The 72,089-nt window shown below is 33.7% G+C and overlaps 4 protein-coding genes across 4 annotated transcripts in view; 2 read left to right on the forward strand and 2 right to left on the reverse strand.

Annotated features, from left to right (window-relative positions):
• The first annotated feature begins 278 nt into the window (after positions 1 to 278).
• Positions 279 to 7,266, forward strand: LOC149898020 (uncharacterized). Its single transcript, XM_090115784.1, has 10 exons — positions 279 to 460; positions 560 to 663; positions 990 to 1,535; positions 1,885 to 1,975; positions 2,395 to 2,518; positions 3,169 to 3,277; positions 4,415 to 4,651; positions 5,702 to 5,836; positions 6,569 to 6,724; positions 7,117 to 7,266. The coding sequence occupies exons 1-10, from the start codon at positions 353 to 355 to the stop codon at positions 7,133 to 7,135; spliced, it is 1,629 nt and encodes a 542-aa protein (XP_089971910.1). The 5' UTR covers positions 279 to 352; the 3' UTR covers positions 7,136 to 7,266.
• A 6,293-nt stretch (positions 7,267 to 13,559) lies between these two features.
• Positions 13,560 to 46,244, forward strand: LOC149898021 (hexokinase-4-like). Its single transcript, XM_090115788.1, has 11 exons — positions 13,560 to 13,677; positions 33,711 to 33,966; positions 41,335 to 41,488; positions 41,891 to 42,002; positions 42,428 to 42,534; positions 42,949 to 43,169; positions 43,842 to 44,050; positions 44,558 to 44,695; positions 44,984 to 45,129; positions 45,507 to 45,640; positions 45,962 to 46,244. Exons 2-11 carry the CDS (start codon positions 33,718 to 33,720, stop codon positions 46,049 to 46,051), a joined length of 1,560 nt encoding a protein of 519 aa, XP_089971914.1. The 5' UTR covers positions 13,560 to 13,677; positions 33,711 to 33,717; the 3' UTR covers positions 46,052 to 46,244.
• LOC149898022 (uncharacterized) lies at positions 25,473 to 26,998 on the reverse strand. The gene is made up of 2 exons (XM_090115686.1): positions 26,990 to 26,998; positions 25,473 to 26,201 (listed from the first exon to the last, which is right to left on the reverse strand). The coding sequence occupies exons 1-2, from the start codon at positions 26,996 to 26,998 to the stop codon at positions 25,473 to 25,475; spliced, it is 738 nt and encodes a 245-aa protein (XP_089971812.1).
• A 3,705-nt stretch (positions 46,245 to 49,949) lies between the features above and the next one.
• Positions 49,950 to 72,089, reverse strand: part of LOC149898023 (epidermal growth factor receptor kinase substrate 8-like) — a 37,869-nt gene continuing 15,729 nt past the window's right edge. The window contains exons 3-17 of the mRNA XM_090115944.1: positions 70,522 to 70,681; positions 70,081 to 70,151; positions 69,560 to 69,774; positions 67,349 to 67,448; positions 63,701 to 64,263; positions 63,401 to 63,493; positions 62,892 to 63,017; positions 62,377 to 62,468; positions 60,039 to 60,163; positions 58,708 to 58,851; positions 56,916 to 56,990; positions 53,851 to 53,947; positions 52,817 to 52,932; positions 51,530 to 51,718; positions 49,950 to 50,162 (exon numbers count right to left, since the gene is read on the reverse strand). Of these exons, the coding sequence (XP_089972070.1) occupies positions 50,091 to 50,162; positions 51,530 to 51,718; positions 52,817 to 52,932; positions 53,851 to 53,947; positions 56,916 to 56,990; positions 58,708 to 58,851; positions 60,039 to 60,163; positions 62,377 to 62,468; positions 62,892 to 63,017; positions 63,401 to 63,493; positions 63,701 to 64,263; positions 67,349 to 67,448; positions 69,560 to 69,774; positions 70,081 to 70,151; positions 70,522 to 70,681 (2,238 nt within the window). The 3' untranslated portion in view covers positions 49,950 to 50,090. The remainder of the gene's footprint in view (positions 50,163 to 51,529; positions 51,719 to 52,816; positions 52,933 to 53,850; positions 53,948 to 56,915; positions 56,991 to 58,707; positions 58,852 to 60,038; positions 60,164 to 62,376; positions 62,469 to 62,891; positions 63,018 to 63,400; positions 63,494 to 63,700; positions 64,264 to 67,348; positions 67,449 to 69,559; positions 69,775 to 70,080; positions 70,152 to 70,521; positions 70,682 to 72,089) is intronic.

Raw genomic sequence — 72,089 nt, forward strand, 5'->3', positions numbered from 1 at the left:
TCAAGTTTACAATGTTTTGAATATTTGTAATTTAGCTCAAGTAAGTAAACTTTTCAACGATCTGTTCATTAATCAAAAGTTTGGCGCAGAGGCTCGTCCGCGCCTGCCTTCTCCGCCCACCCCTTTTGTCTGCTAAAATATACATAACTATAACATTTTTATCACAAATTAGGTCCTCCAAAATGCTTTTGGTTGTTTATGAACACTGGCAACACCAGCATTTGGCACTCCTGTTCAATATTTGACAAATGGCTGAACCACAGAACATCTGTCATCGAAAACTTTGGAACTGTATAAACATTACAATTTTTGAATAATTCTATATAATTCATGATTATTATTTGTATTCGAAATGGAAGACATATGTCGCCTATGTTCTTCTACAAAATTTGTGAACAATTATATTTTTGACGAAGAGAAAGCCTTATTTTTAAAGATGTCATTATATCTGCCGATAAAGGTATACAATCAATTTATATTTTATTTAATTTTTATTAGGTTACCGTTTTGTACGTGTCTTATGAAAAAATATATATTTTTTCTTGTGTGATTCCGACAGGTTTTTAAAAACGATCGCCTTCCTAAGAAAATATGTGATAAGTGTAGTTGCAAAGTGAACGATTTTTATCAATTTTGTAATGAAACAATTGAAGTTGAAACCAGGTATTTATTTCCATATTCTTATAAATTCGTAGTCACAAAATAACACAATATATTATAGGTGCTTAAGAATATTGATGATTGACTTGCATTGAGATTGAGCAAGGATAAATTGAATGAATAATAATATACTAAACCAAACACCATGCAAAACATCTTAACTTGGGCTCTAATTTAGCTATGAAATGGCTTTTATTTCATCTATTACTATATGACTCTCAGCATACACACTATTACATTATTCTCAGCGAAAGAAAAGATTCTTTTGTCTTTTTTAGCATACTAAATGTCACGTATCCTTTATTAAATGATATATTGTAATATTTCAGATTACGCAAATTAATTTCATCAGATTTAACGGTAACCATAACATCTAACACGCCAAAAAGGGACCAAGCAGCATACAGTCAATACATAGATCAGTCAACACAAACAGAAGACTTTGAAGTTAAAGTTAAAAACGAACCAGACAGGTCGCCTTCTCCAATAAAGGAAGAAAATGATTATCAAGACAACGACTATGTACCAGATCATATATCAGACGTACCAGATCATATATCAGACGATAGCGACGATTATCTCCTCATTAACATCAAAAAGAACAAAAAACACAAAAGAAAAGATGAGAAAAACGGACATGTACAAACTAAAAAGCAAGAACGTAAACGAAAAGACGATCTATCTAATGGTCTGAATTTAGCGTCTGAATTAATAGACAATAATATAAAAGATGAGACCAAAGTTAACTTGGATATAGTTAAAGAGGAATCGGAGGACGATTTTTACTTAGAGAATAAGGAGGAAGCTGAAGTTTTTTACTGCTGTATATGTTTGACTAAGTGCTTGACGCGGCCTATCATGCTACAACATTATAAGTGAGTATGTGAAATAATCTTTTTATAGTACTAAGTAGTTAAAAGCTAATTTTTATATTATTTAATAATTGAATATTCCTTAATATTACTCATACTGCCATCTAGTTTCAATTCATTTATTTTAGATTTATACTAACTAATTATTTTTGTCTGTATTCAAATTATAGCTTGTAAGCTATTTATGTAGGAAGGACTGAAATAACTTTTCAAATCAAGCCAATAGTTCCTGATATTAACATATTCAAACTAATAAACTCTTCAGCCCCATAATTAATCCTTAATTGTATTTACAAACATAGTTTTAAAGTCAAGTCACACATTGGCTCATCAGAAATATATAAATTTTCAGAGAACATGCAAGTAAAGCAAAAAAATTAGAACCACCTCCCGCACCTCCATTCCCTGAACAGTCACCACAACGTTGTTTGAGATGTCAGAAGGTAACTTAACTTTAATGTGTTGTATGAAACTGTTTCAACTTTATGAGTTATATAGACATTTTTAAGATAATTTTTATACAAAACTAGCAAACCCGGCGAACTCCGTTTCGCCACCAGGCTTCGTTTTATGTAACATTTCATTTTTTCCCGTTTTTCTGTTCAAATGTCTCCCGAATTTTCTTTGCTATAAACCTCACGGAGCCCGAGACCTTTCCAACGAATGCAAAACCGTGGAAATCGGTTTGTGCGTTCTGGAGTTGTAGCGTCGGGAAGGGAAACCCGACTTATTTTTATATACTTAGTAGATTTTTCCAAAACTTATTGCTCCCATTGATATACCTATTTAAGTATGTAGGTTGCAAATTATAAACCTATGGATGTTAAAATTGAACTAAAATTGTTACCAATATCATTTACAGATAATAACAGACCCCAAAGTATGGGAGACTCACTGGCAGAGCCACTGGGAGCGGGACAGGAGGCCCTACAGGTGTTCCCTCTGTGAAAAAACGTTTAGGGACCACCACAGCATACTTAAACATGGTAAGGTTCAAGAAAAAAAAAATGTATTATTAGTAAGGATTGTTATATTTTATGCTTAAAACAAATTTTTATAGACACCATATCAGTCATCAGTAACAAAAACAAAAATTTATACCAAAACTTTTTGCCAAATTGGTTCATTAAATTTATGTGCACAATACTACATGTTTGACAATATCTAAGGTTAGGAACAACTGCTGTATTATAACTGTAAATTTACAATCAAAATGCCTTATTACACAATTTCTTGGTAGTCTTTTATTTATAAACATTTTTATTATTGCTGTTGCAGAAACACAGACTTTCTATACCATAAAATATGTCTCTGCTATAGGATCTTGAGAAAATTTTTAATATTTTTACATTCAATCCAAATAGATCAAGAGCCCACGACGGCCAAACCTTCGTTATTTTATAAAAGTTGAAAGTTTCTCTGTATATGTCTCCTATACTGATAAGAATGGCCAGCGCCTATAAAGTTTAGATAATATAGGTCTGGCCGTCATGGGCTCTTGGGCCAAAATTAATGTTATAAATACGAAAATCTGATTGTCTGTTATGCTTTCATGGCAAAACCACAGCACCAATTTGGATGAAGTTTGAAATGTTAATAGTGAAGTAAATATTATTAGTTATTTTTCTAATTTCAGGTCTAGCCCACAAGATGCAGTATGACTCTTTGGATGGTACGAAAGCTCCGAGTGCTCCCGCGAAGCGATTCGTGTGCGATTTGTGTCCCGAAGGATTCGTTTATATGCGGTAAGTAACGTTAAATAGATGTACATAATTTCGTATGCTTCAGCCTTTCAGGACGTCCACTGCAGGAAATAGACCCCATTGGGGGAGCCCAAAGATTTCCATAACGACCGATCACCAGCAGCCTGACTATAGTATAATACTAGTATTCCACCCGCGGCTTCGCCCGCGTTTTGAAAGAAAAACCCGCACAGTTCCCGTTCCCGTTAGATTTCCGGAATGAAACCTATCCTATGTGTTAATCATAGAAATCTAAATAACAAGACACATAGAAGTGCTATAATGTCATAATTCGTATGAAAACCGCTGTCGCCAAAATCAACACATTCAAACCGAAAGCTAAACAGTACACACAAGTAAACTATGCCTTTTATTGGACAGCTTGATTTTAGTGAAAACTAACTTAACCATTAAATTAAGCTTTTGAATATGTATCCTAACGCACGAATTTACGGTTTATTTTAGAATAACATCCCTAAGTATATGAGACTTTTTGCTCCAATACGAACAAACGTGATAATAAGAATGGTCGACTGTGTCATTCATTGTTATTTCGATTACTATGGTTACACTCGTAATTGTACTTGTAAATATTCTAAGTATAATTTTAAGGAAAAACGGCATTATTTCTAAAAAAAATATTTTCCGATGAAATATTATTCCTTTATAAGTATAATTACAACTTGTGGAAGAATTTCCGCAATGGGAATTGCTGAAACACACCATGTATACACTCATACGTCTCCAGAGCAACTGAACAGTGACGAATGCACTGGTGATGTGAAAATCACCTGAGTGGCGACAAGGTCACGCTCGCTTACGACTTCTAGTGTCTTGTTATTTAGATTTCTATGGTGTTAATCCAAGTTACCCTCTATATGTGTGCTAAATTTCATTGTAATCGGTTCAGTACTATTTGCGTGAAAGAGTAACAAACACACACACATCCTCACAAACTTTCGCATTTATATTAGTAGGATAGGATATCACCTGTATATTTATTTATTTATTTATTTATTTATTTATAACACTTAATTGTAAAAAACAATGTAGGAAATGTGGTACAAATTCATGAGTTACAAAAATTAACTAATTAATTAAACTGTATATTGTCTCATTGTCACAAAATCTTGCCGACAGTTGCCTCCTAGCGCACCGCAGCAGCGCGCACCCCGAGTCCGCCAGCAGAGCCCTAGCGCTCCGCTGTGCAGTCTGCGCACGTCAGTTTGCGCACTTGAACTCGTTGCGACGGCACCTGCGGGCACACAGCGGGGAACGGACGCACTTGTGCAGTGTGTGCGGGAAAGTGTTGTCTTCGCGCGAACACCTCAAGTTCCACGTGCGCATACACACCGGCTACAAGCCCAACGTGTGCAAGTGAGTATGGTGTATAGGTCGCGGTATGTAAAAAGAACGCTGACGGTTAAGCTGCGCATTGGCGATTTATTGGTCTATTTGGTGTTATGAGGTGGTATAAGAATAACAAATATGTAGTTGCGAAGCCACGACTCGAGAGCCTACTTCAAAAATAAAATAAGCAGCAAATAACTTTCGTGCTAAACTCGATACATGCCAAAACACACCCCATCACTTTCATCCAGCGTTCTTTTTACATGACGAGTACTGTACAAGTGGGAGGGATATAAGCCCAACGTGTGCAAGTGAGTGTGTATGTTGTGTACAGGTAGTTCAAACTGCGTAGGTGGATATGTTGTAGCCATATCGTAGATTTGCTTCTTTCATGAAATGATTGATCATTTCACGAAATGGTCGCATTTCATGAATTAGTTGAATGTCTATTGGCCACATCATGATGTGGTTTGAGCAGATCAATGATAAGAAATAGTTTCTAGATATGCCCAACTAAACGTGCAGTTATTTCACGAAATTATCAAAATTATTTGATCGTATTGTAAAGTAGCTAAATTAATTATTGGTAGAAGCGCTGCAAGCGCTGTTTGTTTATGTGTGAAAACGAAAATTTTTTTATTCGCAGTTAAAAACTTTATAATTTTAACCCATTGAGCCCCGAACGACCCGATTGATCCACGACACAATAGATTTTCTATTGTGTCTGTGATTCCGGGGCCTGAGTTATTAATTTTACAACATGAAGAAAGTCATAGCAAAGAATTTAAAACGAAGAGGTTCGAGTACTATGAAAACTGCGGATATCTTATATTCAAGAAAAAATGCGTCTAAAATTCTATAACTATATTTATTTATTCTACTATATTATTATAATTGTTTCTTTTCTAAAAAGCCATTCGCTTCTGGCACTCGCCGTCCGCTGCCGCGGCACTGACTTATATGACAATAAACAAGTTCTTAAAATATTCTGAATTTTTTAAATAATTTATGGACTATATAACGAATAAAACGATTTTTTTCAAATAACATTTATTAAAATTTAATCAATTATTACAGGACATGCGGCAAGGGCTTCGTGAAAAAGTGCAACCTGACGTTACACGAGCGCGTGCACTCGGGCGAGAAGCCGCACGTGTGCTCGCACTGCGGGAAGGCGTTCTCGCAGAGATCTACACTTGTTATACATGAGAGGTGAGGGACAAATAGACAAACAAAAATTATAAAAAAATGTGCATGTGCATGTACTAGTGTACACACGTAAGAAGTGAAACTTCTTTATGACCTTATTTTTACAAAAAATAATTTACATATGCAACTTTATAGAAATACGTCGAATCACGCATGGTAGGGATAAGAAAAAGATGGCGCGTAACGGAAAAATGTCACGCGTAATGAAAAAATGTTACACTAAATTTTTTTCCAACCCCGATAAAGAAGTTTCACTTCAATCAATTAATAATTATGATCATGTCAGTTAGCGTTGATTGATTTCGCGAGGTTTTTACTTGGGGAGACGGTTAACCGATATATTTCCTGAAAAAAAAAAAGTTTCATCGTTATAATACATATGAAATTAAATAGAGCACAATTATTGTGAGAGAATTTTTCGTGTCATCTTATTGAATAGATCCTCATTATGTACGCATTTTGTTTCATTGTTCCCAAAAAACAATATAGTAACATCAAAGGACTTATTTTTAACGTGATAACGTTTTTAAAATCGTTTTAGTCGGGTGACATGTTCAGAAACTTGTGTCACACCAAAACCTCACGAGCGCGATCGCAGGTATAACGAGAGAGAGACGGACCGATCTTCCGTCTCATCTCGAGCGCTGCCACCAATAAGACGTTATCACGTAAACATCTCGATCGTAAACCTACTTTACAAACAACCAATTTTTTTTAATGATTATTATTCTCCAGGTACCACAGCGGCGCTCGGCCTTACAAATGCGGTGTTTGTGGGCGTGGCTTCGTCGCCAAGGGGCTACTGTCTATGCATCTCAAGAGCTCGTGTGTGGACCTCCCCCCATCCTCGAGGGATAGCCCTGATACCAAGATCGGGAGGGTGCAAGTTAGGTGAGAACTTTGTTTGATTTTAAAAGAACTTGCCGGTTCTTCTCCGTAGATACTGCTTTCCGAATCGGTGGTAAATGTTACAAATATGTAATGACGATTCGAAAGTGCTTCTAAAAGAAGTCTAATTGAATAAATGTTTGAGTTTGTGTTTGACCTTACCTTGACTTTTCGCCCTGATACCAAGACTGGGAAGGTGTAAAAAGAAAACCTTCAATTGATGCAAATTTCAATTTATATAGCGAAAAAAGATGATACAAATTATTTTCGAAAGAATTCTGTTTTGTAACGAATATTTTGACTGCTCTTTCACGTTAAATTACATTAAAATCTATCAAATTGTTTAATATTAATATTTTATTATTGTGTATTTATATTTGATTGTCTTTTTTCAGATTATTGGAGCGGCCGTAAGCTATGTATCAAAAGTTAGTTTTAAGATATTTTAATTTCATTTATAAGTGATGTAAATCATTATTTTATTTTAATTGTGTGTAACTATTACCTCATGATGTATTGTTCCTTTCATTTCTACAGTTTTGTATAAAACTGCATTATATATTATGAATAATGTATTGAAGAAAAAGTTATTAATTATGACATTTGGGTATTGGATATTTTACTTGATCAATGAATTTTAAAAATTATGTTTCTTTTGTATTTTTTTGTTTCTAGGGTTGCCATGCCGGATCGGATTATCAGGATATCAGATAATAATTGTCAAAACAACGGTCGTTTTGAATATTCATTCAATATGTTTTTATTGATCTTCATCTTGCTGTAAATTGGTAATTTCAAATTATATAGTTGCGAGAAAAACCGCGGTATACAGCTAGTTATTTGCATGGCAACCCTACATAAAAACGATAAACATTTATCCGGATATTTGGTGTATTCGTATTGTTTTTATATTTAAAAAATTGTATATGCAGGTATATGCGTGTACTAAAATTATATTTCAGTGTTTGACATCACAATTATAATATTTTTGTACATTATATGACTGACATAATTTAACTGCAGTTTTTGTTTTAAAAATAATAATGGTACCGGATTATTTGTAATATATAACATATCTTAACGGTTAGTATTTAAAATACATGATAATATAATAAAATCACAATGATAAAAGTTCTTATTTTCTCAACTTTCTTTTACATACAAATTTCAGGCAGTTAATGTTCTTCGAGCGTGAGTAATGTAATAGTAATTTTATTCCCAATATTTTTTTTTATCAATAAACAACATTTAAAGATCATTAAAAATATATTTAAAGATCATGAAAATCATTAATATTAACAGGGCGTTTTTTTTTAATTTTACGAATAATCTTGTATCATCTTTAGAATGCAGTGAGTTATTTTTAACAATAAAAGAAACGAACAAAATAAGCTTCCAATAAAAAATTATAAAATATGATGTATCACTATGTAAGCCTAAATGTGTTTTTTTGTGTTGTTTTAACGCGTTACAGAAGAAATATGTGTATTCCAAGAAGTAAGGGTGCTTTTCCACCAATAATGTGCGATGATGTGCAGCAAGGAATGTGTTTCTAAATAAACAATCATATCGCTTCATTTAGTTTGAAGTTTGCAGCGTTTAGCATTTCAAGCGACACTATTGTTTATTTACAAACACATACCTTGTTGCACATCCTTGCACATTATTGGTGGAAAAGCACCCTTTCAAAGATATTACGTCAAAATGACTTTTATTGAGCATTGAATAATGAATTCTTATTCTTTTATCTTATCCAATTATTGTGTAAATTTAATTTTATTTCTTTTATAATTTTAATAAGCTTGTTTAAATTAAATCACGGAACACGTTCACAAGATATTTTCAAATTGCAATTTTTTGGTTTTGGGTCGTCATCACACCGAATCATCAAAATTTATATCATAAAATATTTTTTTAGTGTGGAGGTAACATTATTTTTCCTATAAATCTTACAAATTGATAATAGTGATAAATATAATTATATAACTTTAAAAAAGAACGTGTGTCGAGCACGTGTCAGAAGTGAAACTTCTTTGGCAAGATTCAAAGATACAAAAATCGTTGAATGACGTGACGGTATTGCCATGACGCGAACTTGAAATTGTACTCTCAACGCGCCTAAAGAAGTTTCACTTCAAAAATAAACGTATTAGTATAAAGAAGTACATACTAATATATGTGTTTAAAGGGGCTGTAGTTGCTATGGGTTGTGTTTGTGGAAATTTTTATTAATTACTAGCTGTGCTCCGCGGTTTTACCCGCAGTGCTCCGCTCCTGTTGGTCTTAGCGAAATCATATATTATAGCCTATTGCCTTCTTCGATTAATAGGCTATCTAATACCGAAACAATTTTTCAAATCGGACTAGTAGTTCCCGAGATTAGCGCGTTCAAACAAACAAACAAACAAACTCTTCACCTTTATAATATTAGTATAGATTACATACATGATTTTTCAATTCATGAGCATAATAAATAAATAAATATTTTAAATAAATTTTCACACAATAATATGATCTATAGATGTACTTTTGTATTGTTGCCTCTACACTCCACATTAAGGGTGGTTTTCCACCAGAGATATGCTATAGTACGTTGCTGTCAATGGTGGAAACGTTCAACTAAAATTATAAATATTTTGCATGCATAATGTATAAAGAAGAGGTATTTAAAATGTCAAGTGCCTGATATTGTGATAATTTTAATTTCTCATTAGTGATAATAAAAGCACAATCTTTGAAATATGTGTTTAATTTCATCGTTATTTACTCCTTATTATTTATCCTACTTACCTACGTAATTAATGGAAACCCCTACTGAATTCAGAAACTTAATTCGGAATCTGAATTCAGAAAGTACAGAAATGCATATTATTTTTATTGCTTCCCCACACACATTCTGATTATTTCAGTTCGATATCGATATGGCAAAATGTACTGTCGGTTGTGAATTCCGGACTTAACATTAAGATTCAGAACGCATATTTTTCCATACATATCTATGTTTTCGCTAAACACACAGACTACATAGTATAAAATAATCAAAGTCGCTTCTCTGTACCAATTTTTATCTTAATCGATTCAGTGGTAGAGGCGTTAACAAGAGACAGATAGGCAGAGTTACTTTCGCATTTATAATTATACATTAGTTACCTATGATAAGAAACAAATTTTATCAAAGTATTAGAGCAGATAAGCTTAGAAATTTTTTGATAAATCCGTAAAGATAATGAGGGCTTATAGTTTTATAGATACGATTAATGTGTAAGTATGTAATGCTTATTTCATTTTAAGCTATTGCATAGCTTCTATCGCGGGCCTTGAGCGCGGGGACCGAATCGAGAAATTCCGTAACGAAAAAACCTCACGCTCCCCACTCCGACGGACACGGAGGTGTGGCTTGAAGGCATGCTATGCAATAGCTTTACCGCGGCAGTCCCCGAGTGCCACACGTCTTTTTATTTCCCTTTTACATGGACTCTACAGTCCACAGAGAATCTAAACAAGCACTTGTTTATATGTATTAAAATAAACATGATGGATTTTATAAAAAAAATTACATTCTTATTTTTCAATTGTAACTTTCATGGTATATAATAATAATAATTACATACCTACATACATACTTTATTTATTAAACGAAAAATCACGTGTCTCGTTTTTAATAAATTAAAAAAATTGCATTAATTTGAAAACCAATAGTTTATATTTCGGGCAGTTGTCCAATTATTGAGGAAGCTCCTTTTAAGAGTAGAATTTATGTTATTCGTGCATATCACAGTCATAATTCAAAAAATGTAGTATTTCCCTATATTTTATTATTGTTTTTTTTTATGAAATAAAAATCGTTTCTGCATATTATTAAAGTGCTTTTCCACCAATAATGTGTGAGTATGTGTAGCGAGGAATGTGTTTGTATAGAACCAATCATATCGCTTCATTTAGTTTGAAGTTTGAAGCGTTCAGCGTTTGAACTGATACTATTGGTTATTTACAAACATCATCGTACATTATTGGTGGAAAAGCCTTATGGTTAATTCTAATTACTTGTTTCTTATCGCCTAGTACTATAAAGATTAAACTCTATGATATAGAGCTGCTAACTAATCTAAAGTAAATTAAAAAAAGACGGGTTGCATTCCGGGAGTGCCGGCAGAAGTGAAAACTTGATTATTAACGTTGAGCATGTTTGATATTTTGGAATGGTATCCGTCTTAAGCGCGCCACACGGTGTCTTTTTGTCATTGCGTACTAAGACCCCTGTAGAACCGCCATCCTGTTACAAATCCTGTTACATAAGAAAAATGATGGTCAGAACGCTGATACCGGATACCTTAAGATACTATAATATAAAATATTACCGTATCTTAAGATAAAATATTATAGTATCTTCACCGTGTGTGACGCGCACAGATCTAGTAGTGACGCGCTTTACGCTTTTTCGATCAGGTCACGTGTCTTGACGCGAGTTTAAGATTTTATACCCATTACAGAAAAAGTGCTCAACGCCGCTAAAAAAGTTTTCAGTTCAAAAAAATATTATATTTTCTGAAAAGACTACCTACTCATTTTTAAATCCTATTGTTTAATTGGGTACATTCTAGAAATGTAGAGCTGAATATATCAAACAATTTTTAATTTAGCATTTATGTTATTGCATTTTGGTTTTGGCAACGATCACAGCATTTATGCTTAAAATTAAAATCTTAAATGAATCTAATTCAAGAATAATGCTATCTCAATATACAGGGTGTCCCAAAAAGTAGTGATGAACGGAAGCTGGGAAGTAGAGGACCTAGAGGGCTATCCGAATCACCCCCATGTATGTTATGCGATTTTTCGTATTTTCGGAGTTATGACGTTTTTTTCAATTTTTCACCTATCGCCGAGTACGATGATATTTTCACTCATGGTGAGTGTTTGCTAAGCTGAAAGATAGGCCAATTCAGTATGGTAACATTTACTATCGTTAGATCTTCGAATGGAATAAAAAAAAAGAATTAAATGCCAAGAAAGATAAAATTACCCGGTATGTTCACCACTTTTTTATGTGATTTTATTTTTTTACGGGCCCTTGAAGTGGTGATGTTCACCACGATAGTAAATGTTACCATACTGAATTGGCCTATCTTTCAGCTTAGCAAACCTGCATGAAAATCTCCGTGTGAAAATCTCTGTATGAAAATCTCTGTGTGAAAATTTCCGTGTGAAAATCTCTGTGTGAAAATCTCTATGTGAAAATCTCCGTGTGAAAATCTCCGTGTGAAAATCTCTGTGTGAAAATCTCTGTGTGAAAATCTCCGTGTGAAAATCTCCGTGTGACAATCTCCGTGTGAAAATCTCTGTGTGAAAATCTCTGTGTGAAAATCTCTGTGTGAAAATCTCTGTGTGAAAATCTCTGTGTGAAAATATCTGTGTGAAAATCTCTGTGTGAAAATCTCTGTGTGAAAATCTCTATGTGAAAATCTCTGTGTGAAAATCTCTGTGTGAAAATCTCTGTGTGAAAATCTCTGTGTGAAAATCTCTGTGTGAAAATCTCTGTGTGAAAATCTCTGTGTGAAAATCTCTGTGTGAAAATCTCTGTGTGAAAATCTCTGTGTGAAAATCTCTGTGTGAAAATCTCTGTGTGAAAATCTCTGTGTGTAAATCTCTGTGTGAAAATCTCTGTGTGAAAATCTCTGTGTGAAAATCTCTGTGTGAAAATCTCTGTGTGAAAATCTCTGTGTGAAAATCTCTGTGTGAAAATCTCTGTGTGAAAATCTCTGTGTGAAAATATCTGTGTGAAAATCTCTGTGTGAAAATCTCTGTGTGAAAATCTCTGTGTGAAAATCTCTGTGTGAAAATCTCTGTGTGAAAATCTCTGTGTGAAAATATCTGTGTGAAAATCTCTGTGTGAAAATCTCTGTGTGAAAATCTCTGTGTGAAAATCTCTGTGTGAAAATCTCTGTGTGAAAATCTCTGTGTGAAAATCTCTGTGTGAAAATCTCTGTGTGAAAATCTCTGTGTGAAAATCTCTGTGTGAAAATCTCTGTGTGAAAATCTCTGTGTGAAAATCTCTGTGTGAAAATCTCTGTGTGAAAATCTCTGTGTGAAAATCTCTGTGTGAAAATCTCTGTGTGAAAATCTCTGTGTGAAAATCTCTGTGTGAAAATCTCTGTGTGAAAATCTGTGCCTGTCGCTCGCGACTGCGCTCGCGACAGGCACAGATTTTCAATAAGTGACATTTGGCTTACAGTTGTGCGTAGCAGAGAGTTATATTACGTGATGGTCATATTTTACTAAACTATATGCTTATTTATAATGTCCAAACTCAAGTAGGTATATGAATTCATTCAGTATAGATACGTCACCCAGGCAGGTTTTTTTATGTGATTTTATTTTTTTACGGGCCGGTGGGACACCCTGTATACTTGAGGTAAAATGCTATAAATGTATCAGCTCAAATACATGGATATCCAAATATGTATTCAATGTTTTAGTACGATGCTATACTCTTCAAAAGTATTGTTTGACTTGCTGTTAGCAGTTTACAATGCAAAAACTAGAACCAGCAATAGTCTAGAAAAAAATATGAGAGGTACCTAATTGTTATTTTTTGAAAAATGTTCAAATTGTAGTTTGAAGCAGTCTTGCAGTAGAGAGAGAGCCATTATTGTAAATACAAGACAGAAACTTCCATTTATAGAAGGACTTTACAGTACGAGTAAAACAGCTCTATATTCCTGCGGGCTGCGGGTGTGTCGACGAGCCTCCTCGCGCCTCCAAGCGTTCGGCCACCATGGCCAAACAACCAGCTCCTGTGTTTATAAATTTATGAAATATTTATCAGAGGCCAGTGTTGATCCGACCGCGGCATAAATCGGACGTCACAAACGCGCCTCACAATTTAACTCGAGTGTATTTTTACATTATCATTTCGGCCTTCACGTCGTTTTGATTTGGTATTTGAACGATCACGTGTAAGTATTTTTAAGAATTTATTAAAGCTCCAGCATTTTGCGATATGAATCAATTATTTAACTAGTTATGCGTTTTTTCATTTGAATGTTTGTTTTGTATGAATAAATTATTGTACAGACTAGTAAATATTTAAAATAGGCAAATAAATCGCATGAAGATACGGTTCCGTTTATCTACTTTGTAGTTTTATAGTAGCTCTATTATCTCGCAAAAAACATAATAGATAATGTTTTTTTTTCATTAAATACCTATGAGGCGATTTTTAATTGAAGCTTTACGTTATCACAATCCACCATACATATATGTTTTTAGTTACATACATAAATCGCTCTATATTGATATTTCCAGAGGAATATAGTTAACTAATATAGTTATTAATGTAGTAAACTACAAAATTAAAAAAAATGCTATTAGCAAAAACCATTAAAAATTGCAAGTATGTAATTAACAAATACTTTTGAACAACACATTTTGTTTAAAAGTCAGCGTAATTTATTAATTAATTTGCTGCACACGTAACTTTTAAATATATATGCTAATTTATATCTACATTATTGTTTGTTAAATCACTTGTTTGTTCAATAAATAGTTATTTTCAATTATTAGTACACCCGTTTCAACATATTTTGAACAACTTTTATAAGGAATTTGAAGATTACTCTTTTTGAAGAACATGGTATAGAAATATACACATTTTTGCATTTATTATGTTTTGAATATTAAGTCATAAATTAAAATTTAATTTTATGTACGTAAACTTGTTTTTTTATTTATTTAGAGTGAAATAACACAGAAGGATAATCGAATTTTATAAGATTATGCACTATTTAAAAATTTAACTACATAATAATTTTCTCGACTCTACCTTTAGAGCTCTACTTAAAACTGTTCTAACTTTCTCAATTTTCATTTAATTATACGTATGTATTCATGTATATGAAAATATATCAATAAATTCCGACATGATATTTATTAAGTAGTCACAATTTTCTCAACTAAACATAACTGGTAAAAAAACTGTAAAAATTTAATTAAGTATAGATTACGACATTTATCAATAGTTTATTTAAATTGTTAAATATATGTAGATATATCATTTTATTTACAACTAGCGGTCCGCCCCGGCTTCACCCGTGGTACCTACATGTTTCTGTTTTTTTCATAAGAATAGATTCCGCAGCGCATGCGATGACAGAATTTTTAATAAGGAATTTTTTACACCTTGGGTTACATTATTGCATTTTTGGTAAGGATCTCTATTTTTTTGAAAATGCCATACAGCCTATGTTGCTCAGTGAAGATGCAGCTTTATAATGGTGAAAGAATTTTTGAAATCGGTCCAGTAGTTTATGCGTGAAAACCATACATACATACATAATACAAACCTTTCCTCTTTATAATATACTAGCGTTCCGCCCCGGCTTCGCCCGTGGTACATATTTCGCTTTCGCAATTAAAGGTAGCCTTTGTTCTTTCTCAGGGTCTAAAGATTATCCGTACCAAATTTCATCAAAATCGATCCAGTAGTTTATGCGTGAAAACCATACATACAAATCTTTCCTCTTTATAATATTAGTACATATATAGATAGATTTGAAATGTTCATACAAATATATGTAGGTATAAAGTCATTGCTTCTGTAATTATGTTTTTTATACGTTAATCGATTATTTTACCGCATGTCGATATATTCATAATAATTAGTATTTTCTGTTATGCTAATAGCCCTCTTTGTCTTTGATAGTATTTATTGACTGACTGATTGACTAACAATGAAGGAAAATTAATGAATATATTATAAGCATTTGGTTAATCAAAATAACTAAATTTTGAGAGCGGCTAATCCCAACTTATTCTATCTACCTTTTATTAGATATACTTACTTACCTATATGTTCAGATTCCATCTTGGTGGAATCTACAGCGCAGAATTAATTAGTAAGTAGGTATCAACAGAAAGTGTAGGTACAATTTCGTAATTAATCTCACAGTGATAAGCCATTTAAATCTGCTGATTTCATGCATGACACAATAGACACTGTTCTATAATAATACTAGTGGTCCGCCCCGGCTTCGCCCGTGGTACCTACATTTTTAAACTATCCTATCTCTCAAGTTGGATCGAACTGCACATGGTGTGCGAATTTTATTATAATCGGTTAAGTGGTTTAGGAGTCCATTGAGGACAAACATTGTGACACGAGATTTATATAGGTATATATTAAGAAGATATAATTGAATAACGGTGCGTTTACACCAAACGAGCGAATCCTCATTCTAACCCCACTATGACAAATTGTTTTAATGTAAACAGGCGTAGAGCTTTCTTTCGTTGTTCTTAGTGCGTTTGAAAAGATTCTATGCAATGTAATACTGAATACGAGCTTTTGTTTACACTAAAAGATCACGAAATAATTAATGCTCTTGCTCTAGCGTGCTCTAGCTCTCGCTCTATGTTCGTTAGATGTAAATGCACCATAAGGTGTAAATAAGTTCAGAGACGGGTAGGTCTAACGATCCAAAGCCAATAAAACAATATTCTCCAATTTAGACATGGTGCAAAATCATCATTGATGATTCATAGAATCTGAACTGCGTCTAAAAACTTCTTGGCCAATTGTAGAGAACTCCAGTGATCTTGAGAGATGTCATCAGCACATCACTGTACTGATTCTGTGTTAGATAACATTTTGCGCATCGAGTTAATTACGACAATTGTAGACGTCTCCAACAATTAAATCGTAATGACATTTTAAGAATAGGTTACGAATGTTCTTTGGAAATACTTATGTGTATCAGATATCTGTTGGTTTATTACAATTGTGAATAAACGCAGTAATTATATGACAGTTTCTAGCAATTACTTTACAGAAATTTTGAATATGTTTTCTTTGAATTTGGTTAAGAAAAGCTATTAAATATGTGGCCAAGTTAAATGTATCATTATACGATTCAGTCCTGTTAAAATTTTATTAACTGAATGTGGTTAACTACAAAAATGGTGTACCTATGTTTCAAAGTTACATACATCCTATTTAATATTATAAATGTGAAAGTTTGTATGGATGTTTGTTACTCTTTCACGCAAAAACTACTGAACCGATTACAATGAATTTTAGCACACATATAGAGGGTAACTTGGATAGGTTTTATCCCGGAAATCCCTCGGGAACGGGAACTATGCGGGTTTATCTTTGAAAATGCGGGCGAAGCCGCGGGCGGAAAGCTAGTCTTATATATTATCTATTTACCGTCTTCTTTGCTGAGATCGAATTTCAATGCATGTATAACTGAAATAATATTTATTAAAACATATTTTATGTTTTTGACAGCATTGTCGTAGCATTTTTGTCTGAAACTTTTGTGAAAGCTATTATTCTTTTCTTTTTAGTCGATAAAATATTTTTGCTTGGTACCTATAGCATACGTGTACTATTTCAGTATACAATATAGGTACATATCTAAAAGTTGGATAGCTATTCTTATAATATCTCTTCTTCATTGAGTTGCAATTTTGACCATTCAATTGGTCGCCAACTGCACATACATTGTTATGTGGGCAAATAAATCATATCTACACTGCTACGATTGGCAATTGCTCAGAACGCATCCTGTCCAATTTAGCGACAATGGAGTCACGTGGGGACGCTTTGATGTACTAAGTTTTTGAACCAATTTAGTTCAAGAGAGGAATGAATTCTAAAATTACACGATTTGGTACGTATTTTTGTGGGCGCTATATTTCTTTATTTTATATCAGGATCCTCGTCGTTTCGTTAAATTTTTGATCCATTTTCATTGTTATGAGTTCCTTTATGATTTGCTGAGAATGTATGACATCTAGGTCTGCTAAAAATATTAAATACCTAACTACATAGAGTTTCTACTTTCTTGTTGGCTTGTAGAAAATGCTTTCCAAATAGCTATACCTACATGGTTAATTTTAAATTATGTTTTTTGACGATACCAAAGCGCTTCTGAACAAAGCTTAGTCGAATGAATAAAAGTTTGATTTACGTGTTTTACAAGACTTAATATACTTATTATTGAAATAATAAAAAAACATGTGGGCCCTTGTTTTCTTTTGAGTATAATAAATATTATGTTGGAAATGTTTGCTTCGCTCAGTAACCGTTATTTTCTCTTCAGAAACGAGTTTGAAACGGTCTTGTAAGGTTGATAAATAGTCTAGATTCCAAGCTTTCGTATTATAATTGGAGAATATAGGTATAACATTTAGACGTATCTCTATCAATGAATAATAATTATTTGTATATCGCATTTGGAATTTCCATCACTACATAGTATAAAACAAAGTCGCTTTTTCTGTCCCTATGTCCCTTTGTATGCTTAAATCTTTAAAACTACGGAACGGATTTTGATGCGGTTTTTTTAATACCTAGGTACATAGAGTGATTCAATAGGAAGGTTTTAGTGTATAATTTATTAGGTTTGAGAAAAAGCGGGCGAAGCCGCGGCGGTAAGCTAGTATTGAATACATTGGAATTGGTATCATGTTTAGATAGGTAGTTATTACTTTCCTTAACAATTTACCAAGTTTTAAGAAAGTAGTAGAAGAAAAAGAAGAAATAAAGTAGTAGTAGACAGTAGTTGATTTAGTATCTAAGCCTTTATATTTTTCATTTTTGTAAATTTTTTCAACAACAGATTGATCTTAAAGGCCTAAGTGACAAATAAATGAAATACATAGGTATCTGCCATGATAAAAATTTAAACCATAAGTTTGAGAAATGCACTTATATCTGTAAGCAAATAAAACTATGTTTTAACATAATATCTGTAATTATAAAAAATTCAAAATATATATATATCTGTAATTATAAAAAATTCAAAATGTATTCTCTTTAATCAAAAATAGAAGATAATCAAGTGTTCGACACAAACCATACAAATGTACGAACTGAAGTGGGAGCCTAATTATATTTTTTGGACAAACTTTCCCGAAATGTAATCAATCAACCTCAATTCTTACCATGTCATATTACTAAAATTTATTTTATTTAGAATTTCTAGGACACGTTAAAAATTATAACACGTGTTTGCTTTGTCGGTAGTTTTGATGACAATAATGTTTATAAAAAACGCACTAAAAATTACATTGATTTGCAGAAACTCCTAGTTTTATATTCTCTATGACATAATATAAAGTGTTTCTCTAGATGGATCTACATCTAGAGAAACACTTTATATTATGTCACACCACTTTTTGTTTTTATTTACACGCCACTTTTTGTTTTTATTTGCCAAAATCTTGAAAAATAGCTTCATTAAATAATTAAAAAAATACATAATTAAATATTGAAATATGAAGGTATGTAAGTAGAATCACGTAAAATCCCGGCACATTATTGAAATGACTGCTTTTTTATGGTTCCCATACAAGGTGCATCAAAAGCTGTTGTTAATAGATAAAATCGAAGCCAAACTTATCAATGAACCCGCATGATGTTTTGATATCTTGCAATGTCATCGTTGTGACGTCAAAGACGACAGAATATATTATCACATAGAGTTGTTGAGCATGAGCAGTGGTGGCTCAGTGGTGAGATCTCGGACTTCGAATCGATAGTCCGGGGTTTGAGACCGGGCGAGCACGCAGGAAATAAATTGATTTTTCAATTTATCTGCGCATGTTGTAACATCACCACTGCTCGAACGGTGAAGGAAAACATCGTGAGGAAACCGACATGTCGAAGAATCAAAAGTTCGACGACATGTGTCATCCGCCAACCCGCACTTGGCCAGCGTGGTGGATTATGGCCTGTACCCTCATGGGAGGCCCGTGTCCCAGCAGTGGGAACGTATATGGGCTGATGATGATAGAGTTGTTAACTTTACATATCTATGCGCTATATAGCCTATTAGCTTTCCGCCCGCGGCTTCGCCCGCTTTGTATAAGACCTTTATATACTAAAACCTTCCTCTTGAATCACTCTATCTATTAAAAAACCACATCAAAATCCTTTGCTTAGTTTTAAAGATGTAAGCATGCATAGGGACATAGGGACAGAGAAGTGATGTAATTTTTTTTATGCGTAGATATAAAAGAGGGAAATTTTCATTATTTTTTTTTAATCTATTAATGTAAATGTATTATTTGATAGAATAATTATTGTATGAATTTAAATTCAACGTTAAATCTTAATACTATTATAAAGGCGAAAGTTTGTATGGATGTTTGTTACTCTTTCACGTAAAAACTACTCAACCGATTACAATGAAATTTAGCACACATATAGAGGGTAACTTGGATTAACACATAGGATAGGTTTTATCCCGGAAATCCCACGGGAACGGGAACTATGCGGGTTGTCCTTTGAAAACGCGGGCGAAGCCGCGGGCGGAAATCTAGTAGGTACATATCTTTTCAAATACTCCTGCAAAATAATGTATTACCAGTGCACAAACACCTTATCTACCATAATATGTAAAACAAAAATTGCGTGTTTGTTTCGCAAACATCTTTTGTTTAGTTAACTCGACTGTGGTAAGTAGCTGGCTGTAACACACGCCCTGTGACAACAATACTTACGCCTTCGTAGGTGAAGGTCGAAATAGCAGTTTGATATTATTTTTGTAAAATTTGTCAAATAAGACTATTTTCTTTAAAATTCATTTATCTAGGTATTCGTTTATTTTGGAAGAGAAATAGTAGGTATCAAATATAATTTACATTTTAATTGTTTTATGTAGTTAATAGTTTATTTATTAGGTGTTTTAGTTGATTTGAAAAATGTGTGCGTGTAATATAGTGTACCTTATTTTTCAAATTATAATTTACTATATGCAACTTTACAGAAATACGTCGAATCACGCGTGGTAGGGATAAGAAAAAGATTGATTGATTTTTTTGTTTTAGGTTTTTCAGTGTTCTTTGATGACTTAATTACAAGTATTTATATTAAAAAAAAATATTAGCAAAATTCCTACATTTACATGAATGTATTTTCTTATTTAGGGACTTTCACTCATATTTAAAAGCCTTAATACCTATTGGTCCGGGAGCCAGCAGCAGATTTTATGACCAAGTTCCTCTCAAGCGGTAATTAGTAAAATGCATCAAAGTATAGTATTATGAAGCCTCGTGAACGTCAGCTGGAGCTCGGTTGGGGGGAAGAGCGGTTGTAGCCTCCCGTATCAGCTGACGGTTTTTCCACCAAGATACAGCCAGCTGACATATATATTTATCCACAGTTACATATAAACTATCATCAGATAAATTTTTGTTTGAGAGGAAATAACGGAAAATAAATTTTTCTTTAAATTTAACTTTCATGTTCGAGACACCAGCTGACGTATAATACACCATGTTGTAACCAGCTGACTATTTTTTTTCGTTGAGATATTGGGTTAGCTACAATTTGACAAATTTTTAGCTGAGAGGAAATGAATGAATGAATGTATTTTTTTTCCTATGTGCGTGGGAGGCTACAACCGCTCACCCCCCCAACCGAGCGCCAGCTGACGTTCACGAGGCTTTATAATACTATACTCTCATGCGTCTGACGAATTATCTCTTGAGAGGAAATAGTTAACCAAATTTGCACCTGGCTCCCTAACCATATAGGTAAATTATTATATTTGACGGTACCTAGAGCAGAATCCATTTTTAAATTTATTTAAGTTAAGGATTTTGTTTTATATTTTAAGTTACTTTATTTAGTTATTGAAGTATTAAATATGTAGGTATAGGTATATTATTTAAATTAATACATACAACAACAGTATCATCTAATCATGAAGACGTCCATCATGATCACAATGCGTTGTGCTCCCACGTGAATTGATCTAATATTTCTATTGGATAAGTGCATTGTTTGATATCTTAGCTTAATTCAGTTAGACTTACTAGAAGATCATGAGAGTTAGAATCTTCGTTGAGAAGATTGAGTATGTTGATTGTTGATAATATAACACTCTCTCACTTTTCCGTTTGGCCACCTCCTTGGTACAGTGGTTGACGCGTGAGTCGAAGGCTCCTGGTTTCGATCCCGGTGGAGACGGATAAAAAAAAATGTCTCGGTCTGGCAGGACACAGATGGCTGCAGATACTTGTCCCTAAAGAAAATCGATCAGTGAAACAGATGTATAATGCATCTGCCCCTTACCCCACTAGGGGACATGGGACTTCACTTTTTTCTCTTTTCCGTCCACTGTTGAACTTAGGCTATTCCTAAGAGCTCGATCTTGCTTTTCGCCGCCATTTAATACCAGAAACGCTGCATATGTCGCTCCACCTTGCTACAGGTGTGGAGGTTGGAGTGACAATGTAACAAGTAATTAATAAAAATACATTTAGGAGTTTCATTATGATTAAATTACGTTTGCAAGCGTTAAAAATCTCTTGACATGATTATGTATGATTAATTTAACATCCTATAAATGTGGTTTTGAAACACCAAAGTATTTGTAGGTACCAACACTTTTGTTGAAGTCGCAAATCTCAGTTGTAGTAGCTTACCTACCTATATCCATACTAATATTATAAATGCGAAAGTAACTCTGTCTGTCTGTCTGTTACTCAATCACGCCTTAACTGCTGAACCAATTTGCATGAAATTTGGTATAGAGATATTTTGATATCCGAGAAAGGACATAGGCTACTTTTTATCCCGGGAAAATGACGCAATCCCGGAAATCCCACGGGAACGGGAACTATGCGGGTTTCTCTTTGACTGCGCGGGCGAAGCCGCGGGCGGAAACCTAGTGTAAAATAAAGTCGATTATGTAGATCTGAAAGAACAAGATAGGTACTTACTATATTTATGAACAAAATTATTGGAGATATTAACTATATTGACTTTTTTTAGTTAATTAACATTTAACTAAGTAATGTATATTTTATTAAAAAAAAAAACTTTTATCTTTTTAATTTTCCTTTCATTTCCTTTCTTAAATAAGTACATACATACATATATATACTTAATTTACTATTGATAATTATAAATAACGCTGATATTCATGAATACTTAAATTTTCTGTTGTCTGTTACATTATTAACTACTGCTTTTATTTTTGATACATAGATAGATGAAAGCAAATTATTAAAATAAAGATTTGAAATTTATTCGAAAATGGGAAATCCACACGACTTTTCTATAATAATAATCCTAATCATCAAATTTGATACGATTATTCGTTTATGTCATATCCAAAAACGATCTATGTGCAAATATAACCTACTAGAGGTCCGCCCCGGCTTCGCCCGTGGTACATATTTCGCAATAAAAGGTAGCCTATGTCCTTTCTCGGGTATCATAATATCTCCATACCAAATTTCATGCAAATTGGTTCAGTAGTTTGGGCGTGATTGAGTAACAGACAGACAGACAGAGTTACTTTCGAATTTATAATATTAGTATGGATTTATAGCTGCGCAAGCGCATTATGCAATTCCAATAAACACCATGTGGGGGAGAGAATTGAGTCGACGGAAGGCGTGGTGACGGTATTCCGGTTTCATTTGCGACACTTTTTGCGACGTTTTTAAGACGACGCGGACGCGCGATGCTCTGAAAGAAAAGTCATTTTTTTTACTTGCATTCTCAATTTTTGCCTGCTTTGTATTTAAACCTAATATAAATAAATTATATACCTGCAAAAATCTTCCCCTATCTAGATATCCATACTAATATTATAAATGCGAAAGTAACTCTGTCTGTCTGTCTGTTACTCAATCACGCCTTAACTACTGAACCAATTTGCATGAAATTTAGTATAGAGATATTTTGATACCCGAGAAAGGACATAGGATAGGTTTTATCCCGGAAATCCTACGGGAACGGGTTTTTCTTTGAAAACGCGGGCAAAGCCGCGGGCGGAAAGCTAGTCTAGATATATAAAAAAAAACGCATCAAAATCTGTTGTGTAGTTAAAGCATACAACAGTGACTTTGTTTTATATTATGTAGTGATTTAATTAACTGTGAATATAATGCCCCAGCCACACGACTCGACGAGTGGTATGGGAAGTGACGAGGGAAGTAGGCAGGGACGTAGTGTGGCCACGTTACTCGTCATGCCACTCGTCGTGCTCATCGTCCTGCTCACTGCTGTCGGCTTTTGCGCGCGAGTCAAAGGACCGGCAATACGAGTGCGAATTAGGGATGGGCGTCATGGAATCAACGGACTAGTTAAATTAACCGTATATATGTACACTCAACGATTCGACTAGTCCATCGCTCACCAATGCACTAGTTGAATTCAACGGCTAAACAGTCTCATTGATAAGAATAAATTCTTTTCTTTGAAGTTTTTTAAAAAAAATATTTTTGGTTTACAAGACCAATGTTTTGAATTTAAACTATAAAAACAAACGATAATAAGTTTTTTAGTAATACTTTTTTTAGGGAGTATAATTTTTGTAAGAAAGCATAAATATTTATTAATTGTTTTATTGAGATTAGAATTTATTGTTTTAAGAATTTATTTAATAATAGTTATTTATTTTACACATGGACTAGTCGAAGATTTTAACTAGTTGAATGACTAGTTGATGAACGACATTTGACTATCTAGTCTCGTTGATGAAAAATACGTCGACGACCCATCCCTAGTGAAGAGCGTCGCGATTAATCGCGCGAGTAGAGCAGTGTGTGGCCAGACGGCAATATCGAGGCGAGCGGCAGCGCGATGAGCAGGACGAGGAGCAGCACGAGTAGCAGGACGAGTAGCATAGTGTGGCTGGGGTATAAAACGGCATAGGTATAACTAGATAAATATAAAACTTTATTAATTTATAGCGTTTTACTATTAAATATCTAGTTTTTCCTAATGTATCGCAATCAAAGGGAAAGGAATTAGCTTCCTGAATTCCAATCCTTCCTTCCGAGTATGATCTATTCTTAATATTGCACTTGAGAAAATATTGTAAACTGTAACGAATCATCATACTTACATAAATCAGGGTATAGGTATAAATATTTATTTTCAAAAATATTATCAAATTATTCTTATCGAAATTGTTAAAAATTGTTTAAAGTAGCAAAAATATTAAAATTTCTCACTCAATTTTTGAATATTCCTACTCCTTAGAGTATGTATTACGATTTTCAGGTATTTTCGTTGGAAAAATCTATACTAATATTATAAAGCTGAAGAGTTTGTTTGTTTGTTTGAACGCGCTAATCTACTAACTATATCTACTGGTCCAATTTGAAAAATTCTTTCTGTATCAGATAGCCCATTTTTTTCGAGGAAGGCTATATATCATCACGCTAAGGCCAACAGGAGCGAAACAATGCGGGTGAAACCGCGGAGCACAGCCAGTAATTATTAATAATTGTTGCCCATTGAGATAATATTAATATGGAGATGACACCGCCTACATCACTTATGTTCCACTCAACATACGTCATGTGACGTATGTTGAGCGGTATTTTTTAATGGTTTTAAAGTGAAACGCATCAAACATGCCTTCGTGTGTGTTACGATATTGCACAAATAATACAAATAATACGGAAAAGTGCAAAGGAATAACTTTCATCGTTAAGTACCTAACTAGATAATAATTTTTAAAACTTAGTTAGAGCAAAAAAATGGCGCACAGATTTTGTTCGTGGTGTCTACTCCATACGTAGTAATATTATCTCAATGTTGTTGCCACTAATCACTATCGAATTGAATCGTGACCTTTTTGTTTATCGTAAAAATAATTCACTTGTTTGGTTGTTTTTTTTTTTTTTTTTTTTTTTTTTATTACTACAACCGGCAAAGGAGCGGGCGGTACACTTGATGTAAGGTGTTCACCGCCGCCCATAGCAATTGCAACGTTACCTAGGTACCCTTGCGATTGTTTTGCCGGCCCTTGAGAGACGCATAGGCTCTTTTTTTGAAGGCATCCATATCGTAAACAGATGGAAACACCGAAGATGGTAAGCTATTCCACAGTTTTGTTGTTCTGGGCAAGAAATGCCGTGAGAAGCGCACAGTTGTTGAGAGCCACTCATCCAGGTGGTGCGGATGGTACTTGAGCTTATGCCGTGCAGTGCGATTGTGGAATTTGGCAGCCGGTATTAAGCCAAAAAGTTCCTCGGAACACTCCCCATTGTACAGGCGGTAGAATACGCACAGAGACGCAACATCTCGCCGCAGTGCCAATGGATCGAGCCGATCGGTTAGCTCGGGTTTGTCGACGATTCGAGTGGCTCGACGTTGCAGGCGGTGAAAAGGAAGTAGTTGGTATTGGGGCGCTCCAGCCCAAAGGTGAGAACAGTATTCCATATGAGGCCGAACTTGTGCCTTATAGAGTTGCAGGCGGTGAGCTGGCGTGAAATACTGTCTCGCCCTAGCGAGCACCCCAAGTTTCTTAGAGGCCAACTTGACCTTGTCTTCCAAATGACCCCTGAACTGGACGTCGCTCGCAATGTCAACACCGAGAATCCCGATATTTGGCGTGGCTTTGAGGAGAGTGTTTTGGAACCGAGGAGTCACCAAGAACGGCTTCTTTTTGGCGGTGAATGCGCACACTTGTGTCTTTGACGGGTTGAATTTAACGAGATTAGTCTGACCCCAAATGGAGATTTCGTCCAGGGTTTTTTATTGCGTTTATTATTTAATTTGATTGTGTTAATATCAATATTATTTGTTTTCTTGGGAATATAGATAAGTTTTTTTAATTAAAATAAACATTTTTGCGTTTCAAATTTATATTAATGTAGTTTATCAGTAATTGATAAATAACTGAAAAATAGTAGGTACTTACCGAAAAAAAAATTATTAGCCTTCAGCTCTTGTATTGGTAAAGCTGTTAAATTTTTCTGGTTCTTTCAACAAAATTCTTCATTTTTTAAATTAACTTTAAAAATTGTTACCATAACAAACACAATTTAAGTAGGTACTAATAATCGAAAAAAAAGTTAAAAAAATAGAATAAATTCTATAATGAGGCGTTATCCTACTAATATTATAAATGCGAAAGTTTGTGAGGCTGTGTGTGTGGGTGTGTGTGTGTTTGTTACTCTTTCACGCAAATACTACTGAACCGATTACTATAAAATTTAGCACACATTTAGAGGGTAACTTGGGTTAACACATAGGATAGGTTTTATTCCGGAAATCCCACGGGAACGGGAACTATGCGAGTTTTTCTTTGAAAGCGCGGGCGAAGCCGCGGGTGGAAAGCTAGTAATTAATAATGATAATAAGTGTACATCTAATTATACATTTGTTTACAACCGATGCCACGTTTTTTCCTTCAATAATCTTGTGTATAATATTATGTACAAATCAAATACTAATACTATTTGTTCACGTTATATTTAGTCGTATTCTGCTAAATGGTGAACAAATACAATGATCATCATTACAAGCCAATCATCACCTGTTTTTAACCTTGTAATATTTGTCAAAACACACATTACCATAACTCAATTTATGTAATAAGAGTAATGAGGTAAAAATATTAAAAAAGCTATCAAAATATAGGTAGTATGTGTCAAAGAAAATTTTAAATAAAGGTTTTAAGCTGTAATTGGAAATTCATTATGTATGTATGTTTTTTATAGAAGAAATAACATTGATTAAAAATGGCAATGCCTATAGTAGGATACCAATTGAATAAATAAAATTTGAAGTATAAGTACTTAGACGTTTCACAACTTTTTCCTTCCATTAAATTTTTACTTTAAAAAGATCGATTTTAATCAGTAAGTACTCAATTTTAACTCAATTATTATTACTAATATTTTTATAACAAATCTCACTAATAAACGATGTGTAATTAGTTAATCTAGTGCTATATTACGGGGGTTACACAGGGGTCGACTCTAGGGCCATGATCTGATAACAATGTCTATAGTACGTCGCAATTACCCGTCAAATATCAGTCGTAGAAACATCACTGATAAGAGATATTATTGAAACGTTAGGATTTAACTGGATTGATTTGGTTTTGGTTATGATAAAAGTTTATATATTTTTACCTATGTGAAAGCTAAGGCCCGCCTTTCCATCTGCAAGAAAACTTCCGCAAGAAATGTCCGACAGTCTGTCTGACGGCAGCTTGCAAGTCTAATTCCGCGATTCCACCTGCAAGTAGACTTGCAAGCTGCTGTCAGACAGACTGTCGGACACTTCTTGCGCAAGTTTTCTTGCAGATGGAAAGGCGGCCTAAGAATAGTATATTCGGTGAAAAGAGCAATATTTAAGCTATTCTAACTGTATGGTTTTCTAAAAATAACATAAAGGCTTACGTTTACTATAATCTATGTGTAGAATTATGAAGGCAAGGATTTATAAAAATCAAATTTTCTCATAAAGACCAGATTTTCGCAAATATTATTTTAATAAACTAATATTGGATAGCCACATACTTACATATTTATAAATTAAGTACTTATACTATAACTAGCTTTCCGCCCGCGGCTTCGCCCGTGCAGTCAAAGAAACACCCGCATAGTTCCTGTTCCCGTGGGATTTCCGGGATAAAACCTATAATATGTCCCGGGGTAAAAAGTAGCCTATGTCCTTTCTCGGGTATCAAAATATCTCTATACCAAATTTCATGCAAATTGGTTCAGTAGTTAAGGCGTGATTGAGTAACAGACAGACAGACAGAGTTACTTTCGCATTTATAATATTAGTATGGATTATTAAGCTATAGGATCACGCTAAGACCAACAGGAGCGGAGCAAAGCGGGTAAAACCGCGGGGCACAGCTAGCATAAAAATAAACATGACAAGACAGTTCTAGGTAGGTATATAGGCTCAATATCACTGCGAATTTGCAGACAAAACCGTCTGTTTCGTTATCAATATTTTTTATTTTTGACATGACATAAGATAAAGTATTGTATAAGAGTGTGTTATCAGTAGACATTTGTATCATATTATCATTAAAACATCAATATAAATAAAAAGTTCGGAGGCCTAGACCCAGGGTGGCACTATTTCTTAATCAGTACATATATAAGACTAGCTATCTGTTGGTCTTATCGAGATGATATATAGCCTATAGCCTTCCCCGATAAATGGGCTACCTATCTATCACCGAAAGAATTTTTCAAATCGGACCAGTAGTTCAATTTTAAAGAACAGATTGATATTGACATATTATAAAAATTGTACATAAAAGTAACCTAAAGTTCAGATTACTGGGCGGCCTTATCACTTCATTGTGATCTCTTACAGGCAATCAAAAAGGTAACAAGCGTAATAAGGTACTAAGAATAAATAAAATATTATGGGACCAAAACAGTTGTTCCATCGAAATAGAAAAAAATACGCTAATGGCTACGAATTGAGCAAATTTTCGCATTGGGATAACGAGTTAAATTTTATTTTCAATATCAGACTGGCTCTAGAAAAAGGAATTAAAGTTGGTATTTCATATCAAAATTCTATTCATAAGTATTATGTTATTCAATTGTGAGTGAAAGCGAATCATTTATTTCTGGCCCCGTGCCATAGAAGGATCATGCAATAAATTTTCCGGCAAAACTAGATATAGTTTGCTGCTTTGTTTTGTTTACTAATACTTTTTATTCCACTCAAAGTCAGACATTAATTTATTCAATTTTGATCACATTTGAATCGTCATAACATTTTTTAACATTTACCACCGATTGGGAAAGCAGTATCTATGGAGAAGAACCGGCAAGAAACTCCATAGTTGCTATTTTAAAATTTCACTTTCTGCCTCCCTTCATTATAGATTCATTGCTTTCCACTGACCAGCCCCCCTAGTCAAGTGGTTTTCTGTTAGCGTAGCGTTCAATAGAATAGACTACGAATGTATGAGATTGACGTAAGCTGTAGATAAACGTTCTATAGCTTACGTCAATCTACGCTACGCTAACAGAAAGCACTTGACTAGGGGGGCAGGTTGCCTGGTAGAGATCGCTGCACTACCAATAGTGATAAGACTCTCCTGTCTGTTATTTATGTGTTTAATAGCTGTTTACTACCCGTGTAGTCAAAGGAAAACTTGCATAGTTGCCGTTCTCGAGAAATTTTCGAGATAAAAACTATCCTATGTGTTAATTCAATTAACCCTCTACAGGTGTGCCAAATTTCATGACATCGGTTCGGCAGTTTTTGCGTGAAGTAGTAACAAACGAAGAAACCTACAAACTTTTGCTACCTACTAACTATAATATTATTAGGTTTTTTGGTGAATTTCTTAAAATTTTGGTACTCTATGAAATATCTTTATATATTATTTCTGAATAATAATAGCTAATCTATATTGATTTAAGATCATCAATATTCATCCAAAATCAACATTTAGTATTATAAATCACTTAGTTTACATCTCAATAATAATATATATGTATTATTTATTACAAGACAATATTAAATTACGTGAAATTAGAGACAGAAGCGCCATCTTGCGGTTGCGGTAATGTACTATGTCATGTTCAAGGTGATATAAAAAAACCGGTCTACTTATTTTAATAGTTAATGTTACGTAAAATATTCTAATATAGGTATTTGTTTACAATATAAATTGGGAGCTGTATGTATCAAATTTAAAGTATTAAATCCAAAATATTTGATAAAAAAGTTAATACTCTGATGAATATGGTTAGGTACATAGGCACCTAATTAACATTAATTATTACCTAAAGACTTTAAATATAACCAGACAAAAGCCAGACGAAACAGCTCAAAAACTGATGTTATAAACAAACTAAACTATTTTCGATACAGCTTATATTAACGATAAATTCATCAACTCCATAAATATCATTAAATTTATAAATTACTAAAGCAAATAAAATTATTTTCGTATCACGCACAATTTACGCTTGCATTCCGATCATTTTCCGCGACATAAGTGTATAATAAAACAACGTTGGCCCAGCGTTGGTGCAAACATTGGTCATGCTTGGCAAACATTGGTGGGCACGACCCTACGTCACGACCGCGCCATTACGCCGGCACATTCGTGCATTACACACAATGATAATGAATAATGTTTTCTGTGGAAACAAGTGCATTTATTTTGAGGTTATAATACGTAATTATCTTGATACCTAATTTATTGTTTTAAACTTTCATTGGGCACAGATGATAATACATATAATAAATATGGACTTATAGATGTCAAGGTGAAAACGTAAGAGCTTTTACTGATATAAAAGTAAGACATAAAATATAATGTAAAGAAAGATGTTATTATAATAATTTTATTTGTCAGATTGTTTTTATTACGACTAGACGACTCATTTTATTGCGAGATAAAAGAGGGATAAGACTTTTTTACACGATTTAGATAAGTAGGTACCAATTGAACCAAATAAATGTGTTACCTTTAAAGTATGATTTTCGTTTCATAATTTTTTTCAATGGTTTTCATTCATTGTGTAGTATTTTCCGTAATGTAGAGTGAGATAGTTTTTATTTTTATTTGTACATATATGTACCTATGTAGTCAATGAATAGAGTCTTGAACATATACAAAACTTAGCACAACAAAAATATTTATAATATATAGGTAAGTACTTATATTATAAATATTTTCTCTTCAAAAAAAAAAAATATTATGTCTAGAATTTAACAGAGATTCTATAAGTACTACTTTCAATCCTACTAATCATACTTCTTCTAATAGGTATTATAAATGCGAAAGTTTGTGAGCATGTCTATGTGTGTGTTTGTTACTCTTTCACGCAAATACTACTGAACCGATTACAATGAAATTTGGCACACATATAGAGGGTAACTTGGATTAACACATAGGATAGATTTATCCCGGAAATCCCACCGGAACGGTAACTATGCGGGTTTTTCTTTGAAAACGCGGGAAAGCCAGTTCCAAATAAAAATGATGTAGGTATCTCAAACATTTTATGCGGCCCAATAGTGAACAAAAATAAACTCATGACGTAGCACATAAACAGACAAACATATAGTAACATATAGTACACTATTCTTTATGTACTGATCTCTTTATATATAAAAATGAATCGCAAAATGTGTTGGTAAGCGCATAACTCGAGAACGGCTGAACCGATTTCGATAATTCTTTTTTTATTATATTCCTTGAAGTACGAGGATGGTTTTTATGTAGAGAAAACGTAAATATGTACCACGGGCGAAGCCGGGGCAGACCGCTAGTCTTATATATAAAAATGAATCGCAAAATGTGTTGGTAAGCGCATAACTCGAGAACGGCTGAACCGATTTCGATAATTCTTTTTTTATTATATTCCTTGAAGTACGAGGATGGTTTTTATGTAGAGAAAACGTAAACATATACCACGGGTGAAGCCGGGGCGGACCGCTAGTTGTAGATACAAATATGATCAATACACTAATCTCTGTATTATCTCTGAAACACAAACCGCCCATGGATTTAATGAATTGTAAATTAGTTGATAAGTTATCAAATATATATGTCGTATTATTTCAATAAGAGACAGGAACTTTCAGTAGGTTTTCGCGCTTTCGAAAATGCAAACTTGTGGTGTGTTTTGTTGTTTTCGGAGATGTTTCAAAGGGTAAGGATAGTTCAATAATAAGTATTTGATATGTTAGAAATTACTTCATATTTTTTTAGTTCCGTTTGAAGTAAAAATTGAGTTTTATTTAACCAAAGTAGAGTCGAAAGGAGAGCGGAAGTTTAATGTGATATAATATGCAGATATTTCCCAAAAACCAAACACATCGTAACGTATTTTTTGAAGAGAGCTTTGCTAATGATTGTACCTACAGTTTTTAACAAATACAAAATTTCTTCTAATTTATAATTTATTCTATTTCTGCCAAAAACATATCTATCAGACGATCCAATTCCTTTACAATTCCATCTAGTTTTGCATTTTTTATGAAAATGGTAAGAAAAAAACAATTGTTGCAAAGTACTATAATAAATACATACTCTACAATGCCATTAATAAATATAAAAAAAAAAAACAGATTAAAACCGGGATTCTAGAGCCCTATCTATCTTGCAATCACTAGACCAAGACATAAGATACCTAATTGCGCTAAGTGGTACAACAAGTAATTATGTGGCGAAACTAATAGCAGTTCTTAGTAGATTAATTACGTCGCAAATACAACGCAAAATATTAATATTTAATAACAACGAGATTTAACTGAATGAAATGTTATTATGGAAATGAGCGCTAACCAGGCGCCGTATCCCGTATTATGACCTCTTATTTCCAGACAGATTACGTCGTGAATTGAACTGACTGGCAATTTTTTTTATTTATTTAATTAGACTTCTTCGAGAATCACTTTTGAAACGTCATATTTTTACATATTTTTAATATTTACCACCGATTCGGAAAGCAGTAGGTATCTATGGAGAAGAACCGGCAAGAAACTCCTTAGTTGCTCTTTTTAATAATGTCAGTATTACAATTTAATTACAAAATATAACTGTATAATATTATCATAATATGCCAAAGAACTGTCCTGTGGTTTTTACGCGACAACCCTCCATGGGTTTTTATCTTCCATATATTCCTTAATGCTGTAATAGGCTCTCTGAACTAATACGTTTTTTACATAATTTTTTAATTTACGCCTTTATGAGACTCGCTGCCGCATACGAATGCGTAGGTGTACTAAAGGTTAGGTTAAAAGTTAGCACTACTAAATTCATATTACGATCGCAATAACCAGCCATGGTTTACAATGAATACCATTGAATTTGCCAGTCAGTTTTTATTTTATTGTTATTATTTTATTCTATTACTTATTGTTATTTTCAATTGAAATTCAGAATCGTATATTATATAATTAATATCTTTAATAAAATTATGATATGTACAGACTATTAACAATATACTTATCACGTATTTGTAGTTATAATATTATTGTTTAAGAATTAATGGCTATCTTTTAAGATAAAGAATACGCTACAACTCAGACACAATAATATGTTTATAACATAATATTTTACGATATGTAGGTATACTATACACTGAGAAAAGTGTTTGAATAATTATTAATAAACGTTTTTAATATTAATTAATTGTTAAGGACCACCCACTACCATTCCTTTACAACAAAAACATTTTTAGAACTTTTCTTTCTTATAACACCCGTTTTTTCCAGAAACAACATGTCACTGGTGGTAGAAAATGGTCACAAGGAGCGGGTGAACGGCCATAGCGTATACGTCAACGGGAAGAACAACGGGACACATGTAAACGGAGTGAACGGAACACACGTGAACGGAGTGAACGGGGTGAATGGAGTGAACGGGGTAAACGGTGTGAACGGGGTAAACGGTGTGAACGGGGAGGTGCCTTGGGAGAAGCAGTTCCTACCACCGGCGTTGGATATTGATGATAGAGCTCGTGCTTTGGCGGTAAGTTTTGCTAGTTATAATAAAATGCGTAGACATGAACTAGATATTGTTTATTCGTCGATCTGCCTGTCTTTCTGTTTATTTGAATGAAAGTTCATTGGATTATTATTTTAAAACTTATTTTGGAAGAGATAGTAATACAGTTTGTCATCATCACTACATAGTATAAATCAAAATACAGTAGCACCTCTATAAGTCGAATATCAAGGGAGACGCCAAAAAATTCGAGTTATAGAGTTTTCAACTTATGGAGGATTTCGACTTAGGCGGATTTTGATTCGACATAAAGAGTTTGAGGTTTATTCTTATAAATTTTGAGTTAGAGAGGTAAAGTACATTAATATTCAACTTGCAGAGGTGACAAACATGTTTTTATTTATTATAAATCAACATTATTTCAAATCATTTTAAAATAAAAAAAAAGGGCATTAAAATAGTCAGTATTTTTTTTGCTTTAGATAATTTGGTTGTTCTCTAGCATTATCTAATCTATAAAGAACAGAAAATTCTTCTTCTTCAGAGAAACTGGTTTGCTCTATAAAATTCCGTAAGGTATTCAATGCGGTTCTTGCCTCTTTGATGGAAACGCATGGAGCGCATGTACTATTCAGGTCTTCTATGTCATCTTAATCATTAGTATCGGTTTTCTGAGCTACTGAATCGATAATTTCGTCATCAGATACCTACTTAATGCAAACACGTGTTTACGTGAGTCATAAATTTATTATCGTATACTCCTAAAATGTTTTCTAAGAAACAATTATAGTGTACTGCACTGTCGGCAAGTTGTTAAAGTCCAAATGATCAAGTTATAAAGATTGTAAAATAAAATGTTGCCATGTTCGAGATACAGAGGTCAAATTTAATTTTTCGAGTTATAGAGTGAAAATATGTACCAAAAAGGCTTGGAGGGACTCGGTGATTATTTCGACTAACAGAGGGCCAAGATTTCAAGTTACGGAGGTTTTCGGGTTTGAAGGGAAGGGAACAAGACATTTTTTCGAGATTTGGAGGTTTTTGACTTATCGAGGTTCGACTTAACGAGGTGCTACTGTATCTCCCTGTTTGTTAGTCCCTATCAAATGATATTATTTTATCATTGTGATATTATATATTATAACTCTCTTGGTGAAGATATCTATAGGCTGCTACTAAAAAAAGAGCATTATAATCATTTTCTCTTATACATTAGCAGTTATCACGCTGTATAACTATAAAAATGATAGTACAATCATATTATAATATCATTGTGACTTGAAAAATTCCACAAATACTCTTATCATTACTTTATTACTATAATAATACTAAACTTGGGGTAGAATGGTATTAAACCTGGAATTGTTTATTTTTTGGAATTTAAGATTTGTATTGATTTGGTACATATCATCACAAATGTTTTGTTTATTAAGGCGTATAATATGTTATAGTTCAATTTATCAAAAATAAAACAAAATTAAATGATAAAAGAGTATGAAATATTAAGTGTCTGACGACACAAAAGCATGTCGTCGTCTTTAATTCAGTTAATTTTTAATTCAAAAAAAAACCGGCCAAGTGCGAGTCGGGCTCGCGCACAAAGGGTTCCGTAGCAGCAAATATAATAAATTACAGTTAAATCAACCTATCTCAAAAACTATAAGAGATACTTTGATCAAACCAAAAATCGTTGAAAGAGTTAATTAGCATGCATCACCTCTATTTTTTTTAGAATTTTATACCCCGTAGTTATAAAAATAGAGGGGGGGGGACATACTTTTTACGACTTTGAGAGCTGATATCTCAAAAACCGTTCACTTTAAGAAAAATGTTTTTTAGAAAACTTTATATCATTTTAAAAGACCTTTCCATTGATACCCCACACGGGTATGTACATCGAAAAAAAAAATTCATCCCTCAGTTACATGTATGGGGGGCCCCACCCCCAATTCTTTTTTTTACTATTTAGTGTCATATTTTTGTAGCGGTTCATACAACACATATTCCCATCAAATTTCATCACTGTAGTACTTATAGTTTCCGAGTAAATCGGCTGTGACAGACGGACAGACGGACAGACGGACAGACGGACATGACGAAACTATAAGGGTTCCGTTTTTGCCATTTTGGCTGCGGAACCCTAAAAAAGGTAATTGGTAATTGAATGCATTGGAAATAATGAAATGAACACAGAAGGAACACAGATAATAAAAGAGTTGTCAAAAAATAACAATTCTTATTCTATTCTTAATCTGTAGTGTGACAGTTTTAGAAAATAGGCCGCATAAAAAAATAGATTCGACGGACTTGAATCGTTTCAGTGCAAATCTATTTTTATTTATATGTTATAGTCAAACCCCGAAGCTCGAGCACTCCTAGGTTGGACTGGTCAAACGTCAGGTCTCGCATAATGACTTTGTCAAAGCCCAAATAAATCTATTATTTCGAAATTTTCGTTAGTCGTTTTCGCCAGCTGAGACGTTTTAATGCGCGTGCGATGCCTATGCTGCGTTCGCCTACGCCCGAGACTGCTGCTGACTTCAGTCAAAGGGTGGAATTCAAATGTATTTCGAGGATGGATTTTTTCCAAACCTGAGATAAACCAGTCCTTCCGCGAAGAGATTGTTTCGGGGTTTGACTATAACATAATATATATATATATTATATACATATATTTAAGTTGAAATGCATCAATTATATTGATGAGCTCAATTGTAACAATGATGACAGATAGCGGGTCGATTGAGACGGCTCACTTGTACTCGTGTTTTATTCTCATTATCAGAAAGATCAAATGTCATTGAGAAATGTTTGAGAAGGCTATTGTATGGAAAAGTATCTAGAATATTCTTGATTATGTAGGTATCTATTAAAAGTCAAAATATGTAATACTAGTTTTTCTCCAGCTTCCAAAGTAGGGCGTGCCAAATTTCATAACAATCGGTTCAGCAGTTTTTGTGTGAAGGAGTAACAACCGAACATAAAAACTTTTATTTATAATATTAGTATTATTTAGACATAAGATCAGCAGTTTAAAATAGTTTTATATCCAACATACCTAAAACGACGTGCAGTTTATTTTTTAATAAAAGAAATCGTGATACAGAAAATACAAATAGTATTTTGCGATACGTAAAAAGTTTTTGTTAGTTACAACAATAATAAGTCCGTGTTTTGTTACTTATCACTTCCTCTATTTTGTGTTATATCGAAAAAAACGTTCAAAGTACAAACGCATATCGGTATACCATATCACAACACTAGTTGATTCACGCAACTTCGACCGTTTCTTAAAAACAATGTTCAAACAATTTTTTCAGACATTTTTCCATATTATCAGTCAACCTTTAACATAAAACAAACACGTTTATAACGCCATTAATATATTTAGATAACATTTTAATGTTTAATAGCTAGAAGCTACTTAAACAATAACTGCCTTGGTGGCAAATGCAGTAAAGATTAAATTTATATGGTATTTATCTAAAACAATAAATGATGCATTTTCTTTTCATTTTTATTACATATATTTAATATTTATAGCGTTAGTATAATAATATAATAATATATAATATTTGTGCCTCGCGGTTTCATACTCGCAGACAAAAATACGGGCATAAAGCATGCAAAAAAGCTCTACCATTCTTCTTCTTTATTTATTAAGCAATAATATTTTGTATGCTTTTTGCTTATTCATATGACAATAAATTTTATTTTTATTTAATGAGTATTTTAGCTAAATAAATTAAAATGAAATGTGGAAACGAAATTTAAATACTCACCTAGCTAAAAATCAATCATGCGAAATTAATTATTCAAATTGGCAAGGATAAATAATAAATTATATTCATATTACGTTAAATAACTAGTAAAACGAATATCAGTAAAACCTTCACCTTGACTTGCACCCTACTGATACAAATTGTTTTGGGTTATATTGGTCAAAGATTACGAGCGATCGAATGCAGACGATCACAATACGAATATAATAATATCCAGCTGTGAAGAATATGGATAATAAGTGGCATAGAATGTACAAAATAATAAGAATGAAAGTCAGAATTAGTTACGGGACTGAAAAGTTTCAAATAAAAAAAATATAGTAGAAGATTCGAACATAGGTCGCACCTTCACCGGCGTGATAATAGAATGAGACCAATTTTATAATAAACGAGCGACCCGCCCTGGCTTCGCACGGGTGCAATGTTGATACTAAATACACTACAGAAAAACTGTGAACGTTGTATATAAAAACATAGCGGCTCGCTCTATAAAATAGAAAGCCGGGCGGCCGGCCGGTACCGCCGCAAACGCTACGTCCGGCAATTTTTAAATCTGTAATATCTTCGAAAATATTCACTTAAATCATACGGTGTAAAGGGCCATATAGATCTATATTAAATGAACAATGTATTCAAGGTATTTAATTGGTTAAGGATTAATGCTGTATTGGTTAAAATCGCATCGAAAATTAGCCATTATTTGTCGTAAAAAGTAAATGATAAAAAAAAGTTATTGTGGGTTATCCATAAGAGATAGACATATACCATCGCGGACTTTTCTGTAGTCCTTTTCAATGTGTATAATACTTAGTACATTATTTTGATAAAACTCGTAGGGTTCAGCCTGCGTAAGCGGAAAAAATGTAATTTTTTACGACATCACATTAGAAACCTCAAAAATAACAGTACTTCTCCACTATTTAATGGATGTTATTATACATATAAACCTTCCTCTTGAATCACTCTATCTATTAAAAAAAACCGCATCAAAATCCGTTGTGTAGTTTCAAAGATTTAAGCGTACAAAGGGACATAGGGACATAGGGACAGGGAAAGCGACTTTGTTTTATACTATTTTATAATTATAATAAATTTAGTCTCGAAAAATCTTGGACAGGATATTTTTAATTAATTATTTAAAATTGGTATCTTTTATTATCATGCCGGTTAAGGTCGACCTATGTTCGGATCTTAGAGCAATAATTCTGAAAATCGTTTAACAGTTGGCGGAGAATTCATTGTACTTACTCGTACCATAGACAAATATACCCAATTCGTCCATGCTCGTACATAAAAATAATATATAGTTCGACACTTCAAAATTCAAATATATGTATACTTAGATAATTTTAGTTTCCCAGTTTGTCAATCTTGTTCTTCTTGGAAAATTCTTATTACAAGATAATAATTGAAGATAAAGGTATAACGCAAAAACTACTGATCCGATTTTGATAATTCGTCTATCCGTAGAAAGCAGTACTTCATAAAGCTTTATTTTTTAACATAATATGTAGAGACGGGGCGAGACGCTAATTTGTTTTAAAAACAAATTTAAAAGCGGTTTAAATTAGTGATAAATAAATCAGTAAGGAAAATTAACCCTGCACTCACACTTTCGATAAGAAAATGATTATGGGTCATGTTATTAATAATTATAAAAAATATTTCTTTAAGGAATATTCGTGTTTATTATACTTTTATCTTGAAACTTATAAACATAATATTATTCTGTACAGTGATAAATAATAAATTGCTTATTACGAATTTTACTTGAGGCTACGTACATAATCAATTAAGGTTAAATAATAAAGAGGAATAACTGCGATGATATGGATTATTATGTACTATGTACTTATTAAAAACCTATTAAAACGCAGATAGGTACCTACAATTTGTCAAAAAAACATTGTGTTAAATGGAACTTATTTTTTTATGTCGGTAAAAATATATCTAATAACAAATGTAAACTGTCTCTAAAAACATGTCTCTATCTGCAATAACTATCAAAATATCGTAATAACGATCTCACATCATTATTTTGTTTGTTGTCAAAGGTTATATTTCGGGACTTTCAAGGGCTGGCCCTTCAACGGTCAACCGAAGTAATGTGGAACCGACGGAAATATTCCATGTATTTGAATAAGTACATATAGTACATATAAAAATGAATCCCTATTTCCTTTGCCATGATAGATATCATTTTTTACAAGAAATACTAAAGTTATGAAATTAGAGGGGAGTTTATTTACGAAAAAAATGGCTTAGAATATGATTTTTCGTTTTAATAATTATTTCCAATCATTTTCATGTAGTCCGGGATACATCGCCCATTTTTGCAAGTGATTACTATCAAGCTAATTTTTCGTGAGTAGCTTTATTTTGATGAGATGCCCAATAATTTCATGTACGAAACTCTCGATTGTGGTAGCTTACAGAGGTAACAAGGATAAAAATTTTTGATTTGACGGTTCTCAAATATTTATTACGCAATTTGTAGGACAATATGTCTGTTGAATTAAATAAGTATTAAATAAGTGAAAATAAAAAAATCAGCTGGTTAGTAATCATTTATGATGACTTCGTTATCGATACACATTGGAAAGGGGGACTCTTTGATCAAACCATAGATTTTGTAGGACAAATATTTTTTCGAATAATTTAGATAATTATCTTGAGATTGAACAAAAAAAAACATTCAGTTAGTAATTAATATTTGAGAACCATCAAATCAAAATATTTTATCCTTGTTTCCTCTGGTAGCTACCACAATCGAGAGTTTTGTACATGAAATTATTGGGCATCTCATCAAAATAAAGCTACTCACGAAAAATTAGCTTGATAGTAATCACTTGCAAAAATGGGCGATGTATCCCGGACTAATGTATCGCGGAGTAATTAACATATTTTTAGCTCAATTGTAAAATTTCTAAATTCACGGTACCAATAATAATGATGGATATCTTCTAAACTTTAAAGACAGATGAGACTAATCTCAGGTCTTATTTTAAAATTCTTTCGGTGTTAGATAGCCCATTTATCGAGGAAGGCTATAGGCTATAATATAATATCATCACGCTAAGACCAACAGGAGCGGAACCACGCTGGTAAAACCGCGGGGCGCAGCTAGTCTGTGATATAGCTTATGACCATTATGATCTACACTTCTGAGTGTTTTAAATGAAGATATTATTATATCTCATAACTAAGGATGAAAAAGAAGAATTGTTATATCCACATTATTTACACATCATAATGATTTTTTTATCAGTCGTGCTCACGAAAACAAAGTAAAATGTTTATTTGCAGTGATATCTTTATGATATTTATTTTAAAAGAAAATGATGTAAAAACTTTCAGATTTGGTTGTCTAAAAATTATTTTTAGTGATAGTTAACTTATCTTTTAATGTAAGTTACATTTTTGTATATTTTTTAATAACAAACTAAGCTTTTTTGATTGTTGCAAGTTGTAATACCTACTTTTTTGTTTTTCGCATGTTTTTCGCAGGCTGCATTAAAATGTTTGAAAGCGGGAAGTTTGACACGACACAACACATGTTTTTAGATCAATTAAATTTATTATAGACCTTAAAATATCTATTTCTTTCCAGGTGGAGACCAGGCTATCTAGCCTAGTGTTATGTGGCGCCACCTTGCGGAAAGTTGGCGAAGTATTCACACGGGAAATTGAAAATGGCCTCAGTGAAAGACCATCCAGCTTGCAGATGGAAAACACATATATTCCTGAACTTCCTGATGGCACAGGTTAGGAATAATTTACTTTTAGCCTGTCAATAATAATATACTATTCGTCAGCTTTTTCGAAAAAGGAAAATGTTATATTTTTATATTTTCGATCAGTAGTCAGTACCTACCTTATATTATTATTTTTACATCTATATACATATGTTGCGCAGCAGTCGTGTATAATAATTTTATGTTGAACAATTCCATTAAGTTCTTAAAGGAGCCAATTATTGTACATACTTGTATACGTAGTATATTATTATTAGTCTGTGTAGGTACATACCATCAATGATTTTTAGTATTTCGCAAGCTACATTAAAAATTTTTTAAGCGTGAAGTTTTTCATGACAAATATTTTTAGCTTAATTTAATTTCAATTCTTTAAAAAGAAATTCTGAAAGATGTTTTTAATTCTTACAGAGGAAGGTGTGTTCCTTGCACTAGATCTGGGAGGTACAAATTTCCGAGTGCTATTCTTAGAACTGCGGGGAGGTCAGCTGGTGCGAGAGGATGTCAAACATTATCATATCAGGTACAGCCCCTTTTCCTGATAGAGGATCTCACTTGATATTTATAAGCTTGTGGTGTTCGATTTGTTTTAATTTTTTTTTATTATGTTTTTTAAATGCTTGGGAAGTTATGATGCGTTTACGGTTTAATGGAAATCAATTTGAAAAGTTAGAAAGCAAATAAACCGATTTTATATGGTATATAGCCCCATATAATATTATGTAACGATATCAGTATGTTAATTGTAGAAAATAATTAGATTTTTTTGAAAATACAAATTGATTTTTAAGGTAAGTATTCAGGTTATCCAAGAACTTTGGTGAAATTGTAATAATTAGGGTACTGCTTGACAGAATAATTTATTGTTTTTAATTTTCTTTTGTATGTCTTCTAACCACTGTAAATCTAAGTTTTTTTTATAACAACACAATGTAAAATTACTTTCAGCGATGCTTTACGGCTTGGAACTGGTGAAGAGCTCTTCAACTTCCTCGCAGACTGTGTGCTTGATTTCCTACGTGCAGAAGACATGGTGGACCGTGAACTGTCTCTTGGTATGTTCATAATTTTCATAATACCGATTAATTTCACCTTAAGTTAATACGTACAAAAAAGAGCGTGTGTGCCAGACAAGGCAGAAGTGAAATTTCTTTGGCAAGATGCAAAGATACCAAAATCACCGCCTTACTCCTTTGAAGTGACGGTATTGCATTGCAATTTCACTCTCAACGCCGCCTAAAGAAAAATCTGACGAAAGTTATAATAAGTAACAAAATGTTAAGTTATTAGTGGTTGCAATTGTGAGAACGGATCTACATATTTCTGTACAATAGTAGAATTATCATGCGTCTGTTTAAATGTCGGGAACACAGCAGAATCGTAGTAAATTTTCGAAAAAAAAAAACATACCACAACATATTTTCTAACATTCCATAAAAATTTCTAATACATCTATCTCATCATTTCAGGATTCACATTCTCGTTCCCCATGAAGCAGCACTCCATATCATCTGGCGAGCTGATAACCTGGACCAAGAGCTTCAAATGCAGTGGGATGGATGGAGTGGATGTGGCTGCTTTACTCCAGAGGTGCTTACGGGAGAGGGGTCTGAAGATAACCGTGCAAGTGCTGCTCAATGATACCTCGGGGACTTTGGTCGCTGGCGCCCATATGGACCCTGATGTTGCTGTGAGTTATTTATATAAGACGAATGATTTAGTACCTAATAGACCCGAGTTATTAGTAAAGGTGTTTGAAATCATAAATGGTATCAATCAATATATTGATGCTTATCATAGGAAACTTTTCTATGGAATAGCTCTTTTTTATGCCCAATAAATCTTCATCTCGATTCTTGATATTGGTATTTTTTCCAATCACACCAAAATTTTAATAATATACCTAAGCATATTTTTTAACTAGCAGTAGGTAATATAAAATATTAATTAGGTATTTCATTAAATATATAAATAATATTAACAAAGAACATTCGAAATAATGCTAATAACATCCTAGTGATTTGACTGACCGGTTGGCTTGGTTGGTAGTGGCCCTGCCTTCCAAGCCAGAGGTCGTGGGTTCGATTCTCACCCGGGGCAAATATTTGTGTGATGAACATAGATGTTTGCTCTGTGTCTGGGTGTTAATTATCTATGTAAGTATTTATTTAAAATTAGGTATATATATGTATGTTTATCAGCCATTTTGGTTTCCATAACACAAGCGAAAGCTTAGTATGGGAATGGTATGGGATCAAATTGTGCCGTGTGTGAAAATTGTCCCGAAATATTTATTTATTTATTTATAGTGATTCTACCAAACTTCTTTGAAATATACTTGAAACATTATTTCCCTTCCCAGGTGGGTGTGATCCTCGGCACAGGGTCCAACGGCTGCTACATGGAGCGAGCAGACAGGGTCAAGCACTGGGAATCAGCTCATGAGAAGGTCCACGACGTCTGTGTGGATATCGAGTGGGGTGCGTTTGGTGACAACGGGTGTTTATCCTTCCTGAGGACTGAGTTCGATAACGAAGTGGACAGCAATTCGTTGCTCGCTGCTTCTTTTACGTGAGTTTTATATTATGATGTTTTAGGGCTGATTTTTCAATCCTTGGTTAAAACTTATTCGTCGAATAATGTATAAAACTACCATTTTAAAAACGTATTCTAATTGCCCGTATTGCAGTTTACCAGACATTTTAATATTATCGTGTAATACTTTATTGGACGGATAAGTTTTATTCAACCATTGAAAAATCGGCCCTTAGTTTGTTATGTGGTCAGTAATTTGTTACTTGCTAATTCTTTAATAAGTTTTTATGGTATAGAGTGGTATAGAGTCTTTAATTATTTTGGTTACATGGTCGCAGGTCGTTTAATTTTGGATTTTCTGCAGATTGACTTTTGTGTAGGCTTGCCAATTTTATACAACAAACAACTTGTGCGTAGTTTAGCTCGACTCTATTTTAGAGTACTATTCGGAATCGTATTTGTTAAAGGCACTCATAATTAGTAACGAGCTCTAGTCTAGATGTATTTTTATCACAAATATAAAATTTAATATTTTTTTTACAGTTTTGAGAAATACATCGGTGGGAAATATTTGGGAGAAATTCTGTGTGCAGTGCTGAGTGCGTTGGCTAGAGATGGTCTATTCGCTGCTGAGCCCACTAAAGGGGAAATACTGTCTGCGCACGTCAGCATGTTTGAAGAGTAAGTGGAATTTATTATCTTTATCGTAAAAAGGTATCTGGAGTTGTTTTGTTTGGGTAACTAAGTTTTGAGTGGTTGTATTTCGTGTACTAGTATTTTCAAACTCTAATATTTTATCTATTTATTCATTAACTTGACTAACTTTAATGCGTTTTTGAATCGTCAAAATACAGAAAAATAATAATTTACCACCTTTGGAAAGACGTTTGGTTTAACTTAAAAAAAAAAATACTAACCGACTGGGTTAGTAACTAAGTTTTTTTATATCTTATGTTTACATTATTACAGAGACAATTTGAGCGGCGACTGGCAGCGCACAGCAGACGCGTTGTGCGAAGCGTGCGCGGGCGCACAAATATCACGAACCGACGCGCTTGTTGCGCAACATGCGGCGCGATTGATCTCCAACCGTGCTGCGCAACTTGTGTCTGTTTGTGAGTTCTTTTATTGATTTTTTGTGATAGTGGGAATTATAATTTGAATGAAATGTATCGCTACCAGTTACAATTTTCTGTTCATTGAGATACGGTGTAATAATTGTATGTAATTGATTATGTACACATTTATGTAATTGGTTTAATTAAATAGAGAAATTGTGATAAAACGGACAAAAAGCTGTTTTGAAAATATTGTACACAATACTACTTATGATCACAAACAAAACTAATTAATTATTTAAAACTTACTATACAAAATAAATAAAACAGACGGCAAGTGGTTAAATAAAATTTGAAACTCTTAAATTGTATAGACAATGTATTTTAGAATGCTTTTAAAAATGAATATTACATTTTTTTTTCTATTTTTACAGGCATAGCAACAATCCTGAAGCGCATGGACCGAGCGCACGTGTCGGTGGCGGTAGATGGATCTGTATACAAAAAGCACCCCCGCATCAGGCATCTTATGGACAAATACGTCGCTCTGTTGGCTCCTCATCATAAGGTAGATATATATTTATTCATAGGGTAACCCTTTTGTACGTATTTGTATAATATTCTGATTTGTGAACAGGCCAGAGCGTATAAAAAGCAAGAAACTGTTCAAGACACATCTGCGATGCTTAATCTTTGCCGAACCTGAGTTAATGTGGATTTTATATCGGAAGATATTTTGTGACTGTTTCACGATTTCTGATAAAGACGCTGATAGCCTATTCAAAACATTTTAGTTAAAAAAATTATACTTTTTCTTCACTGACATATGTTATATATATTCAATGAAACATTAAATTGTGTAACTTGATTAATGTCCTTTTTTATACAGTTCACATTATTGGGCGCTGAAGACGGCAGCGGCAAAGGGTCAGCATTAACAGCGGCCATTGCAGCCAGAGTTGCGGCGAGGAAATCCTAGCTATTTAACTACGAATGAGTGCTAATAAAGGGTTTACAAATAAGTATATGAGAAAAACTTCGCTACGAATAAAAATCATATTAAAATTGTATTTAAGATGAGAATAACTTCACTATGTATAGAAAATATTTTGTAAAAGTTCGATATTATTGGTTCGATAAATTTTGTGTCTGATTCCATTTGGCTTATGTTATAATATAGGAATGAAATTAATACAGACCACTAACTAGGTACTTCCTAATACAAATAAACAGGTAATTTTTATAAACTTTTAACAATTTCAATAATTATAATAATCAAACAGAGAAGTAATTTTCCAAACATTGTATCACTAGAAGGAAAGATATTTTTATATAGGCTAGGACATTCTCCAAATTATTAATGTATGTAACAATGTAAGATCCGCCATGTTCGAATAAAATAACGAATGGAAAATGGGAGATATTTATGTATATTGTTAGCAATGAAAGACTTTGTAGGTTAAAGTATATTAATAGGCATTTTACTGTGATTTTTAAAGATTCACCTCGCAGTCCATTATACGAAAATTATGATACCTATTTTAATGTTCGTTTTAATGTTCGTAAAATCAGTACCTAAAGTTCACTCTGTGTCGAATTTAAGCATTTAAAAGGGACGTTTTATTTGTGATAAAACGCTATCAATGTTAAATACAGGTTTTAAAGGATAAATATTACTGAAATAAAAGTGTGAATATTTTTTACAAGTTGTGTGAAAAATAAACACGAATTACCTATGGATAAATAACCTACGTATCTATGTCGTGGTCATATCGTAGATTTAATCATTTCATGATATGAGTGGCCATTTCACGAAATGGTCGCATATCGTGAAATGGCCAACATAGTTTGATCAGATCGTTAAATCGTCAACGTTTCACGATTTGGTCATCCACATTTGGCCAGATCGTATAAAATATAAAGAGTCCATAAAATATTAAAAAAATTCAGAATAACTATATTCTAAAAACTTGTTTAATGTCATTAAAGTTAGTGCCGCGGCAGCGGCCGGCGAATGCCAGAAGCGAATCGTTTTTGCAATAGAAAACAGTTAGGTTAGGTTAGGTTAGACTTTGATAAACAACGCACGAGCCGAGCGAGCAAAGCGAGCGTGCCGCGGCAGCGGCCGGCGAGTGCCAGAAGCGGATCGCTTTTTAAAAAACAAACAATTATAAATTATAATAATATAGTAGTAGTTTCTTAAATTATTTTATTTAAGTCGCATTTTTTCTTAAATACATATAAGATATCCACATTTTCCATAGTACTCGTACCTCTTCGTCGTAAATTCTTTGCTATGACTTTCTTCATAATATTGTTATTAAACGAATTATGAAGTTTTTAACTGCGAATAATTTAATTTTCGCCAGCGGCCGCCATCTTATCACATAAACACAGAGCTTGCAGCGCCTCTACCAACGATTAATGTAACTATTTTACGATATGATCAAATAATTTTGATCATTTCATGAAAAAACCGTGCGTTAATTGGCCATATCGTGAAACGATTTCTTATCATTGATCTGCCCAAACCACATCATGATGTGGCCAAACTAAATTGGCCATTTCACGATATGCGACCATTTCGTGAAATGGCCACTCATATCATGAAATGATCAAATCTACGATATGACCACGACATCTACATACATTAGTTGGTTTAAAACTGATATTTTATCTGTAAATAGTAATTATATTTAGTTCATAATATTTCGATGATTATAATATGAAGTAAACATGAAACCTTTTATAAGTAAGTTTCAGTCGTAACAGAAATTATTGGTATAAAATATTGATGTTCTCATGCTATTGAAAACAAACGAAAAATGATATTCACCCTTATTTAGTTACGTAATTTTATTATTATTATCAGTGCCATAATTATTGATATTTGTAAATTATATCTAGCCGGACTCTCAAAAGAATAATTAAAGAATTTTAAACATTCTGTTCTTTATGAATTTATCTTCGAGATATCGGTGAGACCTTCAAACAAATTACTAATAAGTACATACAACATTTAGTTCTAAAACTTATTTATTAGATTATAACATCGTTTTTTAAAGATCTTTTACATATCTATTAGAGCTAATAATATTTTTCTTTAATAATTGTACAAAGAACATATGATATTACAGATAGTTAGGTAGGTATATGAATTTTATTATTTTATTCATAAATATACACATGTTATTTTTGAAATTGAACGCATAAATAAAGAGGTAGGTACTAGGTAAAATGAGTTTATGTGTTTAATTTTAAATATTTGATATTTTAGTTATTTAAGTACAATCATAAAATAATATTCATTGTTTATGGTAATGAATTCATTGTTTATTAATTTAAGATTAATATTTTTCAATAGACTTGCCATTTTATCATATTAGGTGCATGGACGTATAAAAAAAGACGGACGCCGTATTACGAACAAACAACGTGAAGCCACCATAGTAAGCTAGCGATCGTGTAAAGACAATAAACACGCACACACTCTCACCATAGTAAGCTAGTCGGCCGCCATTACGTCGTGAACTACCGACTGATTAACTGCGTCACTGTTTCACAAAAAATATTTAAAATGCCGTCTTGCGTGGTTAAATGGTGTCGCAACAGTACAATTTTAAATAACAAAACACAAGGGATTACATTCCACAGGGAAGCAAGTTATTTCTTTTATGTTTTAATGACAAAATTATTACGGCAAAATTTATAGAAAAAAAATACAGCCGCCATTGTCATCAAAACAACTGTTGCCATGGCAACATGGCACACTCACATGGATGTTTCGCCGCCATTACTAGGCTTCACTCAATGTTTAGGCGATATACCGTCCGTCTTTTTTTATACGTCCATGATTAGGTGTATCTTTTTTTCATATTAGGTGAGAAATTCATATCATAATTTAAAATCAATATCGATTTTATTACATGAAATAATATTAGTTTTAATGGCAGCTTTATTTTTAAAATAGTAGCTATATACTATTTGTTATTTTACAATATTGTATAATGTATTTCCATATCGTAGATAGAAATAGTTATTTTTTTTTATTATTTATAAAAATATATATTTTGGAAATTATACAAATTTTGCAGGAATTGATAGTCTGTCGCGGAAGAATTCCAACAAATACCCGCGGCCCCATCATTAAAGCGGCTCGACGGAACACAGTGGGGTTTTAGTCGGTAAGAATCCGACATAACCCACGGCTCCTTCCCCGGGGGCCGTGGGTATCTTTGGAAGATTTCCCCACTATAAAAAAAAAAAAAAAAGGAATTGATAGTCTACGAATATGTATTTATTTTTTAATATATTGTAATACCCATTGTTGTAATGAAACTCTATGATCAAATTGTTATTATTTTAAGATATAATAAATAAAATATACGGGACGCGAATATTGCGTTTTATTCATTTTTATTTAACAATTTTGGGTAGGTAAGTATACCCTGGTTTAATTAGAACACATTTTTACACAACAATTATGAATTTGCCTAGTATTTGAATGTCTTTAGTTAAATGTAACTAAGCCTATTTTCAGTTTTACAAAATATTGTTTATAAACAGAGCACATTCTGAGAAATGCCTGATACTGTTTATTCATTTATATTTACGAACGCAATTAAATTAAGGTATATTTTGACCTAAGTAACAATCATAAAGATTATTCTAAGACAACCCGACATGATATAAACTTATAAAGATATTAAAAGGCAATAGAATACGGCTGTAAAAATATATTAATGTTCCTAGGATTACTTTAATACTACCTTCCTTCCTATATTCTCAAACATCACTTATTTTTAAATAATAAAAAAAGGAAACAACAATAATGGTAAAAATTATATTTAATCGTATTAATAACATAATATATCAACAGAACGATGAACTTCGATAATATTTTTGTTCTGCATCTATTTGAATATAGTCTATGGGCGGATCTATGCCCGCTTCGTCGTCTGTGGCGCATTCGTTGTCTGTGGAGTTTGCGTTGTCTGTGGCATTTTTGTTATCTATGGTCAGGACACCTCCACCTTCTCTCGAACCTTCCGCAGTATGCTCTGCAGTTCTGACGCTGATGTCGTCTTGTACTGCTCGCGTGCACGAGAGCACCACCCAAAATGAAAATTGTTTTAAATATTTTAAACACCCATCACCATGTAAAATGGCAATAATTAATAGCCTTAGTTCTGTTAATTGAAACCAACGATATTGTCACACATTTCGATTAAATTGTTGGAATTATCTCAGAATAATATTATAATTTAATAATTGGTTTAATGCTAATAATTTACTATTAAATACAAAAAAAACAAATTGTGTAGAATTTATCCTCCCAAATGTAAAAAAGGTGAAAAGGAATATTATTTTAAACGGGGAGGTATTATACCCTGTGGAATCGACTGTTTTTCTTGGTTTGACATTAGATGAGAAGCTTCAATGGGGGGCCCATGTTACCACCACCGCTGCTAAGCTCAGCTCAGCTGCATATGCAGTTAGAAGAATAAGGCATCTCACCGATGAAGAAACGGCTAGATTGGTTTACTTTAGCTACTTTCATAGCATAATGTCCTATGGAATCCTGCTATGGGGCAGGGCTGCAGATATAGAAACTATATTAATTATATTACAGAAAAGAGCCATACGCTCTGTATATAATTTGCGTGCTCGAGACTCACTAAGAGATCTCTTTAAGAATACTGGTATCCTTACTGTACCGTCGCAGTATATATTTAATAATATTTTATATATGTACATAATAACGCTTACTTACACACAAAAGTAGGAGATAGACATTGTTATGACACAAGAAACAGAAATAAAATTGAAATGCCATTATTCCGGCTAGCTAAAGTTAAAAATTCATTTATGGGCCAAGGTATACGCTTTTACAACAGAATTCCTCATAATATTAAAGAGTTTAGTAGTTCTACATTTAAATCTTATATAAAAAATGTACTTGTCAAGAGAGCCTATTACAGTATTAAGGAATATATGGAAGATAAAAACCCATGGAGGGTTGTCGCGTAAAAACCACAGGACAGTTCTTTGGTATATTATGATAATATATTATGATATTACATATTATGTAATTTGTAAAATTGTAAATCTGACATGATTAAAAAGAGCAACTATGGAGTTTCTTGCCGATTCTTCTCCGTAGATACTGCTTTCCGAATCGGTGGTAATGTTAAAAACATGTACTTAATGACGTTTCAAAAGTGCTTCTAGAAGAAGTCTAATTGAATAAATAAATGTTTGAGTTTGAATACTATATTTTTTTAAATCAAAATTGAGATTCCTTTCGGATTTCATCACTGAATTAAAGACATTATTTAACTTAAAATATCTGTTCCATTCATGATTAATTGTATAGAATTGACATCAATATTCCACATTATCCTAAGACATTTACAAGAACCAATAAAAATCTACCACAATACAGCAAATATGTTACCCCAGACACATTCCTCTGCACCAGAACCTGGCTATAAAGCCGCTTCCCCTCGTCTGGCCCCAGGACGCGCTCCAGCTGTGCTCTGGAGAGCGCGAACAGCTGGTGACCAGACACACGCAGCTGCTTCTGGGCAGTTCTGCTGAAGCCCTTTAGTTCCAGCCAGGACACGACTTCCTCTGGATTCGATTTCTGTGAATTGAAATAAATAAATAAATATATATAAAAAAATGTTGTGTGGTTTTATGAAACCACGGTAAAAGTGAAACTGTTCGAACGGTTCCGAACACTGCTTTGTGTAGCGCATGTCGCGTGACGGTCGGCTGCCGAGTAGGTATACCTACTCGGCAGCCGCGATACGCGATACGCTACACAGACCAAAAAGTGAAGAGACGATGTAATAAAAGTTTCACTTTAATAAATAAATATATATAAATAAATAAATATTATAGGACATTATTACACAAATCGACCTATACCCACAGTAAGCTCAATTAAGGCTTGTGTTGTGGGTACTAGGCGACGATAAATATAATATTGAATAAATACATATACATATAGATAATAACACCCGACAACAGACCCAAGAACAAATAATTGAGTTCATCACACAAATATTTGCCCTGACCAGGGATCGAACCCGGGACCGTCGGCTCAGTAAGCAGTTACTTTACCACTGCGCCAACCACGTCGTCATGTTCTGGATAAGCTTTAATTTGAAATTATACGTCGCTTCTATGTTATTAAGTTCTTGATATATAAAATGGTGGCTATTAATAGTCATGATTAGGATTTTGGAAGAAGACTTTTGAAATAATTAAGAATTAGAATCAATTTAAAATAAGACCAAATACGTATCATCTTTTTGATGTGCATCATCATCAATCAAGTATTTATGGAATCATTTGAGGGCATTTTACAATGAAGTTAGCTTCTGCTTATTTGTGGCTACATTTTTTATTGACTGACCCTATAAATTTTAGAATTTATCAACAATACTTTGCAGTTTTAAAGTAAGCTGTATTGCCAAGTAAAATCTATATATATAAAACTCAAAGGTGACTGATATAGTAGGTAATCTATCAATGCACAGCCCAAACCACTGGACTGAAAATCGGGCTGAAATTTGGCATGCAGGTAGATGTTAGGACGTAGGCATTCGCTAAGAAAGGATTTCCCGAAATTCTTGCGGGAACGGGGAAAAACGGGGATGCACGTACAAAGTCGTGGGCGGAAGCTATATGTAGTATGTATATAGCTAATTTTTAAACATATTGTAATACTATTTACCTGATGAATAAATATATCCGGTGTCTTCTTGATCTCCAGCCTGCGTTGTATCTGTGGTAGCACTGCTTTTAGCTCTTCGTGTAGATCACTGCTGGTGCTCACTGCTGACTTTGTAGCTGGAGTCATTGTGATCATATTAGAAAGAAAGAAAGAAAGAAACCATTTATTCTAACACACACAACACACATATGGAATAGCATTGTCAATTTTAAATAATAAGTAATAGAAAACATATGTGTGGTTGCATGCGCTAAAAAAGGAAGCCACTCAGGATACCTGAGGCATAATACCTCAGCACTGATTTTCAGTGACCCCTTTTAGGTTAGTTTTGAAAGGTCTATCGAAGACAGATCGTTGATAGTTGTTACTTTTCTGTCCAAATGTAGGTTTTGTTGCGGTTTCGTATGGTCCCGTTAGAACCAGATTAAAATATCTAAATAGATTGAATTCTAAATGTGTGTAAGTTCACGAAGTTATTAAAAAATCGTTCCACTGTTAGAGATTGTCCTCCATTGGGCAAAAAGATCAAATAACAATCCTACCAATATTATTTGTGAGGATGGATGGATGTATGTAGGTATGTATGTTTGTTGTTATCTATATTGTTATTTCATGCGTAAACCACTGATCCGATTTAGATGATACTTGGCAGTGGTGTAGCTTATGTACCAAAGTTACACATGAGGTAAATACTTACTTTGCCCGCGTATGAAACTGCCCGGCACAGCTTAGTTACTTATTAGGTAGGTACTTATAAATACGTACCTATTTAAGATTTTGATTACTTCTTGAACGAAGTATTTTTAAACATTTTTCTATCCTATCTCTCAAGTTGGATCGAACTCATGGTGTGCGAATTTTATTATAATCGGTTAAGTGGTTTAGGAGTCCATTGAGGACAAACATTGTGACACGAGATTTATATATACATAACTAGCGGTCCGCCCCGGCTTCGCCCGTGGTACATATGAAAAATAGATGTTGGCCGATTCTCAGACTTACCCGATATTAAGATTATTTGTGGTTATACTTACATTTGATAGTATCAGTTTTGGTCACAGGTGGAGGCGGTGGTGGCGCGACGGGCGGTTCGGGGGGAGGGGGCGGCGGTGGTGGGGGAGGGGGTATAGGCTTTTCTGTAAAATTGGTATTTGGATAATAATATTTTGAATGTAGAATTTATCGAAGACTAATTGTTGATTAGGTAATTAATAATTATGCTTCTATTTTCAATTGTTGATGCAAATTTTTTCTACTGAATTTTGTTAATAATTTAAGAAGGTACCTACACAATATAAAAACCTCATCACCTATTATAATAAAGAAATAATTCAAATAGATTGGTAGTTATATCATGTCACATTACTTTTATGGTATTGATTATTTATATCTACGCCATTTCAATTTTCATATCATAACAGAATGCTACAATAAATTAAAATAATCATTCATCTATATTTACAATTACAAAATACAAATAAAAAAAAACAAAACACTTACCCATACGAGTCACAACGAATACAAACATACAAACACAAAGCGATACAAACCTTTACATAAACATGTTTACAACACACAAGCCCGTTTAGTACAAAACAAAATAACAAATAACAAATAAAATAAAACAATTAGGGTGGTTTTCCACCAATAATGTGCGAAAATGTGTATCGAGGAATGTGTTTGTAAAGAGCCAATCAAATCGCTTCGTTTAGTTTCAAATTTGAAGCGTTTAGCGTTTGAAGCGATACTATTGGTTATTGACAAACACATTCCTCGCACACTATTGGTGGAAAAGCATCATTAATCCCCTATTTACCGATGTAAATTAACACAATTATTTATTTTAATTCTGAATTACAAACAATTATTTTAATCATATTTTTTTATTCGAATTATAAATTTTGAATTGGAAATATTTTATTTTTTTAGCAAACAATGAAGATTTATGGTCGTTTACATCGGTAAATATTAAAATAACGTCTTTGTTTATCATTAGAAATTGATTTAATATTGATTGAATAGGGATATAATAATTATTATATTAAATTGAGAAAGAATGGTAATTACCACCTAGTAATTACTAATTAAGATACCCCAAAAATATCGCAAATGCATTTTACCCGGTTTAAAAAACAGACTAACTATATTTTAGTCTAAGTCTTAAGTCCTAAGTCTTATAGGAATACCTAAGTCTATAGGAGAAATCAAAAAGTAATTTACGATTTAGTAATTTGAGATTCTGCAATTTTCTTTATTTTTACGTTGTACTTACAGAACTCTATAGATACAAAAGCATTTAAATCCAAGATTGTAGATTTTGTAGAAATTTCAAGAAAGATGTAGAAAAGGGAAAGGACGAAACAGGGAAGAAAACGCTATATTTGGTAGTACTGAGTTTAATTATAAATGTTAAAAACTCATCAATACAGTAAATTGTATAAGCGCGCCGCGAGGTCTTCAACTATTTTGATAATCAATTTTCATTTTTGTTGAAATTTAGTTAGTTTTATGTACAATTTCATTAATCACATAGCTGCCAAATGATAGTACAATTAACTATTAAAAAAAAACCCAACACGTGCGCGCCTATTGATAAACAAACTTACAAAGTGTAACTCTGTTCAACCCAGAGCGTAATAAATAGTATTTATATAAAAATAGACTCTGTATAAATAAAATTGAATCTTCACTCGTTAATCAAAGTGACACTTCAATATAGAAAGATAACTTACGTATAGTAGAAAAATAATATAAACATCTGCCAAGCGCACACTTACACTAGCATATAGCGACACACACACCAAAGGTCATTTCAAGGTTATTGCCAAAATACGAAACACGTACATTAACGATACATTTGAGTCTTAGAAACACTATCGACCACGACCTTGACGACACAAAACCGATAAGCGAGTTCCGATACTCTCACTGCATGTAAAATTTTAATTCAAAACTAATAACTCATTTACTAGCTTTAGGGCGTATTCAAACCAGAGCGGTATCCGCTACCGCCGTGGATAAAATAAATATTTCAGGATAATTTTCACACACGACCCGATCTGATCCCATACTAAGTTTTCGCTTGTGATATGGAAACCAGATGGCTGATAAACTATCATTTTAAATAAATACTTATATAGATAATTATTAACACCCATACACAGCAAATATCTATGTTCATCACACAAATATTTGCCCCGGGTGGGAATCGAACCCACGACCTCTGGCTTGGAAGGCAGGGCCACTACCAACCAAGCCAACCGGCCAGTCGCTGTTGCTGGGTATCAATACCGAACGGAACGCGATTAGAGTCTCTATAATATACTGCTTAAGAAATTTAATCGCGTACCCGATACCGCACTGGTTTGAATAGACCTTTACGCTGATAAACGAGTTACAAAATATTAAATGCAACCGATAATTACACGAAGCATATACTTTTATATGTCGCATTCTGGTGAAATCTGCTATTTAATTGAATGACTAGCTCGTTCATTGAATGACGACATTAATGATTTTTGAAGTGAAAACTTCTTTAGCGGCGTTGAGCACTTTGTCTGTTCCCTGATCGAAAAAGCGTAAGACGGATAGAGAGTAGACAGCTATCCCCTCTCTACTACGCGCGTTTTCACTTCTGCCGACACTCCCGGAGTGCAACCCGTCTTTTTTTTGAATGACTAAAGGACAACCCGTCAAGTTGTTAAATGTAACGTTCAATGTCTTGACTAAACGTAATTTAGCATAGTTGTTGGTTTGGTTGGGTCGTTCCTTGTATTTTTAAACTACACAGAAATAGGAGCTCCGCCGCTTGAAAACTTCTTCTTGAGGAAATTTGGAAAAAGTAAATTGTGTCGTGTTATATCCGCTGTTCAAAGTGCTATGCTACTACGTTACTAGTTGGACGTCGTGTGACACTTGTTAACGTTCCGCCTAGTCAACTGAACGTCATCGTTGAACACGCTAGACATTCAATCAAATATCAGATTCAACCAGACAGCGACATATATGTAGATATGTATTGTAATAAATAAATAATGACTAAGCGTGTTCGCTAGAAGTATCGGAACTCGCCCTTCTTGCCGATCCTCTCATTGCGGACCCAATCGGCGCTAGCGGCAGTGTTCCTACCGGCGGGCGCTGTGGGGCTGCTGCCGCCGGAGCCCCGGCCGCCTTCCTGGAACAACGAATAAAGAATATAACGTAAAATTTTAGACTGATTGTATGTTTATACATTGTATAAGCCACGAGGAATGTTTATATTTGTAGTACATATTATTACAATAAAATCTTTAATTTTTAATTTATTATGCACCACTGTCCACCATACTCAGCATTTGTCCTAGTCGATTGGGTTGCCTGGCAGAGATCGCTGTTAGCGATAAGACCGCCCTCTGTACATTGATATAAGTTATTATGTGTTTTAAATTGTCCTATATAGTGTACAATAAAGAATTTTTCATTCATTCATTCATTTATTGCAAGAGAAAATATTAGTACCAATTAAGACTGATTCTATATCCTATCCTATTAGTTGTATACGTAGTATATTATTATTAGTCTGTGGTGTCCAGTATATCTATATTGGAACGAAGTTCCTTATCGCGCCTTGTGAAAGGGGGCTAGACGGAAAAAATTCTTACGAAAAGTTGCCACGACACTTTTTGCTAGAGTTGTGAGCCGTGCGTAGTTCTCTGTCTGTCTCTCTCTAACTTGACACTTCGTTCCATCAGGTCCCTTGATATCGCTCAAGTTTTTTTTGTTATATATTTATATTAGATTGCATGCTTTGCCCATTACTATGGCACATTTAATGATTTAATTGCGAAATCTTATACAGGTATTTAAGATGTATGCTAGCAAACGACTACTATAAACAATATTATGTAGAAATAAATTCAGCATGATAAAACTGGAAATAAAATAAGATTTTCCTCCCTTATTTTTATAATCTGATTGTTATAAACACAATGTATGTATACCTAATTTATATTCCATTTCAGTTATTTTCTTGCCAACTAAAATATAGATTTCTAGTTCATTTAAGAAATAAGTACTGATTTAGAATAAACTGCACACATTCTTGTTGCATAAAAATTCTGTATATACTTGACACAACAATTTTCAAGCATAATGCATTTTCCACTATTAATACACATTTCTTCTATTAAGAAATAAGTATTGATTTATAAGAAACTTCTTGATTGACAAAAAATCTGTAGATATTTATTTATATAGATGTATAACTAATTTCAATGTATTTTCCAGAGTACCTAAGGCCGCGTTTCGATCTGCAAGAAAACTTCCTCAAGAAATGTCCGACAGTCTGTCTGACAGCAACTTGCAAGTCTACTTGCAGGTGGAAACGCGGAATTAGACTTGCAAGCTACTGTCAGACAGACTGTCGGACATTTCTTGCGGAAGTTTTCTTGCAAATGGACAGGCGGCCTAATATTATATGTTGAAATAAATAATAAATAATAAATAAAATAATATGTTGGCCTGGAGACGGGCAGCTGCTGATGGGGTCACGGACGAATTCTACCTATACCCGCGGCCCCGTCGTTGATGCGGCTTGACGCAACACAGTGGGGTTTTGGTCGGTAGGAATCCGACATAACCCACGGCCTCTTCCCCGGAGGCCGTGGGTATCTATGCAAGATTTCCCCACTAAAAAAAAAAAGACGGGTTGCACTCCGGGAGTGCCGGCAGAAGTGAAAACTTGATTATTAACGTTGAGCATGTTTGATATCCATCCGTCTTACGCTTTTTCGATCAGGTCACGTGTCCTGACGCGAGTTGAAGATTTTATACCAATTACAAAAAAGTGCTCAACGCCGCTAAAGAAGTTTTCACTTCAAAAAAAGGCGGCCTAATATAGAATTAGAACAAACCTGATAGTGCGTATAGATGGGGTTCGGGTAGAGGTGCGGGGAGGCGGGCGGGGAGCCGGCGGGCGCCACGATGGTGTGCGGCACGTGCGCGGTGACGCCGCGCCGGTTGCGGGCCTTCCACCACTTGCGGGAGTCGTCGAGCACCTGGAATAGTTATTTTGTTTTTATAGTTTAACGTAATTTTTATTAGTTTTATAGTTAGTTTTATTAGTTTAATAGTTATTTTTAGTTTATATAGTATTATTTTGACTGACCGGTTGGCTTGGTTGGTAGTGGCCCTGCCTTCCAAACCACTGGTCGTGGGTTCGATTCCCACCCGGGGCAAATATTTGTATGACGAACATAGATGTTTGCTCTGTGTCTGAGTGTTAATTATCTATATGTATTTATTTAAAATTATATATGTATGTTTATCAGCCATCTGGTTTCCATAACACAAGCGAAAGCTTAGTATGGACATGGACATAGACTAATACACTCAGTATGGATCAGATCGTGCCGTGTGTGAAAATTGTGCCGAAAAATTAATTAATTTATTTATTTATTATATGAATTTGATATTTTTGGTTTGATTAAGCTATTGCATAGCTTCTATCGCGGGCCTTGAGCGCGTGGACCGAATCTAGAAATTCCGTAACGAAATAACCTCACGCTCCCCACGGGGACGGGCTCGGAGGTGAAGCTTGAAGGCATAGCATGCAATAGCTTTACCGCGGCAGTCCCCGAGTGACACACGTCTTTTTTTTAAATTTATATTATAATAATATGGGTAAAAGTTTAGAATTTGTTGATGTTTGTAGAAATTTGTTTGTAGGATTGATTGTTAAGAATACAGATTATCGATACTAATATTATAAATGCGAAAGTAACTCTGTCTGTCTGTCTGTTACTCAATCACGCCTAAACTAATGAACCAATTTGCATGAAATTTGGTATGGAGATATTTTGATACCCGAGAAAGGACATAGGCTAATTTTTATTGGGAAATATGTACCACGGGCGAAGCCGGGGCGGACCGCTAGTATGAATTAATCATTAATGTCATCGGCGTTGAACTGTTTTAATTATGTTGGCAAGGTAAAAAAATCCGCCAAAAAAAGTACCATAGTACCCATATACCCAAGAGGTGTTGTAATCAGTAGGGTACATATTATTGCTTTAATTTACTCCAACTCTGTTACAAAGTTACTGAGAACTGTGTTTATAAAACAATGTTTGCTTTAAATTACTATTGCATGCACATACGTTTTTGGTCCATTAATTTAATAGACCTAAATCAGCTTAAAATTAAGGAGCGTTTTTAATATTACTTTATTATGAAGGATTCTTACCTCAAGATATTCCCCACGGACTACAGTAAGCTCCTTATCATTGTTAGCAGTTCTGGGGTAGGTGACACGTACCACCCTCCCCCCTCTGGCCGCTACCCCTTGTGCCCACGCTTCTCCTAGATCATCTGTAATATATAAAATGAGCTTTATTCCAAGTGAATTAAGGTTCAAATACAATTCTATTTTATTGTTATTAAAACGTATCTATCCAAAAATAAGTGTCAGGAACTTCGGAAGATAGCCAATTCCATTGATAACCTAGGTAATAAATCTACACTAATGATAAAAAGCTTAAGTTTGTTTGTTTGGCAGTGATTTAAATATCAGTGGCGTGCCTAGGGTATAAGGACTGGGCAAGCCCAAATTTTTCAAAGTGTTTGATGGGTACCCTTTTCATAAATAAGATACCTGCCTAGGTATACTGTGTAATTATGTTCGTTATAAAACTTATAAAAAAACGTGAACATATTACATACCGAATCAAATCTTTTATATTTTCACGCGCGCCCTCAACAATTGAGTCAAACGTTTTAAATCATTAAAATCGATAAATTATATAAAACTGTATGACATTATATTATTAATAAAATTGTACAGATCATTTATATTCTAATTCAAAACGCCAATCTTTCTGAAGGAAAGATTTTATAACATATCGGAATTATAGAAAGTAGGTGTTTGTTTTAGAATTCAATTAAGTACCTAACAGCTACTTTTCTATGGCAATTATTGATACCTAATACAGAAAGGCGTTCTTGGCCAAATAAATACTTATACGTATTTCTTAATAATTAATACGTACCTATGAATACGATTTAACGATGAGAAAGCACGCTCCGTGGAAGAACTACTACTTATTTACTAGCAGGAATCGTAACTAACAAAATATGTGCAAGGTTCAACAGCTGGGGAAAGGCTTCTTCTAAGTAATTCTCATTCATGAAATCGTTCGTAAACATTACAATTAAAATTTCGTTTATGTGACTTACTAGTTTCGGTAATGCACAAATCGGGAGTTGGTTTTGATGAAGAAATTAATTGTTTTTCAGTAAAGTTTAATGATTTTACCTTTCCCCCGCTGAGCACAAAGCAAACCACCACAATTTACAACACAATCTGCTGTCGCGACGACGTTCGTTCGCGCAATCGTAACTATCTTCACACTGTTAAAGCCGGGCCTTTTTTCCCTTATGGCTGGTTCACACTTTGATTAGTGCGAGTGCAGGTGATGAGTAGTACTACGTGTGGACAGCGACTGTTTAGTGCGAGTGTTTAGTAGGCTGTGTAGTAAAGTGAATAGAAGCGTGTTCTATTTTTTTGCGAGTGGACTGCGAGTAGCCACGTCCCGCGCGCCCTCCCTTCCCCCTCACTCGCAGTGTGCCTGCCTAAACACGTCTGGACAGGAGTGTTTAGTGTTTAGTGTTTAGCGTAGTGTGTAGCGTCGCGAATTTCACCATTGTCCTGCACTCGCACTAATCACCTGCACTCGCAGTTGAATTGGACACTACTCGCACTACACACCTGCACTCGCACTAATCACCTGCACTCGCACTAATCAAAGTGTGAACCAGCCATAAGAAATTGCTATAGAGTTCTATAGCTAGGTATGTATCTACTCCGACGAAATTTCATACGTTAGAAGAGATGAGCGCAAAGCCCGGTAAAAGCCCACGCGTGCAAGCGAGACACCGCACTGTTTGTAATCCATCGAATTTAGGTTGTAACGTCCAAATAAAAGGTACGACCTTATTCCGATAGCAAGAAGGATGAAATTAAAAAGTTTACTCGAATTCGTCATTGTTTTATGCTAGGCGTATTATACATATTATATTATATTGTAGGTGAGTTTTCATTGAATTCGGAGCAGATTATGAATTGCTCATTGCGCGCGAATATTCAAACGTGAATATAGGTATTTTCCTGTCTCGTAGCGAATTTCTAAGGCAAGCCGGGCTTTTCGGCTTGAATGAACGTACCGCCACTGTTAAATATATATTTTTTTTATTGTCCATTTATCAAGGAAAGATATCACGCTGCAGCTGCGGCGAATAGAAGCGGAGCAGCAATGAAAATATTTTTAAGCTATTGCATAGTTAAGCTATTGCATAGCTTCTATCGCGGGCATTGAGCGCGGGGACCGAATCCAGAAATTGCGTAACGAAAAAACCTCACGCTCCCCACGGGGACGGGCGTGAAGGTGTGGCTTGAAGGCATAGCATGCAATAGCTTTACCGCGGCAGTCCCCGAGTGCCACACGTCTTTTTTTTAAATCAAACGAAGTTGTGTGCATGAGTTAGAATAGATAAATTAAAATTAATTAGGATTTCAATGTGCGTACCATCTTCACGTTCATTGGGGCGATATGGAGGTTCTCGTTCCGGCGATGAAGCCGCTGACCCAGAATCTTCTCGTGTCAGTGTTCGCGTATTTCTATAAAAAAGTAGTATTAATAGTTATTTATTTATTTATACTCTTTATTGTGCTGCCAAAATACATAAAATACAAACAAAACTTATTCTAAAAGAAAAACAGCACAGAAGGCGGCCTTATCACTTAAGTAGTTACTAATCAGACAGCAGTTACTTTTTGCCTAATTGATAAAATTGCTTGTGAAAGGAATTGATATTTCTTTAGGGAAGAGAGTTGATGCTGATGATGGCGAATAAGTCTACAAGTAAAGTCGGTTCAAACAAAGGAAAATCTATCTTCTTCCATTTTATTGTTTATTATGGTAGTTTAAATTATCATTTTAATTTCTTTCAAAAATGACTATTAAATAACACAATTTCAATGATATTGGTGAAAGCATATTGTCATAATTATAGTACAAAAACACGCTAAGCAACAAAGTACCTTGGATACGGTGCGTACTCCCTCTCCCCGTACAGATCTGGTTCATCCCTCTCATACACATAACCATCCGCTGCACTACCCGCAGCTTCCTCTACAACCCTTCCTTCGCTGCGACGAGGTGACGGCCTTTGGGTGAACATTGAACACATTGGACATACATAAGCAAAGACAAACACAATTGGACAAAAAGCACTTTTGGACAACAACATGGCATGATATTTTGGAATACACATACACTTTAATGATAAAGCACATTTGGACAAAAATATATTAGGCTATAACATACTTTGAATCATCAAACGATACATAATATTATCTACACTTATGTATACGATACATATGCTTATTATAAACACAATATACAATACATATGGAAACAAAACTTGTTTGATGAAATGAGTTATAATTGTTCGATTGTAGTTTTAAAAAGTGGTGAATTATAAGGCATTTCTGCTTGAAAATTATTCCCTAAAACCATATATAAATGTAGAACTGTATATAATTCTCACCTTCTCAAAGGCTGATCGTCTACTTGATAGTCCGGCGTCCAGCCATCCATGAACACCGGCTGATATGGAGGTATTGCTGTTTTCCATTGTTCTCTGAAAATTTATGGTTTTTCTTACATTATCGGATGATTGCACTCGATCAAGGTCCTTAAGCTGGAATATTTTTGTTAAATGGGGAATTCGAATGAAGTATTATATTGTATCGAGTAAAGTAAGTCATTTTCAATCTCCGAAAATTCATGACTTGATGGATGATTTGATAGAAATAGTTATGCATATTATGTAGTGAACGTTACAAACCTTGGTATCAGCCAAGCATCGCCAAGCGAATGCCACAATTCTGTTTCCTTACTGGTCACACAATTGGCCAGCAGATTGAGCGCGTCCCTTGTCAGCAATGGCTGCACTACACGAGACGGTAGACGACCATCAGCCACATCCTGAGCTGCGTCTACTATCAACGCGAGCGGCGTGAATAGAAAATGGACCAATTCCGGGGCATTTGGATCGTGTATATGTGTGCGCAATCTTGCTAGCAGATTGAAGGATAACTTAAACTTTTGTAACACATCAACGAAGTCCCTTTCTGGTGGGGGACGGGTGCGTAACGCGAGCATTCCTTCCCCTGTCCCCGCGCTCCGCTTCCCTCCCCTGGAGCGTCTACGTCTTTCGAGCTCTCTAGACGCGGCAGCTGCATGTTGCAACCGTGCGATGAACTTCTCTATGTCATCGAAGCATCGGTTTAAGATGGCGATGTCCTGTTCATACAGACGCTCGGATCCTGTGGAGGATGCGTCATCTCGCTCCCCGCCGGACCCGCCCCGCTCCCCGCGCTCCCCGCGGCCTAGCTGTGCAGACATTTGCTGGAAAAATTTATATGAAGTAAGAAATTTTGAGTTGTCGATAGATCATATTATTATGGCAACATTTATGTGAGGTGTGGTTTAAATATTCATGACAATGGTATTAAAGATAGTGTCTGCATCGTGTTTATTTTTGTATATCATTAAGTGTTTTTTAATTAGGTACATAATGTTGGAAAAAAACATATGGAAAAATGGATGCGAATAACGCTCAGATAAATTCAGATGATAAAATCATGATTGAAGCTTTGTTAATAAAGTTCAGCTTTTCTTTTGATTTTTAAATTATTGGTATTTTATTTTAATAGAATTCTGGAAAAGAGTATAAATAAAGTATTAAGTCGCAGATATAGAAGCTACGGATGAACATTATTAAGCTGATATATTTATGCAAATTTAGGTCTAAAAATGGAGTAAGTGTGTAATAATCCTACAAGGAATTCAAGATAAGATAACGTCCAATCTAACTAGCTAATATTTTTATTTATACCATCAATAAGAGGAAATAGATAATTTTAATCATTTCGAAATACATGTCTTCGAGTGATTTGTCATATTTCTTTTGAAGATCTTTTGAAGTGAAATCTTGACTAGTTTTTAACGGATAAGAAAATTGTATCTTTTTCATAAATGGGTTTCGCAATCAAAGTTCTATGTTTAACCTTGCGTAAAACCTATGAGAGAAGATACAGGTTATCTATACACCTTGGACAGATATAAAGGCGTATCACAGTTTTGAACCAGTCTTCAAAATTCAAATTAATTTATTAATTGCTAGAACACGTAGGTACCTACATTCGATGTTTTGTATTACAAATTAGTATTGCGTAACAGTCTGCGCCATGTGAAATGCAATCGTATAGTATATTATATATTGATACATTTACAAAATTAATTTAACTTTGTCTATGTTCCTAACTAAAAAGTTAAGTCATCTTTACAAAGAAAATAGAATACACATTCTCTCTAACTGAAATTGAAAACATAATAATTTAATCCTTGTTCCGAGATTGTCAACAAAAGAAGCGAAAAGATCCTAAGCTATAACATTAACAACGTTCAATGGTTCTAATTTAATTATATTATTAATTAACATAGATATTAGAAACACTTCTAGCCATGTTACTATCTTATTCAAGAAAGTAAAACGCCAAGAAATATTAAAAAATATTATGCCATTTTTTTGTGACGCCTCACTCATGTCACAAAAAAATATATACCTACATATATTATTTATGGTAGTATACTTTAAAAAATACGTTCGTGGACGAACCCTGGTTTTCCCGGGACAATAAAAAAAACAAAATAATCTTTGTCACTAAGAAATAGAACAGCAGATTTATGAAAAAAAAATATCCACCTAGTTTATTTCTTACACTATTATAATAATTATTATGATTAGTTTAGATAAATCACTCACGATCATCACAGCCTCCCATTGCTGTTTAGTGAACGTCCGAAACGCAGGAGCCATGATGGCTACTGACTGACTGAATTCTTATCACTGATATATTATCTATGAATATCACTATCGGGGATTACTTGCGAAGGGCCGGTTTGTTAGTAGATGAAATCATAGGTAAAAACTATTTTTGAATAACATAAACTAGGTACTAAATATTGTATGTAGAGGAGAGAGTTGATTTGTTTGTTTGTTACGATATTCAACAAAAACTACCGATTATTAAAAAAATATTATTAAGAACATAATTTTGTTTCTAATAGGCTATATATTTAATCCCGGGACAAACGCATCGTAACAGAATAATAAAATAATTAAAAATAATAACTAAGCACTTATTACAATATGTACTTAGGAATTTGTATTTTGTAGTGTAGGTAACCGCGTTGTAGGGAAAATTTGTAGGGGGTTTTACTATGATGCTTCATTTTGTGAATCCGATGATAAAAATAAATCATAATTATTCAGTTTATTCATTCAATGCTGATAAAATTAGCTTTTTGGTCGAGTTAATACATATTTTATATTAAAGGATGCTTTTATCTCGATGCAATTGTTTCTATAAAATAACGTTCAGTCTGATTTTACCTAATTAGTCTTAATTATTAAAGTTTTATTTTATTTTATATTACATTATTTTGAAGCCTTTATTGAACTTTCGCTTTTGGTGTTTTTCAATTTTTTTTACACGAGCACATTCGTAGGAATCTAGTATGCTATATTTATAATGGCCGACGCAATAACAGTTATTTCGTTATCAGCAGCGATAAGCCGCATAAACCTTGTTCTAAGATAAACGATGTATTGAAAGCAAATATTTTGTTATTAATACGCTTTTATTAGTTACACCTGTATGTTTGTCTGTATTCGAATCCGGACTCGATTTTGTCCTATTTGCATCAAGAATCAGTGACAGTCGTACGTACGGTTTCACCCGAGGATGAAGCCGCGTGCAAAATAAAATATGTAGCTCATAATGTGTTATTCTGACGTGACATATATTTCTATAAAGTTTCGTCCAAATCTGTCTAGTAGTTTTTACGTGAAAGAGTAACAAACATTCATCCATATCCATCCACACTCACAAACTTTCGCATTTATGATATTAGCAGGATCTTTGATAAGATAACCTGCTTGTTATTTATTTTGATGCAGGAATCACGAATGAAGTCATCTTTAACACCTGTTATTAAGTGACTCACATTTCTTGTGAAATTAACTATGTACCTACCATAATTAAACTCATAAAAAATAAATACTAGTAATTGAGAGCCTGCATTATTGTTTAAAAAAAGGCAAAACTCATGATTACATGGGTATGTAAAGAAAATGGAAGGGTTCTTACACTAGTTTGTTGTAAAAGCCAAAAAGCAACATAACTAAAGTTTGCTTACTTTCAGCATATGATGTAATTGTGTACATATCTACAGTCTACACATTTGTGTTCGCTTTTCGGCTCATCATTCGACTAAACATTCATAGGTAGGCAGATATACGAGTGTGGATATGAACCACTGTTCTCACATTCGTCTTCCTACTGATTGCGCCTAATTGTATTTGCTTCGATATTCGAACGAGTGTGTAAATGCACCTTAAAAATGGAATATTATGTATTCGCTTTACCTGTCGTCGAGGTCGTTCTATCTCTGTCTCCCGCTCACGCTCTCTCTCCCGCTCGATGACGAAATCGCGGCCACTCTCCGAGGCACCACTTCCTACGCCCCTGTAACAAATGTTAATAGTTAATATAAAAATAATAAATTAATTGTATACAATTTATCCTAAATTATATTATTTATCTATACGATAGATTTAGATAAATAAATAATCATGCTATTATGAGCTAGTAGAGGTCTAATATTTTATGACACATATTAGTAGAACCTCTTGACTACATAGTATAAAACAAAGTCTCTTTCTCTGTCCCTATGTCCCTATGTCCCTATGTATGTCTCTTTGTATGCTTAAATCTTTAAAACTACGCAACGCATTTTGATGCGGTTTTTTTATAGATAGAGTCAAGAGTGATTCAAGAGGAAGGTTTTAGTATATAATTTATTAGGTTTTAGACAAAGCGGGCGAAGCCGCGGGCGGTAAGCTAGTTTTATAATAGGATAAGATAATACTTTTTTTTATAAACTGTGTACAGGAGCCGTATTATGACCTCTTATTTCCAGACAGTTTACACCATGAATTGAACCAACGGGCAAATTCAAATTATAAGTATATCATAATGAGATCATAATATGAATTTGCTCAAACTAGCGAGTTTTAAATTTTGACTATTATTTCAATCTCATAGGATATCTAAATCATTAATAAGAAACTTAATGTTATAGGTAATAATTAGAACATACATTACCATGTTAAAACAGGAAATTTTAAACGCAACTGCAAGTTAAACATAACCACACCGTTCACACCTCACACACAATTTGATCTTAAGTGCTTTTATTTGATTGATAATATTATCAAGATATTTTCGACGTGTGTCAAATGATAATCTTACTTTACTCTCACACAAAAAGAGATATTTGTATCAAACGTTAAATTATTTTGACCAAAATATTAGGACTGCAAATATCGTCCCATTTTTTCATGTTATCTGCCTATCAACAATATAACTACACTAATATAATAAAGAGAAAAGTTTGTATGTATATTTGTAAATAATAACAAATATAATTATCACAAAATACCTAAAATAAAAAATCACTTCGTCATTTTTAAAAAATCTGTTATCCTTATAAAGCTACATCTTTAGAAATGAACCTAGGATAGTAGTAATTATTATATAGGTTATACTACAGCGAAAAACAAATATAGTTGGTTCTCATTATTTAGTTAATAAAAACCATAATAAAACATTACTTACTTAAAATATAGCTACCTAGTATATATTTCACTTACCACTTATGTAAAACTTTCTTATTATTTGAGTAGCTGAAAGTAGCTAATCAAATATGAATTCAAAATTATAAATATTTAACTCTCACAACTAAATAAGTTCACTCTTCTCAACCACTTGATTATGTAAAAAATATTTGAAATTGGAGCGCCTCTGCGGTTTTTTTTTACGTTGCAGAAAAGGCAACGACCCTCCCGCATACAGCCAACGTCAAACGTGATTTTATGATTTTAAACATTTTCAATAAATGGAATATGTTAAAATTAATAAAATTTAATATTAATTTTACTCAGACATATTTATTAGCCTTGTTTTTTTAAAGTTATAATAGCATTTTAAAGTCCTAATACGGAATACCGATTAATCGTAAAGAGACGATACTATTGCGGCTCGTATCATAGCTAACTTCACGTGTAACAAATCGCGGAGCAATTCCAATTTCAAATTTCAATCCAATGTATGTTAAGGTATGGTTTTCAAGAGTACGAAATCACGTGACTGCAAAATACATAGGGATCGGATTAGTCTGATTGAAATTAGGTTGAAGAGTAAGCCTGCAGATGCTTTTTTTTCACAATATTATGTTCATTTTGTTATATTAAATCCCTTGCTTTTATTATAAAATTAAGGATACCCTTTAAAGATACAGATTATTACTTTTAATACTTCCTAAAGAGGAAGAACGAAACGGCTCGCGCGGGTTAAAAACAACACAAAAAAGTAGGTAGTCATTATAGCACAGATTACTATACACGTACTACGTTTATGCGGTTAAAGAGACGAGACGAGACAAAATGAAAACGAATTTTAAATTTCATAATATAAATAAGTATGTCGGCGACGGTTATGCGCTTTTTCCGTACCAAAAAGTGTTCAACGCGGCTATAGAAGCCTACATAATATAAAAATAGATAATATAAACTTACTTCAAAGCATTCAACTCCTCAACCAGGGTCTGCGCGCTGACGTCATGACATTGAAATATATGCAGTTCCCGTCTCGAACCGCCCGGCGAGCCACCACCAGTCTCTGGGGCCCCTACCACGAAGGCTAGCACATTGTTGTAGAGCTCAGCTGGTTCTGGTGATGTGAAGGCGGTGGGCGAATGCACCCAGGTCGCGGGGAAGCGCTCCATTATGGACTGTGGGGAAAGGGGGTAAGGTTGAGTTTGGATTGTAGTGATGACTTGCGTTGAAGGTGCGTTTGTATAACAATAATTATTATATTTAGTTTTTTGCCGATTATGGCAATTAAGTCTGAAATAACATACCTAGCATGCATAAAAATATTTGAATGAATGAATGAATTTTATTCACTTGTCAATGTTAAACGTATACAAATAGGACTCATTTTCGGTAAATCTTCCGAAACAATTATAGTATTTAATATATCTAAATTTTTTAATATTTAAATAAAAATTATTATTGGAAGTATAATTGATACTCACTCCAGTTTCGTAATCCATCACAAGAACCCATTGTTCTTCTAAACATAGCTGCATCTTTTGACTCCATATTCCTGGAAGAAAACAGTTTATTATAATTTTTGTCGTAGATATTGTTATTTGTATGAACTATGATTACTGTTTATTAAAAAGTATCGTTTCTTAAAGTTTCAGTAGAAATATTAAAAACGTTTTCTCGTTTCCACACTTTGCTGTGTTTATATCAGTTTAATAAATAAGTACTAAAATCGAAGTAATTAATATTATTATTGTATTAAGTTCCATTTGTATCTCTTACTGACCGAAATGTATGCCTACAAGATGCCTACAAGACTGTCAAAAACAGATCCCAAGGTACAAGTATTTCACTTAGTTCGGGATGCACTATCCTACATTTGTAGTAACTATTTACTGGTCACAATAACTTTATTTCATTTCAATTACCATTTGTCTTCTCGAGCTGCAGCAGCCGCCTCATACCATCAGCAGGATACACGATCCCCGTCTCCCTGGTCACCGTGAAGGTGGCCAGGTGTTCCAGCACATATACCGCCCGCCCTCGCAGACCAGCCAGCTGCTCGAATTCGTCCATCGCACGCGCTGCCTGGAAAGAATAAATGGTCCTTGGTTAATATTGGTAATTGGTGATTGATCGTATTAAAATGTTATGAAAAGGATCGAGGATCTAATTATTTAGATTTTAGACTGTATTTTGGTTTTGCAATATGAGGGAAAATTTCTTTTTCAAACGTTTTTGTTAGTTTCCCCTGTATGTTTTTGACACACACTTTAAACGTACATATTTAATTCAAACTTTGCACACTTATTAATGCAATACTTTCATTATTATTATTTTTTTGGTTTTATTAAATTACTAGTTTTCCGCCCGCGGCTTCGCCCGCGTTTTCAAAGAAAAACCCGTTCCCGTAGGATTTCCGGGATAAAACCTATCCTATGTCCTTTCTCGGGTATCAAAATACATATCTCTATACCAAATTTCATGCAAATTGGTTCAGTAGTTAAGGCGTGATTGAGTAACAGACAGACAGACAGAGTTACTTTCGCATTTATAATATTAGTATGGATTTAGAATGAAAAAAAATAAGAACATAGATATTTGTAAGGATTATCAAAGTGATATATGTAGGGTAAAAGCCGGATAGTTGCGCCACTTTTCAAAAAAGCTATATTATGAAAAATTATGTACTTAATAAGAATAATGAAACATGTATATCAAAAGATAGGTCTTTAAACCATCATATTAGCCTATTTTATTAAACATAATTATTAAAGGTTTTGAGTAAATCCTGTTTTATTTGACCTCTCAAATGAAGGATAGTTGCCTAATCTAGCGGATAGTTGCCTATCGTAAATAATACTTCAGAGGATACTTGCCTCGTGAGGGGATAGATGCCTCACAATATTTTTTTTAAATAAAAAAACAAATTTATATCAATTCACTTAATCAGTCTTTATTATTTGTTACAACTTTGGCATTAATCATCAGAAGTGAGGGATTTCATCTTTCCACAGCGCATGCAATACAGTTTCATCCATATTAAATATTCCATCTGGTTTAACCAGCAATTCATTCTCAGTTAAGACAGTAGGTAATAAGTAGATCAAAAAATTTTGCAACGTCTTCTTGTTGAGACCCCTCACTCTTTCAATTGATAAACCCTCAGCTTGCCTCAAAACTATTTCGGGATTTCTTTCCAGAAAGCTTTTTAACCATTGTGGCCCAGACATTATGCTTTAACCCCAAATTTTCGGCAAACTGGTAAGCTAGCTGACGAATTGTATTTCTTTCAGGAGGAAATCCTGCGTCTCCGAGCTTTAGTATATGAGTCACTAGTCTTTTTTCATTTTCAAAATCAAGGACAGGGTATTTTCCTGGAAGTTAAATAAAAAATTAGCGAAATGAATATTGTACCGGCACGGACCGGCCTTATTACCAATAAAAACGCAATAATATTAATATTTGCTAGTGAAAGAATTTGTAGTTGCGGATA

The sequence above is a fragment of the Colias eurytheme genome, chromosome 24 (assembly GCF_061535395.1).
Source record: "Colias eurytheme isolate Ceu_HAF_F1 chromosome 24, ilColEury1 Martin Lab GWU primary, whole genome shotgun sequence".
NCBI classification, from domain to species: Eukaryota; Metazoa; Arthropoda; class Insecta; order Lepidoptera; family Pieridae; genus Colias; species Colias eurytheme.

Excerpts from the sequence above, each read along its gene's own strand:
- LOC149898020 (XM_090115784.1), top strand. The coding sequence starts at position 353 with ATGGAAGACATATGTCGCCTATGTTCTTCTACAAAATTTGTGAACAAT. Across the intron at positions 664-989 it reads ACAATTGAAGTTGAAACCAG|ATTACGCAAATTAATTTCAT; the intron begins GTATTTATTTCC and ends GTAATATTTCAG. Across the intron at positions 1,536-1,884 it reads ATCATGCTACAACATTATAA|AGAACATGCAAGTAAAGCAA; the intron begins GTGAGTATGTGA and ends ATAAATTTTCAG.
- LOC149898021 (XM_090115788.1), top strand. The coding sequence starts at position 33,718 with ATGTCACTGGTGGTAGAAAATGGTCACAAGGAGCGGGTGAACGGCCAT. Across the intron at positions 42,003-42,427 it reads GTCAAACATTATCATATCAG|CGATGCTTTACGGCTTGGAA; the intron begins GTACAGCCCCTT and ends AATTACTTTCAG. Across the intron at positions 44,696-44,983 it reads CACGTCAGCATGTTTGAAGA|AGACAATTTGAGCGGCGACT; the intron begins GTAAGTGGAATT and ends ACATTATTACAG.